General features: G+C 36.4%; 3 protein-coding genes across 3 annotated transcripts in view; 1 reads left to right on the top strand and 2 right to left on the bottom strand.

Annotated features, from left to right (window-relative positions):
* Positions 1–7,861, top strand: part of GNB4 (G protein subunit beta 4) — a gene marked incomplete at both ends in the record, with an annotated part of 19,782 nt that extends 11,921 nt beyond the window's left edge. Inside the window, 4 exons of the mRNA XM_084232357.1 lie at positions 1–33; positions 140–341; positions 3,191–3,407; positions 7,755–7,861. The exon at positions 1–33 is cut by the window's left edge and continues 34 nt beyond it. Of these exons, the coding sequence (XP_084088483.1) occupies positions 1–33; positions 140–341; positions 3,191–3,407; positions 7,755–7,861 (559 nt within the window). The remainder of the gene's footprint in view (positions 34–139; positions 342–3,190; positions 3,408–7,754) is intronic.
* Positions 7,862–16,199: 8,338 nt separating this feature from the next.
* MFN1 (mitofusin 1) lies at positions 16,200–44,914 on the bottom strand (the record flags this gene model as incomplete). The annotated part of the gene is made up of 17 exons (XM_084232052.1): positions 16,200–16,368; positions 18,446–18,580; positions 20,773–20,969; positions 21,567–21,719; positions 23,645–23,874; positions 24,004–24,106; positions 24,677–24,781; positions 25,000–25,126; positions 26,722–26,843; positions 32,335–32,402; positions 32,513–32,666; positions 35,470–35,577; positions 36,934–37,042; positions 38,993–39,117; positions 39,494–39,656; positions 42,656–42,791; positions 44,803–44,914. 17 exons carry the CDS (start codon positions 44,912–44,914, stop codon positions 16,287–16,289), a joined length of 2,229 nt encoding a protein of 742 aa, XP_084088178.1. The 3' UTR covers positions 16,200–16,286.
* Positions 44,915–56,002: 11,088 nt separating this feature from the next.
* Positions 56,003–61,245, bottom strand: ZNF639 (zinc finger protein 639; the record flags this gene model as incomplete). Its single annotated transcript, XM_084231425.1, has 4 exons — positions 56,003–57,156; positions 57,288–57,422; positions 59,498–59,608; positions 61,188–61,245. 4 exons carry the CDS (start codon positions 61,243–61,245, stop codon positions 56,003–56,005), a joined length of 1,458 nt encoding a protein of 485 aa, XP_084087551.1.
* Positions 61,246–72,089: the final 10,844 nt, after the last annotated feature.

The raw sequence follows: 72,089 nt of genomic DNA on the forward strand, positions 1-72,089 counted from the left end.
CCAAATTGTTACAAGTTCAGGAGATACAACTTGGTAAGTTTATTGCAGAAGAATGCTGATTTTGTGGGTTGAGAGTAGTGAGAACTAACGTAAGAGAGAATAATTGTCATTAATCATTTTTATTTATTTTTAATTACAGTGCTTTATGGGACATCGAAACTGCCCAGCAGACCACCACATTCACTGGGCATTCTGGAGATGTGATGAGTCTTTCTCTGAGTCCTGACATGAGGACTTTTGTTTCTGGGGCTTGTGATGCATCTTCCAAATTATGGGATATTCGAGATGGAATGTGTAGACAGTCTTTCACGGGACATGTGTCAGATATTAATGCTGTCAGTGTAAGTACATAGCATTCTAAGGAAAATGCCTCGTGCATTTAAAATGTGGATCTCTGTAGCACGATTTTAATAGCAAACTACCTTCAAAGATTCTTATAAACAATATGCTCTTATAACATTGACTCCCCAAAAAGGGTTTGATTTTTAAAAAAAAGTGGAGACATTTTGATCCATAAGTCTAAATCTTTATTTATAGGTGAACAGTAAGTTTTATTTCTAAATTTAGAGAGATGGGTTCTGTTCTGGGTAACGGATGTATGGTCATCCTGTCTCTGCAACAGAGAGGACGTGTGTGCTTGCCTCCTACACTCTGAGCCAGAAGAGGTAATCTTCTGAACTGGGTGTTATGCGGGGCGGGGCCTGTATTGCACTGTAGGCTTCTCTGTTCTGTTTTGGGATAGATAACAGGTTTAATCTTACTTCCTGATATAATGTGTGCAAATGATAGTGCTGGATTCCTGCCAGAAATGACAGGGCGTACATTGGTGGATGTTAGAATGGAAGAAAATGGTCAAACCACTGGATTATAAGCAGGCAGTAAGGGTTTGGTGAAGCCTTTTGCATTACTGAAGGCATTCACAGGAACTTCACAGTAACCTGGGATGATTAATGGATGCTTGATAGGTAGAAGAAATTTTGGCAAGAGGGCTCCTTGTACCTTTTTGGAAATTTAAAAGGAGGAGAAAAATATTGTATATATTTGATATGGAGAAGCCATTTCCTTTGGGACAAAGCTTTAACCATCCTGAAAGCATTAAAGTAAAGTACTTGTATTTCCAAGAACCTGTTCACCACTAACACTACCTGTCTGTACCATCGCCGTGAGTGGGGGCCTCTAGACAGTGAACCACACAGAAAAATACTTGGTTATTAAATAAGACATCAATACCATTATCACAGTTTAAATTGTCCTGAAACTTCCAGCCTATAAAATTGGACCCAAAACTGAAATAAGGGATGCATTAGGAAGTAGGAAAAACATTTAAGTAGAAAAAAATACCATTATTTGCAAGTGATGTGTTTAACTATCTAGCTACCCCAAGAAAGTCTATTGTGTTTTCTGGACTACAAAAATTATTTTAAAGTCAATAACTTTCCTATAGCAATAATAGCCAGATAAAATATAAAGTAAGAAAATCCTATTGAGAATAGCAATATATATATATATATATATGAAATAGGCAAGGAATAATTTCCAAGAAATGTGCAGAATCTTTATTTAAAAGAGCATAATATGTTATTGGTCAACTTTGTTTATAATACTTGGAAATATATTCTGTGTTACTGGATATGAAGAATGCATATTGTACACTAATCCTTTAGCTTACAAGCTAATATTTAGGTTTAATACAAAATTTTTTTAAAGATTTATTTTTATTTATTTATGCATACAAGAACTGGGGTTTAGGCCAGAGTTTCAGAGGTAAGAGGATTCCAGAGAGAGAATGGGGAGCAGAACAGGCAGATCTACTGAAAAACGTTGCTAAGGGGGGCTGCAAGCCAGACAGGAGAGGTCTGCTGTGAGAGGTCTGCTGTGCCTTGTGAGTTAGCTCCCGGGCCTGCAGTGGGTGGAACTCATGCCACAGTAGCTGCCTGTAGCTTGATATCACTGAGACTTTAACCCCTGCGTCGCCAGGAAGGCCCCAAGTTTAATAAAAATTTTAATCAAACTCCTAGTGGATTTAGGTTTTTGAGAGGAGTCTAACTAAGGAATATGGAGAAAAGATACTTTGCCAAATGTGAAACTTAAGTGCAAAAAAAAAAAAAGAGGATAGACTGACTTGGAGCAGAATAACAATGGTGCTTTACCATGACAGATAATAAAATTTACTTTTAAATTATGATTAAAAAAGAAAGTTGATCACAGGTACAAGAAGGGATTGATCAAAACTAGCATTTTTGTGTATATAAGTGTTTGGTAATAGCTATAGCAATGAAATAAGTAGAAAAAGGATTACTTAATTAACATCTGGGACAACTGCTTAACTATTAAGAAACTTTAATTAGATCCTTACAATGAATGCTCTATATCAAATTAATTCCACATGGATAAAAATGAAGATGTAAAAAGTGAAGTCATTAAAAAAGAAACAAGAAGAAAATATAATTGAACGTCAGTTAACCTGGGAAAGGAATTTTATTCATATAACAAGGAAATCTCAAAGGGAAAGATAAACAAATATGACTACATAAAAATTAAAAACTGCTTTCTATTTTGGGGGAAGTAAACCAAATTTATAGTCTTCATTTTATTTCTTATAAATTAGCAAGTTCGGTACTGACAGCATGGTAAAAAATAGCAAAGGTCATTAATAAGCAGTTCATAAAGGAGGTATGACAGATGGCCAATAGATCTATGGAAAAAGTGATTTCCTTTTTGTAAAAAACTAACGTTGAGTAGAGCCAGTAACTGAGCAGTAAGTTTCATAAACTAATAATGAATAGTTCTCTTACCACTAGCTTAGCCTTATAATGTCATCTAACTGGAATGCTGTATGTTCTATGTTATAAAATCTTTCCTATTTATTTCTCATGATGGGAATTTTGAATATTTAAGAATATTTATCAGTAAATTCTCTCAATAGTATTTGAGGTAACTGTTCTAATGAGACACGTGGAGTGCCAGCGCCAGCCCTCACTGAATACCTGCTATGTGCTCAACAGTGGGCTGTGTCCTCGGCACTTGCTATTTCATTCCGTCCTAACCAATGGCTCAAAGGGTTTAGGCATCTTTAGTGCCCACCGTCATTCACCTGGTAAGAAGCCAAGTTGGGATTTGAATCTAGCCTTGTCTTCTGCCATGCCTCATGTGATTTTTTGTGTATTTCCTTTGTTACTTTTCTTTCTAGTTTTTCCCAAATGGATATGCCTTTGCTACTGGCTCTGATGATGCCACTTGCCGGCTCTTTGACCTTCGTGCAGACCAAGAGTTATTAATGTATTCTCATGACAGCATCATCTGTGGAATCACTTCCGTAGCCTTCTCAAAAAGTGGGCGCCTCCTGTTAGCTGGTTATGATGACTTTAATTGTAATGTCTGGGATACGCTAAAAGGAGATCGTGCAGGTTAGTAAATAAATGCACATGTGGCTTTGATTTTTTTATATCTTAAAGGGACAGGTTTATTAGGAAAAGGAGAAAGAAAAAGAGACACCTGTACAGTTTCAGGTGGGCAGAGAGCTGCTTCTGCTGCTGCTTTGCACAGGAAAAAGTTTTATGAAAAGGAACACTACATAGGCACAGGCAGGCAGGAGCACTGCCCAGTTTTGATTTTATCTGGCAGCATAAAAAGGTTGTCATCAGTTGTTTTGGAGGCTTCCTGCTCACCCTGGAGCTGAGGGCAACCTGGCAGTCCTCATTCATGTTCCCATCCATAAATCACATGCAGGTTTTTTTTTCTGAAGAGTGACAGCTAGTTCTGTAATAATTTCTTGTTTAGTAAGTGTTGGTACAAAGATGAATAGTGAATATCAATGTCTTTGTTTTCCCAAATTGCAAATTTCTTATAAACTGACAGGAAACTTTGTAATCGCTCTGGGTCACCTTTCTCTGGGAACTGGTCTGTGCGAAACCCTACGCAGACCCACAGTTGTCCTTTACCGCCAAGCTCTGAGTGCTCCCCGCAGCACCCTCCGAATGTTAGTGTGTGTGTGTCGAGTCATACTATACAGTGATTTTTAAAAATTGTAATCAAAATTATCTTGGGCCTCCCTGGTGGCACAGGGGGTTGAGCACAGCGCTGTGAGGCTGTCCATGGCCTTTTGCGGCATGAGTTTGATCCCTGGCCGGCCAGGGAGATACCCACATGACGCAGCAGACCTCTCCTATCTCACCCGCTGCTCCCCTCAGCAGTGTATTTCAGTCAGTCTGCCTGTTCTGTTCCCCACTCTGGTGAATCTTCTCACCCCCTGCGACTCTGGTCTGTACCCCACTTCTTAAAAAACAAAAAAACCCAAAATTATCCTTAGGGAAGCAAACTCTTACACAGCCTTTTACCAAAACAGCATTTCTCTGACCCCAACCCATATTTTGTGCTCCCAAACGTAGCTGCTTTTTAAGTAATTTATATCTTTAAATAACATGTCTGTATTGTTACTTGATTTGAAAAAAAACACAAAACTTCTTTAGGCATTATCTGTTATTTTCCTATCATCATGGACACTGAGGGTTTGGCTTTAATGTCCTTCCTCTCACCACAGCCACATCCTTTCTATCGTCCAACTTTTCCCATATAGTGAACTTTGTCTAGAACATCAGTGTTTACATAATTGTGAGTTTTTAAACAGTTGTTACTGCTGAGCAATGAGACATAGATGACTTTGCTACGTGTATTTTTCATATTCTTCAGTTAAATTAATTTTTATTTATATTATTAATTTTGATGTGCTTCTTGGTAGTTAATCCTCCAATTTTCTTCCAATTTTGTTGTCTTGGAGTGGATCCATTTTCATCCATTATGTGCATAGTCAATGGAGTTTTTCATTCTGGAACTTACACCTCGTATAGTGAAAATCTGAGGGACTTAATTTCATGTCCATTATTATCATTCTCTTCTAGTCTCCCATTACTAACTTCCATGGATTTTTCTTAGATTCTTATGTTCCTTCCTGTTTTCTTAGCTGTGTTTTTGGGAGAAATGTTCACCTTTTCTTGCAGGACAGTTTTGACTGTCTACTTTTGCTACTGTCTTTTTAATTTGAGAATATTTTAAGAAGACTCCCATTCTTTTTTCATTTCTGTGCAGTTATTAATGAAAAAAATTTTCTAAGTTTTATTCTTTTTTTTAAGATTTATTTATTTATTTATACAAACACTGGGTACAGTCAGAAGCGTGGGAGAGTGAGAGAATTCACCAGAACCATAGCGGGGAACAGAACAGGCAGAGTGACAAAATATACTGCTGAGGGGAGCAGTGGGCAGCAGGAGAGGTCTGCGCGCCATGTGGGACCCTCACCCGGTGGGCGGGGATTGAACCGCTGCTGCCGAGGCTGCGGGCAGCTTCGCAACCCAGTGGTCAACCGCTGCGCCCCTGGGGAGGCGCTCTAAGTTTTATTCTTTAAGCATAATCTTTTGTGTTTTCCAACCCCGCCCTTCTGATTTTTGTAGTCCTCATCCTTATATCTAGATTATTTCCTTAAAAGACAGGTTCATATTTAAGAGTGAGGCACTAGCACTGTTTAAAAGGCCTCTCTCTCTCACATGGTTAGGGTGTATTGGCTATAGGCCTCACTGGAGAATAGTAAGTAGACTTTCATTGGGCAACCTCTGGTATATCTTAGCACCTTTCCTCCTGGGCTGGCCATTTTCTCCTCACTTGGATTTTCCACTTTTTTGCCTGGAATGTATAAGCTGGCTCATTTTAGGAGGAAAGCTGGGACCAAATAATTAGCCAGTAAATTTTATTTTCCATTTTCAACAAAGATTACAAATCTCAATTGTGCCTGTTTTCCTCCAGTATGAGACCCTCCTTTACCCTCTCTAATTGTTTTTTTTTTCTTTCTTAAGATTCACCTATTCATGCATACAAGAAATGGGGCACAGGCCAGATGTTCGGGAGGGTGAGAGATTTCACCAGGGAGGTCTCTAATCTTATGCCCTGGTGCAGACCAATCATCTGACTTTGCAGCTGGGGAAGACCTGGAAATCTGATCCCTGATCAGTTTCTATTGTTTTCTTCATCTAATTGGCTCAAGAGCTACCTGATTCTGCTAGTATCTGACCCTTTTGGAGTTGCTGCAAGTGAAATTTGTTTTGGGACTTTGCAGACATTTTTCAAGCTTAGTATTTTAGGGTCTCCTAACATAGTTACCACCATCCTACTTACAGACTGTTGCTGCCACTGTCTGCTCTCATATTCTTATAGTTCTGGTGAGTTAATGTCCTTACCCTTTTGAATTCTTATACAGTTGTTGGGGTTTCTAAGCAAATAAAGGCAATATCAACATACCCTGAAATAATTTTCTATAACTTTTCTTGAGAGACTACAGAAATATTAATTTCTACGTTGTGCAAGTAGATTCCTGGAGCTACTCTCTCACCCAAAACCTCTTTTAAGATTATAGGTGTTTTTGCTTGAGTTCAATCATTAGTATCCATAATAAAGTAAAAGTGTTTGTTTCCCACATTTTAAAACATATGATTTTTATTTTTTTAAAGATTTATTTATGCATACAAGAACTGGGTTGTAAGTCAGAGGTGCCAGGGGTGTGTGAGAGAGGATTCACCAGAGAGAGTGAGGAGCAGAACAGGCAGATCTTCTGAAATATGGAGCAGTGGGAGAGACAGGAGAGGTCTGCGCCATGTAGGTTGGCTCCCAGGCTGGCCAGGGATCTAACTCCTAGTGCAGTGGCTGGTGATAGCTTGATAGCACTGTCTTTAGCTCCTGCGCCACCAGGCAGGCCCCGATTTTTAGTTTTACTTTACTTATAACTCAGCTAAACAGACTCAACTTAGCTCAACTGGAATCTTCACCTTAAAATGAATCATGACTTCTGAATTGCAAATTCATTTTCCTTTTCAATGTGACATAATATTTAAGCCACAATGTTTTTAAATTATTTTGACCTATAATGACCTAAATTTTGACCTAAGTTATTTTGACCTATAATGACCTATTTTGACCTAAATTTTCCTGTTACCTGCCACTGTCATACTGGAGGTACTGCAGAAAATATTAAGAGTTAGACAAGATGACCGCCTGTTCCTGGGATTGGGTGAAAATACTATATTTAATTACATAGAAATTATAAATGCAAACTCATAGTATATTGAAGAAAAATATTCTTGTTGAAGATTTGATATATTCTATTAAGTCTTTACAGTTCTCATTTTTTCCCCAAATGCTTGGAAATGTCTTTTTATCCTATGTTTATCAGAATATCAAATGAGTTTAACTTAAATATATAATAGAACCTCAAACCAGGCGAGTACAATGGCTTCAGAATGTTATAACCAAAACACTACATACAGTATTTGGTGGTTAACAGAAAAAAGTAAATAAATTATGTTGGTATTTTGGGAAGTAGTGATTCATTCTTTGTTTTTGTTGCTCTTATTGCAAAAGGCTACCATTTAAAATTTTGTTTTTATTGAAAATAGCATAGGTTGGTGGCATAATTTGGAATATCATAGACTTATTAGAGATGTAGACTAAAAGTCTACATCTTTTTTTATCTAGCTACAAAAAAGTGTGATTATGTAATAACTTAAAAATGTAAACATAATTTGATGCACAGTTCAAAAATTCATGTAATGGAAAGAATTGTATTCTATGTACATGTCCAGGTTACCTCACCGTCAGTCTCCTGTTCTGAGGAGCCTGTTAGCTTTTAAGTGCCCTCCTAGTCCTTTTATGCTTCCACTGAATTCTAAAATTCCCCAGTTGCTAATTTTTTACTGACCTTTGTTTTTCAGGTCTTCTTGCTGGTCATGACAACCGTGTCAGCTGTTTAGGCGTAACTGACGATGGCATGGCTGTGGCAACAGGCTCTTGGGACAGTTTTCTTAGAATTTGGAATTAACAGTGTCATACATACTTTCTGTTCTCCATTGATACCTGGAGAAATCAATGCTACAGCTTATCGCTGTGAAAAAAAAAATCCTACCTTATATTTGCAGGTGAAGATTTTCTATTGAGATTATTATATACAAAAAGAAACTTTCACTTAAATCTGAAGGAAAATAAAAAAGGTGAAAAAAAGCAAAGGTGCTTCTTAGATCAAAAGGACCAGTGTATTTGAAGAGTTGCTAATTTAACCTGGATGAGTTTTTGCTTGTACTCAAGTCTAGTTCTTTATTTCTTGGGTTGAACAGAATCTACACATTATAGCAGCCTATCATGTTTGTGTGTGTTTGCATTTTTTAAGAACTGCATTTTAAACTATGTACATAAGAACTGTCCTATCTTTGAGGTATGTAATGGAGAAAGCAGGTACAGTAATAGATGGAAATGTTACCAATATATGTGTACTTAGTTTGAAGAAAGTCTGCTTGATTGTGACCTCCCTTTTTAACCTAAAAAGTGATTCGACTGCTTAATATTTAAGAGTGCTGACAGCATGGGTACCTGAGGGAAGTCCTTTTCAGAATTCTTAATTTCTGGTGCATCTTTTTTCAGCCTGTCAATTTATATAAGTGCTCGTTTCCAGTTCTGTAGAGGTGGAGGGAGGTAACCTGAAAGCCAGGGAGTAGAGATTTCACTCTGAAATTTTAGCAACTCTTGTTAGTAACTGGTAGACAGCAGTACTCAAGTACATTTCTTGGCATTTTAAAAAGTTGGATATAGTCAAATACACTTTAAGTGGTAACTCTAAATAGTTGGACTTTCCGATTGATTTTATTTTCTAGAACTGAGTTTGTAGAGTGTACTTATTTCAGGAATTAGTGAATTTGGATTGTCCTTGCATCTGTAGAATTTCTCCCAGTGTGCTCCACTAATTTGCATCTAAATAGAAAATGGAATGCAGTAGTGTTACATTTTTGAAAGAAGTGTAAAATCTAACTCACTAGACCCGATTAGTTATAATTGTGACAGGGTGGTTATATATAAAGTATTATTTAATTACAAATCTGAATGTTAACTGTGCCTTCAAAATTTTAAAATGAAACATTCAAGTTTTTTGCTTTTCTGTAGTATTTCTTCCCTTAGCATAAAATATTAGTTTGTAAGTGGTTTTGCTTCAGAGACTGCCTACTCTAAGTAACCCCACTTTAAAGCCAAAAGGAAACTTTTAAGAACAGTCTTAAAGATGTCGGAGGAAAACACTGAACAATTCCTCGCTTACCAATGGCATAATGTATCTATGAACTAGAATGCCCTCCTTCCCTCAACCCCCGGATTTAAACAGATGCTCTTACCTTTGGGTTTTCTCTTACAAATAAATCTAAATGATTGACAATAGAAGATTGTTAGTCTTGCTTGCTAGTGAAGTCATGAGTTATTCTGATGTATACATGGATACTGTTTTGTAAAGTAGTAAACTGTGTCAGTGACTGTTGAGATAGGTCTCTGTTAACTTTTGATCACCTATAACCCTAACCTAAAAACTCCTAAATTTTATCTGTAAAATTCCATCTTCATATTGTGAATGTGCTAGTAAGTACATCAGTTATAATGAAGTCATTTATCAGTAAAGATCAGTTAATATTAAAAAGAATAAAATCTACAAGGGCAGATTAAGATATAGGTAGGACCAAAACAGAGTATTGTAGATGGAAGGCATGAATGTATATGTATCCACATATATAAGATTTCTATTAACTTTTTACTATTAATGTTTGTGGACTATTTATATCACTTTGTAAAGCATAGCTCTTGGAGATAATGCAAATATGTGTTAATGGAATGTATTCATTTCCCCAAAATGGGAGGGTCTGCCATGTATTTTAGCAATTCATGCTAAAATCTTGTTCAAGAAAGCACTGCTAATATGAGCAAAAATATCCTTATTTATATAAAGAGAAAATCCTGATACTTTGAAAGTTATTCTAGTAACCAGACTTTAGTCAGAGAGGCACCCAGACTACAAGAATCCAGTGGTCTTAAAACATGTTAAAAATAATTTAATGTTGTGAAGGTTTGTATAGCTATTTTAAAAACAATTCCCCTAATTATGCACTATGTAACTGAAAATTAACCACAGTTGTGTCTAATTATGCACATGACCAAATGGTAACCTCATTACCACATTAACTTACTACTTAAATCTTTGTCTTCTAGTGATACAGTTCCAGTTGCTCAACAAATTTATTTTCTTAACAGTTTTTGTTCAGCTGGTTGTCTATTTAATTGTCGTGCACAAGACTTCCTGAAACTGATAAGTATATAATTTGTAAAGAAACAGTGTATAGTTGGAACTATTTTTAAGGTTTAGAAATATGACCAAATGTTGTTTTAAGGAATTTGCATCAAGATAGTGCAGTTTTCTGGTGACTTTTTTTTTTTCTTACCTTCTAAGAAACAATTAAACATAATGTGTCTCAGCAAGTTTATATGTAGACTCTAATCACTTTCGGAAGAGTCACTTTTTGAGATCCTTTAAGGGCATTTTCCCTTTTCTAAAACAGTGATAGTGGTTCACCAAGTCATCCCCAAAACCTACATGAAAGCAATTCTAGCTCTCAACAAGGGTATCTTCTCCATCTTGAACAGGTCACATTTTCAGCAGCTCCACTATGAGATTTAGCAGTTATTAAAGATTTAGAGTACATATTCAAGGTCCCTCTGCAGTGATTTCACGGTCACACAGTGTGTTGATTTTCATCAGCATAGAGGCAAAATTTGGACTTAACATTTCTATTTGAAGAGCCTCATAGGCAATTCCCATTAAGAGTCAGCTGAATTGATCACATGACAGTAAACTATCTCTTAGAGAAAATGGATGTAGGTGCTTGTGGAATGTTATGGAATTTTAAAGCTAACTTTAAATTTTTAAAGCCAACTGAAGAGAAATAGACCTTAACTTTTCCAGGTGACATGAAATTACTAAAAAATAATGTGCCATTGTTATATAACCAACCTTCCTCAACACTTGGTATCTTAAAGACTAACCATTATATGTGAAGATGTTCAGGGAAAATTATTCTTTGATTCTATTGGATGTCTCACATTTTAAATTATAGCAAAATTGAATACCTGTGGCTTATTTGTTGATGTGTTTAAACTTACAGAAACTGATTAAACAATCTCAAGTGAGCCCACCATTTTTCTAAATCTTTAGGGTGTGAGTCAGGCTTAAAGATTTTTTTAAAATTAAGTATGATGTTCAGCTTCTAATTTACCTATGCTTTATGGAAAGCAAAATTTTATTTATTTTTTACATCATTGTTCATTTTTAAATAATATTTGCTTCCCCCCCATCCCCTCAGGTATAGTCCCCATATAATTTCCTTCACCAATACACCCGTGCACCATCACCAATCCCCTGTGCTTCTCCCTCTCTCCCTCTGATCCCCCTTCCTCCTCCTGTCTCTGATTTATAATTGTTTGTTTTTGCTTTGTTGTGTTTTGTACTGTTATTTTTTTACACAGATGTCTTATTTGATTCCCCTATATTCCTGCTATAAGTGAAATCATGCGATATTTTTCTTTTTCCTTCTGACTTATTTCACTGAGCATAGTTCCTTCTAGCTCCATCCACATTGCTGTGAATGGCATGAGTTTATCTTTTTTGATTGCTGAATAATATTCCATTGTGTATATATACCACATCTTCTTGATCCAGTCATTTTTCTGGCATTTGGGTTGTTTCCAGGTTTTACCTATTGTAAACAGTGCTGCAATAAACAGGGGTACAGATGTTCTTTTGAATCAGTGTTTTTATGTCCTTTGGGTAGGTCCACAGGAGTGGAATTGCTGGGTTGTATGGTAGCTCCATTTTTAGTAGACCGAGGAACCTCCAGATGGCTTTCCATAGTGGTTGGACCATTGGCACTCCCACCAGCAATGTAGGAGAGTTCCTTTTCCACATCCTTGCCAACATTTGTTGTTGCTTCTTTTTTTGATATATGCCATTCTTACTGGTATGGTGGTATCTCGTTGTGGTTTTGATATGCATTTCCTGACTATAAAAGATGTTGAACATTTTTCATATGCCTGTTGGCCATTTGCATTTCCTCTTTGGAGAAATGCTTAAGCTCTTCTGCCCATTTCTTGACTGGATTGTTTACTTTGTTGAGTCATATGAGTTCTTTGTATGTCTTTGTGATGAGTCCCTTATCAGCTGTATGGAGTGCAAAAAATTTTTCCCAATCAGTGGGGTGTCTCTTTGTTTTGGTTAATGTCTCTTTTGATGTACAGAAGCTTTTCAGTTTGATGTAATCCCAGGTGTTTATCTTTGCCTTCACTTTCTTTTCTTTAGGTGATGGGTCTTTAAAGATGTTACTGAGATGTCTTGTAGTGTTTTACCTATATTTTTTTCTTTATATTTTATGGTTTCAGGTCTTATGTCCAGTTCTTCTATCCATTTTGAGTTGATTTTTGTGTATGGTGAGAGGTAGTGGTCTAGTTTCATTTTTTTGCATGTGGTAGTCCAGTTTTCCTAGCACTATTTATTCAACAAACTGTCCATGTTCCATTGCTCCATGGAAAGCAACATTTTAAACTGCCTTGTTAGAATTTTGCAAACCATCATGTTAGACTATTTTTTTGTGTGAGAAAGGACAACACAGTAAATAAAATAAGTGGTTTGTTACATGAAGGTGAATGTGAAAATACACTAGCTCCTATGATTCCTTTTGAATTGTCTCAAATTCAGTGCTGTATTTAAAAATATTGGTTACAACTGGTACTCATTAAAACAGTTTGTAGTTGGATATCTAAGCTCGCATTGTTTTAAAAAGTAAACAGATTGATGGCACACTTTGTATTTAGCTAATTTGTTTGCATGTTGATAAAATTTCTTGACTGATCCTATAAAATAATTATGACAATGCATCATGAAAAAACTCGTTTCAACTGGTGTTAAATGTGCCTGACAAAATCTTACATCATACAGTATTTTTTAATTACTAGAACTGCAGTGATATCCTTGGTAGATATATCAAGCCTTTTCTGTCTCTTACACAATGGTGCTCTATCCTATTGTTTTACTCTTTTCAAAGAAGCATCTGAACACTTGTATTTTGCATATGTTATCCAAAGGCATCCACAATTAAGTGGATTTTTAAAGTTGAATAAAATGTTTCTCTTCACCTAAAATGATTTTTACAAACTATGGCCAAATGACTGAGTCAGTAGTATGACTATGGGAAAAGTGAACATACTAGATTAAAGCTTTCTTAAAATAAGCTTTAAACTCAACTTATATCATGATTTAAGACTTCTTAGAGATTTCTTGCACAATGATTCATTCCTTTATTTGTATAGCTCTGTGAGATAATGTTGCTGTGAATTGATATTTTAATCAATAAAGTGCTTTTAACCAGGTTGTGGAGTATGTTTTAAAGTCAACTTTTAGGATTTATTTTTTTAGTCCCAGAAATAAACTTGAAGTCCAGTATTCCATGCATAGCCCTGATTCCTTTATCTAAACATAGGTAATTATTTTCTTTATGAAAAATAAGTAAGTTGCTGGAAGCAAGAAGAGACTGTATGCTACTCATCTACCATTTAGTACTGTAAGTGCTGGTTTACTGGGTGAGGTGACAAGATTTTCACTACAAAGCAAAATTAAGTCATTCTTCCACTGGAGTTACCTAACGATAAATTGCTTTCCTTTTCTATTTTTAAGTAACCAATTATATTGCTAATAAAAAGTTTCCACTATTGTTATTTCATCATAAATTTGTGGGATGAGGAAATCTGGATGAAGATATTACCTAATAAATATTTAGAGGTCATTTTAAATTTACTTCAAAAAATGAGGGACATAATGGATAAAACAAATTTGGCCCTAAATTGATAATTCCTGAAGCTGGTGATGGTTGTGGGGTTTCATTTTACTTCCCTGGCTATTTTTGTCTACATTTAACTTTTTCATAATAGAATTACTTTTGTTTTCAAGTTAAAATGCCAGTTAAAATGAAGGGTACACAGCACCATGGGTTGAAACAGAGGGCAGGCTACAGCACTTTCAATATTCTATTTATTTTGGGAAAAGTAACAAATAAGTACCTGTAAGTTGTATGAGTAATGTGGAAAACTCTGAATAAGCATGTCCTCCCTGCTGAATCCGTGGTCGCCCGTGACATCTATAATATATCAAACAACAGCTGTATGTAACTTCTAAGCTTTCAATACTTGTCCCAGCACACTAGCCAAGAGTTAATGCAATCATATGATGGCTAGTCTGCTCAATAGTTTTTATGCTTACCATGAAAATTAAGAATGAACGACTAAAACTCATTAAATGCCAGTATAAATGCTACATTTATGAACTATCAGGCAAATGAGTTTATTTTCACCTTGCAAGCTTACATACTTATAGTTTTGTAAAAAGTTTAATAAGATTATACAAAGTTTATAAATTATCTTGCAAACATACAAAGTAAACAATCAAGTATATGTGGAATAACTTAACTATTTCAGGTGTAAGTTACATAATCTTCTGTATAATTCATGGGGTTGGTGTACTTATCTCCAGGCATAAGGGTTGAGTTTCATTATTTTAGTGTTCCATAGCCAACATTTGTACATGTTTAAACTTCATCAGGTAGAACTGCATTCAGACTAATGATGGGAAATTTACTATACCAGAACCACTATTTGAGTTTTTCACAAACTTTATCGTGCATCAGAGTCATCCAGAGAGATCGTTAAAGCATAGATTGCTGGGCCCCATGCCCAGTGTTTCTGATCCAGGTCTAGAGTAGGGTCCAAAATTGAGTGTTTCTTACAAGTTCACAAGTGATTCTCTTGATCTAGGGACCAACTTTGAGAAGTATACTATTATACTATAGTAATGGGGGTGAAGCCAATCACTGCTGTCTCAAGTTTATATACTTTCATATAAAGACTAACACCTTGAACTTGTGACTATATTAGCACCCTGTCTTTGACGACATTTTTTCAAATTACAGTTGTCACCTAATCCCAGTGGTGGTGTTTTTTTGGGTTTTTTTTGGGGGGGGGGGGGTTATGAATCAACAGTAGAAGCTATAAACAAATACTCATTTGGATTTGAATACTGCATCCTAGTATCTGACATACATAAAAAATATTTTTGAAAGGCTTCTTTAACCTAAAATTATTTGCTCCTTAAAACATCTTGAAAAATAGTGTTGCACCTGTTAAGATGAACAGCATCCAGGAGCCTTAAAGGCACAGAAAAGAAGTACTGAGTATTAAAAGGGCCTTAATTGTATTTCTCACATGGAAAAGCACAAACTATATTTGACCAAATGCACTGTGTCCCTTGAGCTTGTACATTCTAGTAAGCACCTAGGTGATGTTGATTTGCTGGTTCTCAGCACTACATTTTGTGTTGCAAGGCTCTAGAATGTTATTTTTGAAACATTTTGATTAGTTTTTAACACAGACACAATATTATTTGAATCCATAATTCATTAAGGTAAAACACGGTAACTTTTAACCATGCCCTGGAAAATTCATATAATTAAGAAAAAGTAAAAACCGCCTCAGAAGGGCAATTCAGCAATATCCCCAGCAAATACCCACTAAAGAACAATTTGTACATGACTATAACCAGACAAAATTCAGACCTCATCTTTGGCTTTTTTTTTTTTTTTTTAATCATTTCAAAATTCACTTCTAAGACTAAGATAGAAAGCTTTCCTTACTGAAATCATACTTGAGACAAGACTGAAAATGTTTCCTTATAAATACATCAGGAAACTGTTTAGACTTACTCTTAAAGAGACTATAATAACAAACCTTTATACTGTTGTACATCAATTTTAATGGGAATAAGAGAGGGAGTATAAACAGCTTATTAGTGGTTTACATACCTGCCAGGATGGCAAAAGTGATTGTAACTTGCATAAATAACACACTCAAGAACATTCTACATTCCTCCTTGGTTTAAGAGCAATGCAGTTTATAAAACAAAACAAAAAAGTGACTATTCCCATTAAAGTAGGCATCAAAAATTAGTTTTGAGAAAGATGAAAGGAACATTCTCTAACTCCTGGATGCCAGGAAGCAGAGTTTTTTAGAATCAAAAACAAAGAGAGCCCTAATTAAGAGCTAGGCCCCACCCCTCAGGGGTCAGTCTTATAGTTGGTTCTGTTGCTTTTAACTAATTCATTATTTTAATATAGCAAATGATTTAGCCTTTTCTCTCCCCCAAATTAGAACTAAACAGACATCATAACACACTTCAAAAATGCAAACACCCTGAGATACAGATCATTACCAGAATCTACACAAGGATTTGCTATTTAGGTACAGTTAGTATAATTCATAAATTCATTTCATAAAAATAACTCTCCCAATCTTCTGAGTTCCATTTTCTCCTATGATGACTACCAAAGCAATTTCCTCTATTGTTAAGATTCTTCTGCACTGCTTGAATGTAGAAACTGCTTAGCAAAATTCTCCAGTTCGTTTTCAAGTTGAACAGCTTTCTTTCTAATTTGAAAAAAAAAATAAACACCATTCTAATTATCACAAAGGTCAATGAAAGAAATGAAAAAAAAATCACTAATAAGCTGCTGCCTCATTTATCTGACTAAGGTTCAACTATTATCAACCCTTTATATTGTATGTTAACTTTGCAGTAAACAGTCTTCAGTGTTTAAGGCCTTAAAAAAAGGTATACAAACTTTAATAAGAAGCTCTGTAACAGTGGAGTCACACCACTGAACACAGAATTTATATCCTAAGTCATGTAGTCCTAATGGTCTTTTAAATTCCCTTTATGTTAAGCATAAAGTACAGGATTTTATGTACAGGTATTATGTGGCTAGCAGATGTCAAAGGACCACAGTGTACCAAATATACTTTTTCTAAAATATTAGAACCATATACATGATGCAGCCAAATAGCCATAGTGAGAATTAAAGTGGAAGTAAAACTGACGAGGAACACAGATTTGTTGTCACCTATACTCTTCCCTATCTCTCCCACACCCCTCTCGTTCTATTGCCGAAAACATATGGTTGGGGTCATATAAGTTAAAATTCACATATGAACTCCACTGTGTATTCAGGCAATAATCCTGAAGCATTAAGTTAAATGGCTAAGTCTAATTTAGCAACAATGGAGGTTTCAAATATGGAATTTATTTTAAACTTTGGCTAGAAAATCCTGCAAAAGGTTAATTTGCAGTACAAGAATATTCATACTTACTCAAGACTGTCCTGCCAAAGTCAAAGGACTACCTATATAATAAGTGCTAATATACTTTATCATTTGTGCTTTATGATAAAAAAGATGAAAATATTTAAAAACAATGGAAAACATCAAAATACAAAAATATGAAAAAACACTCCCTTGTTCCCCTGCCCCACCCAATTTTTTCTTTGAAACATACCCAGGTTACAAATCAAGTCTACTTGGGGCCTCCCTGGTGGTGCAAGGGATTAAGTCTCCTATCAACCTATCGCCAGCCACTGCAGCACGAGTTCACTCCCAGACCAGGGAGGCTACCCACATGGTGCAGCAGAACTCTCTTATCTCGCCTGCTGCTCCCCTCAGCAGTGTATTTCAATCAGTCTGCCTATTCTGTTCCCCACTCTGACTCTGGTGAATCCTCACACCCCCTGCACCTATGGCCTATACTCCAGTTCTTGTATGCATAAATAAATAAAATCTTAAAAAAAATTCTACTAGATATACTTTCACAAAATTTGAAAGGTGTCTTTGAGATGATCTAACTTAAAATAGGAGAAAGGAATACATGAAATTCACTTGGTTGTGTTTGAGTGTGTGAGGAGATAATGCGGGATCTAAGTAACAGTCATCTTTTCCAGAGATACTGAAACTGAGGTAGAAAGAAAATGTGACTACTGATCAGATTAGGACAGCATGGATAGATATTATAAATATACATGCTATAAATATACATCCCAAGTTTCAGGTTACAAGGACAGCCTCTTCAATTTGCAGACTGCTCTTATAGCAATTGTATGCAGTGTTTGCCCTTTAAGTAGCAGCAAGGATTAAATGATGCTTAATGATTACCACAGACTGGGTGACAGTGAGTAATAAAGCTCAAAGCTAAGAATTGTCAATGAGTATAGACCTCATGGTGACAGTTCTGGTCATGTCCCCAAAAGTAAAATTTATTTAAGACCTCAAAGATTCTATGATAAATCATATTAAGCCAGAATTCCACGCTGTATTAGAATCTGTTTACTTTTGTTGCTTCAAACTTAATATCTAATAGTCCACAATGAAAACAGAAGTCACAGGGCTTGGAAATACAAGATTAAAAACTCATACTTCAGCTCTGAAAAGGGACTAATAAACTTAACAGAGTTTTAAGTTTAGACCTACAAAATGCTTTTTAATTCAGATTCTTTTCTTTTTGAACTTAGCTTTTATTGAAATTACAAAATATGTGAATTATAAATGAAAAGTTTTAATTTTAGCCAACACAGAAAGCTAAAAGTTTTAAAACAAATTCATTAGTGATTTTACATAATTCTCTTTTGGTAATGAGACTAATAAATGTTAATGTTATTGAGAAGAAAAGTTCAAATACCTTAAGAGCTTTGAATTATTTTGTATTTTCTCCAACTGATCTATTTCTTTGGATAATCTAGCAATTTCTTCTTCCAGATGTCTTTGTGTGATATCAACTTGTTGGCACAAACGAGCAAAAGTGGTTGCCATTTCCCTTAAAATATTAAACAATCTTATTAGCAGTCATAAATGTCTTTTAAAATAAGTAAACTTTCACTTGAAAGGTTATATTAGAAGGATATAAATTTAAAACATACCTTAACACCTAAGGTTTAAGAACACTACTAAAAAGAGTGGATACAGCAACTGTAAAATTAATACGACTGTAGGCTTAATATCATTTGGCCTCAAGACAGTATTACCTCTGCTGTACAGCTGTGAATATGAATAAGCTATGAAATGGCAAGAGACAGGTATATTCCTTCATAAGTGCAAAAGACCTTATTCTTATCCCCCTGCCCTATAAAATTAAATTACTGAGAAGAGGAAAGAAAATCTCATAAACTTTAGTGACAAAGGCAAAAATAATTAAAGCACAGCAAAATCTAATGATGTTTCTAGAATCAAATGGTTATATTTAACTAGTTAAAACATTAGCTTTGACAAATACTATCTTTACATTTTTGCAAGTGGGAGTATGCCTAGTATGTGTGCACCTCTGGAATGATTGACTTACTCATTTTTCCTCTGCAACTGTTTTCCTGTGCAGCTTCATCTTCCCCATAGTTTTTTCCCTCTCTATTCTCTTTCCACATCACCAGTGTTTCATTATTGTAATTTTAGTAAATTAGCATTTATCTAGTATTACCTTACTGAGTAATTATTTGTGGGTGCCTCCATGAGAGTATAAAGTTCTTTAAGAAATAGGATCAAGGGCCTCTCTGGTGGCACAGGGGTTAAAGTCTCGGTGCTATCAAGCTATAGGCAGCCACTGTGGCCTGAGTTTGATCCCTGGGCAGGGAGGAAGCCCACATGGCGCACCAGACTTTTTCTGTCTCGCCTGCTGCTCCCCTCAACAGTGTATTTCAGTAGATCTGCTTGTTCTGCTCCCCACTCTCTCTGTTGAGTCCTCTTATCCCCTACCTTCCACACCTCTGCCCTACACCGCAGTTCTTGTATACACAAATAAGTAAAAAAAAAAAAAAAAATCTTAAAAAAAAAAACATAAAAGGATCATTTATCTTTAACTTTTTATTTCCCTTAACCCCTAGCATAGTTATAGTCATGTGGTAGGTATTAATAAATGTTTGATGACCAAATGAATAGAAAGCTACATTCTTTCCATTTTTACATATGCAAGCCTCAGTTGATTTCTTCTGTGAATCTAGATTTCCATTAAAGAAAAAGATCTTCCTTAATATAATTAACATTAAGTCTATTATATAAAATAGAGTTCAATATTTGGTGAATTGATGAATGAACTAATTCAGTGGTGTCAAATATGTGTACTCCTTGTTTGCATTTTCCACAGCTCTAACTGTATTAGTATAGGCTTTCCTCTGTGTCTGAAAGTTTCATCTCCCTGCAATTCTTATCCTCAGTGTAAATCACATCACTGCAAAATTATTTGTTCTAGAGCTAAATGTTAATATCACTACCAGGATTCTGTATTAGCTAAACTACTGTCCTAGTATTCAGTTTACACTCAAATGTACCCCCTTTATATATAACACATGACCACATGAAATTTTCTTCTTTCAAATACATTCCTTTCCCCCTCTACTCTCTTGCCTTTGATTAGGACCGTTTACTCTGCAAAGATCTTCCTATTGTACTATGCACCCAAATCTCATATGCCACCTCTTCTCTAGGAAACCTTTATTGATTCACTATCCTTCATAATTTAAGGTTTTAGGATTTCATATTATGAACTTTTATAGTAATTATCACTTTTGTCAAATTATGTAAATATTACTCCTGCTAAACTACAATCATCTTTAGCTCAGAAAACTTTGAATTCAGCTCTCAGATGCATTCAAATACAGAACACCATGGGTTGATAACACATGATTTTATATGGTTTCTTTCAAAGCAAGATTTAGGATACATAAAAGAAGAAACTCAGTGGACCCAGGTATTTATTGTATTTGTCTTGAACTCTAAAAAATTATACCTTTACAATTATAAATTTGGGCTGTGACAGCAAAAATAAACTATGTCTACCATCACTCATTTAGACCCATTTTATAAATGAGCCCACATGTTAAGTAGTTTTCCACCTTAAGAGATTATAAAACGTGTTTACATTGTGACCATCTTTGAGCTGTACTCTATCTGTGCATGTTCTGCATATATATCCTACTTCAACAAAGCTTTATAAAACCAAAGATGAATCTTTCAACTTACTGTTGTACTTGATGGCTACAGTTTGCACTTGTAAAACTAACAATCATCTGCAGCTTTTCAGTTGCATAGTTGACAAACTGCTGTTTAAAGGCTCTCTCTTTGGCACGAGTGGTCCAGGTCAGCCTCTCATAAAGATACAAAGCGCCATACATACTTAATGAAATAGATATAAGTTTCCAGCCTATAGCTTTCCAAATCTGTAATACAAAGTCACAGCTTTTACTTTGAGAAAGAAAAACAGCCTTGGGAAACAACTAAAACTTATGTGTTAGGCATTTGATAAGTTGATTCAATGTATCTCAAAGGGGGAGTTAATTATTTTAGGTCAGAGGTTTCAAAAACTAAACAAGTAAATTTATGCTGTTAATGATGGGAAGATTTTTTTAACCTATAAGAAGAACTACTAAAAATAATACTTTAAAACCACCATGTACTGCTCAGAGGACACTAGACAAAGGGTTTGCATCTTTCTGTTTCTCCATACACAAACACTGTGTACCATGATGTGAAAATAGGAAGTATTGTTTTTCGGACCATCTACAAGATGGTGTTTCTAAAGATAAAAATATATTTTAAAAATTTATACTGTGGTAATCATTATTTTGTACACATAAAATCAATACAATGTTATATGTCAATTATTTCAATTATACTCTTCTTAATTTACTACTTTTAACCTACAATTTTTCAGGTCGTATTTGTAGACCCTGGCAAAGGAAGTAAATATACCTTTTTTGTGATTTATCATATAGCTTTGCAAAAATTTTAATGATATAATAAAGTGTTTTTCTTACCACTCCTCCAATAACGATGACGCCCATAGAAGTTCTAGATGTAAGAGAAGCTAATCCTGTTATTAAGGTAACCATGAGTTCTTCCTGTGATGCATTATCTGGTGTTGCTGGATTAGTAGGAGCAGTGGGAGTAGAGGCTAAAGATCTAGGGAGCTGATAAGGTGGGAGTTGAGGGAAAAAATTACAATAATTACAAATGAAAAAGTTATATTTATAAAACACTACAGAGTTCTTTTAGAATTATAATAGTAAACCTATGAAAAGAATGACTCCAATAAATGAGTTTACTATAAATATTTGAACTAAAATGGTCTGAAAGTTATTTTCTATGACATAGACCAATGATGTCAGAAAGAATGAGTTTCTCATAATATGTAATTAGTCTACCTCTAATATGAGCCCCTCACTCTTAAAAGGAATTAAAAATTCTCACACCAAAATTACAACCTTTTAAAAAATATTGTACTGCAAAATAAAAACTGTATTTTATACTTCAAGTTACACCATAAGAAAATTAAGACATGGCACAGACTAGAAAACATACTTGGAAATCATACCTGGCAAAGGACTTTTATCTAGAATACATAAAGAACTTTTTACAAGTCAGTAACAAGTGAAATAACCCAATAAAAAGTGGAGAAATGATTTGAGTAGACATTTCACAAAAGAGGATACATGAATGGCTAACAATCACATGAAAAGATGTTCAAAATCATTAGTCATTAGAAAATACAAATCAAAACTACAATAAGACTACTTCCTACTCACTAGAATAAAAAAGACAGATAATAACAAGTCTTGGTGAGAATGTTCACAAACAGAACCTTAACATATACTGGTAGTGAGAATATAAAATGGTATAGCTATAATTTCTGTTCTAGGTATATATGAAAGAAAACGAAAACATATGTCTACGTAAAAACATGATTGCTCATAGCATCATTATTTACAACAGTCAAAAGTATAAACAATTCAGGGCCTCCCCAGTGGCGCAGCAGGTTGTGAAGCTGTCTGCAGCCTCTGCAGTGCGGGTTTGATTGCCAGCTGGCCAGGGAGATTCCCACATTACGCGACAGACCTCTCCTGTAGCGCCCACTGCTCCCCTCAGCAGTGCCTTCGGTCTGTCTGCCTGTTCTGCTCCCCATTCTGTCTCTGGTGAATCCTCTCACCCTCCCACGCCTCTGGCCTATACCCCAGCTATTGTATAAATAAAAATAAATAAATAAATAATAAATCTTAAAAAAAAGTATAAACAATTCAAATGTTCATCCATATATATATCATATATCATATATATCATATTACTGTGATGATAGTCCTTGAAAATATTAAGTGAAAAATCAGTTACAAAAGACCACATTTTGTGTAATTCCATTTATAAGTAATGTCCAGAAAGAGTAAACTGATAAGTTTCAGAAAGCTAACTAACAGTAGGGCGAGGTGGTAATGATGATTGACTAAATAGACACAAGGGTATTCTCTGGTGACAGAAAGGTTCTATCCATTGTGATGATATGACAACTCCGTAACTTTTTTGAGAAACTTTCGAAGTGAAAAATTCAAAAAAACTTTATTAAACCAGTGAACAAACTATAGAATCTGACTATAGATTTGAGGTTATCAGAGCATGAGGGTGAAGAGGGAGACCACAGGGTAAAGAAGGGTACAATCATGGTGGAGGGGGACCAATTATGAGTGCCTTGGTGATGGATGTGGTATGGTTAATATAGACCTGAAGGGTGTGATCCTACAGCTTTGAATCTTATACAGTGTTGCAAACCAATGTTAATAAAAAGAAACTAAAATAAAATTCACCAAAGAAAACTTCCTTAATGTTTGTATTTATTCCAATTAATGTGGAGTATTTTTGAAAATAAAAACCTTTAATTAAAAAAAGGTTTAAAAAATGAATGCAGAGTCACCTACAACAGCACTGAATGAAAACTTTGGAAATGCTTTCCCTTATACATAGCATACCTAATTCCATGTGGTAGACATTATCTCATAAATATAAAAATTTGATATAACTACTTCTATTTAGAGAAAATCATATAAACAAAGAAAGGAGAATCCCATACCTGAAAGATAGGCTCTGATAATCCTAGAAGCACCCTCTGAGCATTTGTAGGGCCCAAAAAACGATGAACAAGGGAAGACCAGCCCAGGGAAAAGCGAAATACAATATCCTCTTGAAAATCTGAGCATAGCTTGTGGCAATTTAGATCATAGCTGAGATCAAATTTTTTGCAAGGGATCAGTGTATGTAGTTTATTCTGAATACCAACTGGAAGTAATGGCTTCAAATTTTCTAGAAATAACAAAATGTGACTTTTAAGAAACAATACATAATATTTTACATTTTATAATAAAATCCCTAAAGGAAAACAAATCCTTTAGTAACAAAGAAAAAATTATACATGAAGTTGTAGAGGATTACCAATAATTTCTTGCTGGGATTGAAGCATTGAAGCGTTGACTTCATTGCTGCACCGATCTGCCAAATTTCTTCCCATGCCATCTTCTATATGCTTATTTAATTCCTGTTAACAATGGTAAATGACCACATTACCTTGTCTCTAGAATATATGCAGATTTTATTTTATTTATTTATTTTAATAGATTTATTTATTTATACAAGCACTGGGTACAGTCAGAAGCACGGGAGGGTGAGAGAAATCACCAGAGCCAGAGCAGGGAGCAGAACAGGCAGAAGGACCGAAGTACACTGCTGAGGGGAGCAGCGGGCGGCAGGAGAGGTCCGTGTGCCATGTGGGACCCTCCCCCAGTGGCCGGGGAGCAGCCGGGGATAGAACGGGCACTGCAGAGGCTGCAGGCAGCTTCGCAACCCAGCGCTCAACCGCTGCGCCACCAGGGAGGCCCCTATGTGCAGATTTTATAAAAAATTTTTCAATGTAGTAAATGCTAAAAGATCTTATTCTAAGGTGTAACTTTTATGTGTACTTTTATACAGGACAGTTAACATTTTAGGAGTGCAGAGATGTAATAATTATTTACTGATTTCCATGCATAAACTAAAATGGTCACACCATAAACAAAAATAGAGAATAAGGCAAGGAATTGCATGAATAACTTAACTTTTTTTAACTTACATTTTTATATACTTTTAATACACTTGGAGTAGGATGAAACTCAGAACAAAATTCATCAACCAAAACAGAGAGTCGACAAATTTCATCTGTCATTGCACATGAAACCTGAAAATTAGTATGAAAAAAATTAAATAAGATAATTGACTACTCAAAGATCAAATTGAAAAAATGTATTCTTTTAAGGTAAAAAGGACATGCTGTAAACAAATGTTACCTCAACAGAGGGGAAAAAATTAAGGTAACAAATAGCATTTTTAGATTATCAAAAATATTCCCTTTCCCAGATATTTTAGTCATATAAAACATTACATAATGTTACCCACCTTGTTTGCCACCTCCTCTGTAACAGCCCTGATTTTTTTCTTAACATCCAATGTTAAAAGATTCATCTGGTTTTGGATAAAGTCCAGTCTATCAATTTGGTCTTCCCTCTCTTCCATTGAATAAACCCTATTACAGTATGAAGAGTAATTAATAATCAGGGTATATTAAGTCCCAGAGCAATTAAGTAGGGACACTCACATATGTCAGCATGATGCAAGAAGAAAAAATCTCATTATTACATCTAGAAGGATTCAAGTATTTCACAAATGATTAATTATAAACTTTGTCTCTCTGTTCACATGACACACATGTAACTATCACAACAGATAAAAATCCAGCAAAGGATTCAGTCTCTAACTCCAAATACTTCATAGATATGAATAATCAAAAACTCAATACTGACTCTAATAAACATGGGTCAATAAATGGCATCCTATAAGCAAATCCAGCCAGTTGCTAGTTTTGTTAAAATTTTGGAATATATAGTTGTGCTCATTCAAAACCATTATCTGTATGGCTATTTTTTGCTAAAACTGCAAAGGAGAAAGTATGGTCCATACAGTCTAGAATATTTACTATCTGGCTTTATAAAAATCTGTCAATTCCTGTGTGATACAGGAAAACAAAGACCTGAGAAGCTGTCAAGATCATTTTTAGTTATAACCCAAGTCACAACTACAACATCTTCAAGTCACTTTGTGCCATAATTACTTCAATATCTTGTATTTTAAAAATTAATATTGTTAGGTAAATCTGGTGGACCAAATAATCACTTTGACTACTACAGTAAAGCAACTGAAGTAGAAGGGATAAAAATGACAACATATTTTCACTCTACAAAAATAGTTTACCAGACCTGAGATCACACCCTGTATTCTCACTTTTGTGTTTTGTATGTTAGACATTCTTCATTTTTATACATAATGTATTCCCATAAATGTGTCAAAATCAGGAAACAGACTTAGCTATCAGGGGAGTTTTGTTTTCAACAAGATCAAATACATTTAAAATTCCCAGTTTTCTGTTATCTTGGACTTAATCTTTGACACTTCATATCTTTCCTTCCAATTGACTTAAGCATACTAAAAGGTTCAATTGAAGTTTAACATCATTACATGTGTCACATCTGATAACATCCTGATCTATATTTGAAGTGTACAAAGTTTGTAGGAACACTTTTAATTAATAGTGTTGGCATTTTCATGTATCCATTTTCATCCCTATCAGGTAATAAATGGAATAAAATAGTGCAGTGCATTATAACATAAAGGGTAGTCCTTACCACAGTGACATTCTGGTTGGCAGGCAGTTTCACCTTCATACCAGTCAATAATAAAGCACAACTGGCATAAAAAAGTGATTTCAAGAAATCAATGCATAAATATATGAAAGAATGGGTCATCAGTTAAATTTAAAAAAGGAGAGTCACCTATTTTGGATTTCTAAAAATTCTTCTTAAACAAATGGTTCTTTCACTGCTTTGAATGTTTTTTAAAATCACTAAATATCTTAAAATCACAACTCATGTTGAGGATCCAGGGACTGAAATGATGTGCTGGGGTTGTAGAATATTCATTACAAACATGCAAACAGCCATCAGCTAAACCCACATAATTTTAGTGTGAAAAGTATTTATAATGTAACATTTCAAAACCTCAGACTAAGGAATTCATACTGACACACAAAAAAATAATTTTTTTTGAAATAAAATGAATTCATACCTTTTCTCTGCTGCTGTCACGTTTACTGAATCCATTATGTTTTTCACAGTATCTAGTATCTGTTTAGCTCTGATAGTGTGCTGTTCAAACTTTGTTTTCACTGCTGACTGCGAGATACACTCCTGCGAGGGGCCGAAGCCATAACACATTACTGTAATTCCATTTGAATATTTAGGAATTTAAACACAAAAACTTGCTGTTTATAACTTTAACCAAAACAGAAATAAAAGATTAAAAAGTAAATGCTTGACAAACACAAAATTACAAAGGTTAAAAAAATTACAAGGATTGAAAGGAAAAAGAGTTTTAACAGCAAGTTCATATCTTTGTGTAATTTTACACAGTAATGTGCAATGGTCTTTTGACTGTAACACTTTAAAAAATAAAGAGTGCTATTCAATATTTAAAAAGGTTTCCCCATTAGAATTAATGATTTTATTTGGATTGCATTTAAGTCCCTTCTCTTTCCACCTCGCTTTTCCTCATATTTGCAATAAATAACCTAACAAAGTTCCTAAGATAAACATGAGAGGACTCTATACCTTACTAAAAAGATAGGTGACTATGTTTCACGTAGGATTATTAAAGGACTTCTATAAATTAAACAATTTGGAAAATTGTTAACTAACAATGTATGTAATATTTTAAATTATTTAGAGAAAAGTATTTGCAGCTATTTCAAAGACAACATTATTGATTTCATTGGATTATATAGTGTGTTCATATAGGTCCTAAAGATGTCCTATCTCATCTGTTTCACCTTTTGCTAGTTGTAGTTTATAACCCATTAACAGGTATATAATCAATCTGTTTAATATTTGTTTTTTTTTTATTAATACAAGAAAATACATGGATTACAATGGACACATTCTTTACAAATTTTTGTTTCAACTTCAGTGTATATGCATTCTACCTGTTAGCTAAAATATTGTCTGTGGTTCTTCATTAAGTTCTTCATTAATGCAAAATTATTAAAACTGGCCACTAACTTATACTTCATAGAAGAGTAAATTTTGTAATGATGTAACATTTTTAAAAAAACCCAAGTATTTACAGAGAAAATTTATCTAGTCTTGAATAATTAAGAAATGTATATTCGAGTCAGAGCAATATCACCAACAAATGTTTTATAGGGGACTGTGTCTATTTTCAATAATTTTTTTTAAATGAGAGCGATACTTCAAGTCTACAATATTTCTATGAATTCATATTCTTGAACCTCTTTTTTAAACATATAGTAGTAGCTGTAGTTATCACTTCCTCAAGTAATTACTATTCTTAGTCAAAGAAAACAACTTCCAAGTTTTAAGATACTCATTTAATACTCTAGTACTATATTTACCATCCTGAAATCATTACTATGTTACATATTCATTCAATATACTATCTGTAGCCTATAGTTAGCCTTTATGCACCTAAAATCATAATTTGTTCACTTCATGAAAGTGAAGAGGACTTTTAATTAATCTCTGGCCATTTTAGCCTCCTGCTTCAGTATTTTGCTTGGTATGTAGAAAACAAATCAGATTCACTTCTTCAGTTACTGGGTACAGGAGATTAATTCATTTGGTCAGTGGTTTATAAAGCCTTAACTCAGTGCCCATTATTTTCTTTCATTGCATACTCTCATTTTTGCTCATAATTAAATTCATTTATCCATCATTCAATGTTACTAATCCTGAAGTTTAGTTTAGCATTCCCTGTTCTGCACATGCCCAAGCAAAAACCACCAATAGCTACACCATACTGACCATTTTCAAAGTATAAGCTGCTTATTTTTTTAATTACAAAACCCTGATTTTTAAATAAATTGTCAAATAAACCACATAATATAATAATAAAAGCATAAAAATATTTTAAAAGAAAAAAAAGGGTTAAAAGAAATTCTATGTTCCTCGATGAAGCAGATCTAGATATCAGCAATGAAGATTTCAAACTTAGAGGTGACAGCACAGTATTAGAGCTAGACTAGACAGAAAAGAAAAGATCTCCAAAAGTTATTAGGCAATATAAGAATTAGTCCTGAATTAAAAAGTACACAAAGATGAGTAAGTTAAAGAAAAAAATAGAAGAATAAAGAAGAAATTATAAAGTATCCCACATGATGTACCGAATGATCAGCAGGCTATCAAGAAGCACCTGCAAAAGAAATACTCCATTCTCAAATAACTATGAGAAATGCTAATTTAAATAAATTTTCTTTACTGAATTATTTCCCAGGGTCCTTAATACACTAATATATTTATTAATCTCCATGGGGAACATGTTTAGTTTGCCGCAACTCCCAGCCTTATTTTATCAAGGACTCTAATTTTCCAAGAAGTTTAAAATACTATACACCAAACTAATTTAAATTCCTTCTTGTCAGAGTATCTGCAGGTTGCCTTAAAACTTATTAGAAATTTAGACAGTTTTCTGATTTTTCTAAAAACATCTAAAGACAACTAATAATTAATCATATATAGTTATACATTTGTAAATATTTATGTGTAATTAAAATATAAATTGAACTTGTCAAATCTTCTTAATAAAAGCCCTCAAACACCCAATAACATGCTATTCACTCCAAACTTACTATTCTGAAGTATTTTAAACAGCGGTTAATGCAAGAAAAAACATCAATATATGATGTATCTTTCATGTAAAGATATCAAATGTTAACACTTGGCATCATTTGTTAACCTTTTCTTCACTCTGAAATACATATACACACACATTTTTTTTTCTTGATGAACAATCTGACAGATCATTGCATCCACCACAACCTTAGTACTGAATATATTAACACGTCTCCCAAGAACAGAATTAACTTCCTATACAACCACAGAACAATTATCATATTCAGAACATTTATCACTGAGAAAATATTATAAGCTAACACAGTTAATTTTCAATTTTGACCAGTTGATGCAGGAATTTCTTTTACACCAAATTCACTGGCCATTTTAGAGAATTATTTAGTACCTCTCGCCATCATGCAAACATAATTATTAAGAATAATAATCAAATAGTTGGGCAAAAAAATGTAGATTTCTAAACTGCCTTTAGGATAAACATCTGTCCAAACACAGGTTGAAAACCATAATATACTAATAGGCATAGTAGGCAAATTAACCCTGATTCTGATTTAATTTCCAACCCTTGTTAAACTTGGCCCTCTAAATGTTCATAATATTTAGCTCCTTTCGAAGCAAATTTCACGAAGTCCATGGCAAAGACTGTACTATAATAAAGATGATAAACATCTAATAAGACTACATACAAAAATAAGCGCATTCTAAAAACAGAGAAAAAACGTCTACACCCATTCTGTGATCATGCAAACAGTCCAAGAAATTAATAATCAAAAATTAGATAGAAAGAATCAAAACATCTAAATTTAACAAGTCCTATATTTAATAGGAAACCACAAACTATAGTTAAAATATAACCATATTTTATATATAACTTACACAACATATACATGTGTCGGTATAAGAAAGTAAACAATGAAAACTAAAATGGATCTGAAACCCATAGAATGTGCCCAAAGCTACACTCAAAAACAAATTCATAGCTATAATCTTACAGAACAAAAAAGCAGTAGGAAGTTATGCCAAGATTAACACAGAATTTAATAAATAAAACTACAAACATGCTATTTATCAACTGATATATTAGCAAAGGGTTAGGACAAAGCAGTTATACCATTGCCAAATCCAGTTAGGGTTAAAATACACACACATAAATATGCAATATGTGTATGCATAAGTGGTGGATGCAATGAATACACATGTATGTAAATTTATGAGTGAAAAAGCATATACAAGATTTTAAAAGAAATTCTCAGAAATTCAACAATTTATAGCAAACTATAATTACCTAATGATTTAAGTAACAATTTTCAGCTTTAGCTTTACATTTGCCAATGTAACCACAAAGAAATGCTTTAGTCACCAGACAAAATGTTTTTCTTATCTGCCATTATTTCTCTAGGTAAATTAAAATAATTTCTAATTCTCATTTTAGAATGATCATGATTAAGCTTTTCTCATATGTAATTTTTAGATTTCCCAAGTGAATTTTTACAATAAAAAAGTGTAGCCAAATTTCTTGTAAAAACATTTAAAAAGAACAGTTTAGAAGTCTGCCTGATTACTGCAATCTCTTTGGGAACTTTGAATATGTACAAATTCATAGATATATCCTAGCCCAATTGGATTAGTATCTGGTATAGGTCAGGAATCTGCAGTTCTCTAAATCACCTCCCATAATTCTCATGCTTAGCCAGGTTTGGGAACCAGTGCTTAACAGCATAGCTCTTACTCTCTTCGAGATATTCTGGGAAAGTAAAAACTATACCAGAAACCTAGATGAAAAAAGGTGTAAATATGTAACAGAATAGTACATGATTTAGAAGAAATCAATGACAAACATTTATGCACAAAAAGAAAAAGGTCAATAAGAAAGGAAATATAAGGGAAAGAGTACAATAAGCACTATTCCCAATGTTTTCCTCATGGATGAAATGACTGTAAGAGTCCGGAGAGCACCGACTCTCTTGTGAAAGCAACAAGGCAAAAAACAAATGGAACGAAATCTCTGAATAACCAGGACTTTGTGAATCCTATTGTTTAGCTTAAGAGGACAACTGCTGAAATTCTAGAGGCCTTTGCCTAAGTAGGAAGATCTCACTGAGATAGCTGATAAAGACATTTCTTTCTCAGAATATTTAATTTTCATCTACTCAATGATTATTCTCTCTCACCAAATTATAGATGGAGAGTATTGAGCAAATAATTGAAAACGTTTGGCCAAGTGCATTCAATATTCACATCTTTATAGGAAGAGTAATTACAAATAGAAGTTTTTTCAGTTCTTAAGTCTTTGTGTTCATTCATGGGTAAGAAAAGGATATGAAATCAAAGCAGAGCTGTACTGACTATACTAACATTCAAGGACTTTCCAGTTAAACATAGGATGAGTTTAAACTCTGAATAAAGTATCTAAACAAAAGTGAAAGTATCCGCTCTCCCCTGTGCTGCACAAACATTAGCAATTCAAATGCCTCAGTAGTTCCTACCATATTACTAAAGTATAGGCCCTATATCTTAATTATTTTTATATTCATTCATTCTTTTCCAGAACAAAACACCTGGGATAAAATGTAGAGAACTAACAGGTGATAATACAGTATCAAAGTATAATAATGTTTTGTCAAATCACATTACCTGTGCTATTTATCTGTTTATAAATAATATGGTACAAAAGTAGTAAAGATGATTTTCATTTTCATATTATTTTTTCCAACAATAATCATGTTTAATCTTGCCCCAAATTACTAAACATAGAGATTTTCACTCATTGCACAACACTAGCAAGATCAGAAAATTGTTTCTCACTAAAACAAATAAGGGAAAAGAGGAAGAAATTACAATCTTTAATCTCAATTCTTACGGCTCATTTATTTTGCAGATTTTCTTCAAAGTTTCCTTGTTTTACTTGCTGTTCAGTAGCTACACTAAATAACAGCAAAGATTATTACAATGGAAAAAAAGAGAAAACAGAAGACAGCAAGCGTTCTCCAACAAATTCTAGGGCTTTTCATTAGCCAAACAGTCACAAAATTCCTACCTCAAATATTTGTTCAAAATTCTGAAACTCCTGTAATCGTGCCTGAAATCCTTCAGCAAGTGCCCCACCTGTAATATTTAGGTGAAGATTTTAAAATCTAGTTATAGCAAGATAAGACTTCTAGCATGCTGTTTTTATAACCTACTCCTGTATTTCAAAATCTATAATGAATACATACCACCTTCTGGCATCCCCTGTGCTTTCTGCTTTCTAGCGCTAAGAACTTCCTTTGCTGAAACAAAGAAGATTCGATTCCGTGCTTCTAAAGAATCCACAACCTTAAGCTCCTCCACCAAGAAATGTAGGCATCTTTCCATGTGCTGTCTGCGTACCTAAAAACAAGATATTAAAGTAATCCTAATAATTAAATGTAATTATAACCAATAACAGCAGACCTATACCAAACTTCATTAATAGCAATATAATAATAGTGCTGATATACTGAACAAATGCAAAAATTCTAGTAAGTTTGATAGTTGTTGACTAAAAAATATTTACTTAGTTCTTAATTTGAATATTTAAAATTTTGAAGGATCATCAAATACTATGCAACCATTATAAAATATACTGTCATTAATAGTACTTAATAAAATGGGAAAAGGGTCCTAATTCTGCCATAAGGATACACATGATTTTGCTAACAAAAAAATGATGTACACATATATAGTATATATGTATATGTATCTATAGACTATATATAAAATATGATATAAAATAATATAACATATAATGTATATTATATGCATAAATATATATTCTATAGAGAGTATAAATATACATACTCTGTAGATACACTTGTGTAAGTCGATCAATGGCATGGAACCAAAACCCATAAAAATGGGCAACATTTTTATTCCTTCCTTGTGCTATTATTTTCCAAATTTTCTACAATAAAGTTATAAATACCTTTAAAGCAAAAACCAAGAGCTACAATAAAACTGATACAATGAAGTTATTTTTATTTTTAAATCAGTACATGTATTTTTTTCCTTCTTAAAGGCAATGGGAATTACAAGTTGAGGAGAATGCCACAGAAGACAGAGAGAGCTGACAGCTACTGCAAAAGTGCTCATCATCAATTATGGAAATGCAAATCAAAACCACAATGAGATGTCCCCTCACACATCTGAGACTGGTCTATCTTAAAAAAGACTAGAAACAAGTGTTAGTGAGAGTGTAAAGAATAAGTAATCCTTATACAGTGTTGGTGGAAATGTACATTGGTACAGCCTCTGAAAAAAACTGTATGGCATTTCCTCAAATAATTAACAGATCTATCACATGATCCAGCAACTCCACTTCTAGCTATGTAACCATAAAACATAAAAACTAATTTGAGGGTCTCCCCGGTGGCACAGCGGTTGAGCGCTGGGTTGTGAAGCTGCCCGAAGCCTCCGCAGCGCTGGTTCGATCCCCGGCTGCTCCCTGGCCACCGGAGGAGGGTCCCATATGGCGCGCAGACCTCTCCTGCCGCCCGCTGCTCCCCTCAGCAGTGTACTTCGGTCCTTCTGCCTGCTCTGCTCCCTGCTCTGACTCTGGTGAATTCTCTCACCCTCCCGTGCTTCTGTCTGTACCCAGTGCTTGTATAAATAAATAAATCAATAAATAAATCTTTAAAGCAAAACACTAATTTGAAAAGATATATGAAACCCTATGTTAACTGCAGCACTATTTACAATAGTCAAGTTATGGAAACAACCTAAGTGCCATCGATGGATGAATGAATGGTTTAGGAAAATGTGGTATATACACACAATGGAATATTACTCAGCTATAACAAAAAGGATGCAACTTTGGTGTTTTCAACAACATGAACAGAATTTGAGGTAAGTGAAATAAGTCAGAATGAGAAAGACAAACAGTGGATGAGTTTACTCATATATGGACTATAAAGAAAAAGGCAATGGAACAGACAAAATAAACCTTTGGATTCTAACAACAGAACTGAGGTTACCAAAGAGGGGTGGGAGGTGGCGAGAGCAAGGTACGGAGGGCAGTCCAAAGGACTGTGATAGAGTAATTGTTACTTTGGTGGTGGACACAGTGTCAACATACATTTGAAGAGATATGAAGTTGTACTCCAAAAACACACAGTGATATAAAACAACTTCACCTCAATTTAAAAAATGACCTGGCACACAGTGTATAGTCAACAGATGTGGGTTACTGTCATTATAATTAGGGAACTATTTATTTAATTTATGATAAATTATAACAACCTGAAAAAATGAAATAGAAGTTGGGGAGAATGTATTAACTAGGGATTAGAGTTGCACTGTTAGGTTAGAGTTAGAGGATGTTTAACAGCATCTCCAGCCTCTATCCATTAGATGCCAGTAGCACATTCCTTCAGTTGTGATAACCAAAAAATGTTTTCAGTCATGGCCAAATGTTGCCTGGGGGTTAAAATCATCCAATTCCTCACACCAACAACCACTAATGAATACCGAACAAAAATATCTATCTACATCACTAAAAAACATATACAATATACAAAGCAGCATTATTCATGAGTTAAAGGAAATTTACCTAAATGCCCATCATTAGCAGAATGGATAACTCAAACTGTATTTATTCACAGGATGAAATACTATACAATGTATTTCCAACAGTATGGATACATACCACAATTGTGATGCTGACAAAAGAAACCCGACTCAAAAGTAGATGTTATATGATTCTATTACAAAAAGTTGAACAACCAGAAAAATTAACCTCGGGTATTAGAAGTCATGATAAGTAATTATCCTTGGGAGGAAGATAAGAGGTTAGAAAGTGGTGATTTTGGGGTGTTGGAAATGCTCTGTTTCTTGAATTGGATCCTGACACAGGTATTTTAAATTTATAAAATTCACTGAGCTGAAAAATTATGATTTGTATACTTCTACTACTTAAAACAAACAAAAAGTAAGTTTCAAGATGTACAATAATCAGATAGCTCTTTCATAACACAATTTTCCTTCAAAGAAGCTTAATACTATGGTCTCTGGCATACCCACTTCAGATTTTTATAATTATACACTTTTCTCAAACCAAAGAATAGCTACTTATACTATATTCTATAAGGTATATTGTTATCTTAGATAACAGTGTACATAACTATATTTTAAAACTTAAAGGAAAAAAATAACTTACATCTTCCATATATTCTGGCTCTGATGCGGAGGCATCCCAACGATTATTCAGAATGAAAATATTAGGCTTAGAAAGTCGCTCATTTACCTTGTGAAAAAACTGTTTTTCCTGAAGAAAAAAATAAAATAAAATACTCCCTCGTATGTTCACTTTTAAAAGCTATTTTATTCTGATAATTGAAATTTTATTTTAATCTAGATGCTTGAACCATTCAGAAAACAGTGATTAACACCTGATGAAAAACCCCAAAATATTATACACATAAGCATTAAACTTTTCAAAGATGAAAAAATTAGTAAGGTGACAAAAAATGAAGATTTTCCACCCCTGCCATGAGTATTTTTGAATACCATTTAACAAATATTTGTCTTGGCTATATGCAGAACATTAAAGGTACTCACAGATATAACAGTGCAAGTTTTAAAAAAACTACTTCAAATCTTTTTTAGGAGTTAGGCTAAGTAAACTACAAATATAATGTAAGACATATATACAACAAAGCATAATAAATGAGAGAATGTATTATAAATACCATAAATGTTATGACTACTGAAAGGGTGGCAACACTATATCTAGTTGAAATCAGGAAAAGTTCTATAAAGAATTAAGTGGTAATAAAAATGGACTTGAAAGAACTGATAACAGGACTTTTTGGAAGTTGAAAACTTGGGAGAGAAGAATTGTGGGCAAAGAATAGTATAAACAAAAGCATCAAGGTCAGAATGTATATCAGAAGTTCATCTAACACCTAAGTAATAGTTACTATAACACAAATTTTAAACATTTTCCTTTTTTGTTGTAATGTCAGGTTATACAACTGTCATTGTTGCTGCAGTAATCTGGCTTATATAGTATACAAGCACTAATAATGAAAAAACAGAGGTCTTGCTAATAACATCTATTGACAGGTTACAAGTATGTTTAGCCATATTATAGTTTTAGATGTAAGCTGCATTTTCAATCTAAACATTGAAAAGTTTATTTGGGATGGCTAGCCCTGGATAGTCAGTATAAACAGTGTCAATTTAACAGTAGAGTGTACACAGGTAAGCTAGAATAGTGTGACAGAACTTGAAATACAAAACACTTTGCCTATTAGACAGGAGGGTAAGGTGGGGATGTTATATTTTACTAAGAGAATGAAGTCAACATCTTTAAAAACGAAGGTGCCCATTCTTTTTGAAATTGGCAAATAGGCACAGTGAATATCAACACCGCCCACATATCACACCATGAAGGAATCACTGGAAAATAGAGCCATCAAACTTAAGGTTGCTACTGCAACCCTGGGAACATTCAAGAAGACCAGAATCAGCTCTTCCAGTCCCATAGAAACACAGACCCTTCAATTATTCTTGATATTAAAGGCTCTAATTTATGACTCAGATTGCTCTCACTTTCAAGGCTCAACATAGACACCATTTCATTTCCTACCACTCAAACAGAAATATGATGAAAACCTACCGTGTTCATTAATGTTGATTCAGAGTTTGCAACCAAAACAAAGACATCAGCATCCAAGCAAAACTTATCAATCCAACTATCCAACTCTGTAGTAACATCTGTGCCTGGACTAAAGGGAATAAAATAAAAACTGTATTATAGAATAATTTTTAAAAAGAAAATTTGAGTTACAGAATTCTTTTTAAACTTTTATAAATTATTTGAGAGCTATAGTATAGAACGTGTAGTAGTCACCTGTATGAAGCCTAGGAGACTTAAATTATCCCCTAAACTAAAATAGAGCAATTGCGGCAAGCTGAAAGTGTGTGCTCTATAGTTCTTTTTTTTTAAGATTTATTTATTTGGGGCCTCCCTGGTGGCGCAGGTGGTTGAGTGCCGCATTATGAAGCTGTCCACAGCCTCTGCAGCTCGGGTTCGATCCCGCCTGTCTGGTGAGAATTTCACAGGGTGTGGGAGACCTCTCCTATCCCACCTGCTGCTCCCCTCAGCAGTGTATAAGTCAGTCTGCCTGTTCTGTTCCCTGCTGAGTCTGGTGAATCTTCTGACCCCACCCCTGCACTTCTGGCCTGTACCCCAGTTCTTATATGCATGAATAATCTTTTAAAGATTTATTTATTTATACAAGAACTGGGGTACAGGCCAGATGCACGGGAGGGTGAGAGGATTCACCAGACACAGAATGGGAAACAGAACAGGCGGATTGACTGAAAAACACTGCTGAGGGGAGCAGCGGGCAAGACAGGAGAGGTCTGCTGCACCATGTGAATCACCTCCCTGGCCAGCGGGGGATTAAGCTTGTGCTGCAGAGGCTGTGGGCTTCACAGTGCTGTGCTTAACCCCTTGCACCCCCAGGGAGGCCTCGTGCTTTGTATAGTTCTTGTATTCATTTTGCTAACAAAGTACTCCCAGAGCCTACCCAATTGACAACAAATGCTTAAAAAAAAAAAGCAAAAAAAAAAAAAAAGCTGTAAATTAAAAACAAATAACCCAGTGATTTTTTTTTTAAAAACAAGTTAACAGTAAATATTTTAATACTTTTCAAACCTTCATGTGCTTCAGAAGATCAAAAAAAAAGAACTAAAAAAACCCCAGTAAGCTAATACACAATCAAACATGAAGATGTAAGCAGTTAAGTACAGCACAGCTCAGAAGATTTAAGTGCTTATAAGCACAAATATTAAAAAAAAAAGCATGAACTAGATATGTTTAATACCCTTTATAGTGTGTAAAATTATAATAAAGGACTTTCAACTGTCTATATGTTAGCTTGATGTATCCTGTGACAAGTTGGAGCTAAGACTGGGTGGGATCACAGATATACTATGGTCATAAATTAATGAATAATTAATTAGTTAATCCAAATATTTTTATTTTATAAGCATCTTCTCTCGTGTAGTTACTTTTGTTGATTGCTTGAAAGAGTCTTCCAGTTAAAAGAGAAAAAAAAGGTAAGTGCCATCAACAAAAATTCCATAGAACATTGAAATTTTAACTGAAAAAAAAAAAAGAGCATGTTAAAATTTAAAACATCATTTAAATACCCTTTCTGGGGTATTTAATTACACTGCTGAACAGATATGCATTATCATTTTATTAAATACCAATGTAGAAAAATTAAAAATCACAAAGAAAAAAAATCAAAAAAAGAAAATAATTCCAAAAGTACTCAATTAATTCTTGAATAATAAAAAGCTGTATGAACAAATCATTTTGGGAAAGTTGGTCTTAAGAAAGAATACTCTACTGATTTAAGAAAATCTAGAGTTATCAATCTAGGTATATACCATAAGACAATCTCTAAGCTCCAGCCACTTATTCACTCTGTAGAATCAGTCCAGAGAAAACAAAAATTTCATAATTCTTCTAGTAAAATTAGACTAATAAATTAATGTAACCTTTAAAAAACAAAACCACACCGTATCTGTTGTTTAACAACCTAAAAAATGCGAACAAAGTTTTAATGTTTTAAAGTTTAAATGTTTTATATGCTAAAGCAAGCAGCCTTACTCTATTAAATAAACCTTTATAAGGTAAAAAAGCAATTCATATGTAATTTTACCTGTCAACTAGAACCAGGTCATCTCTCAAGAGGGCACATTTTGCCTTTGGCCAAAACACATGTACAAGACAGCCAGCTTTCAATTCTTTATCCATATGAAGTGCATGAGCTAACTGGTTAACTGTCTAAAATACAAAGAAAAGAAAAAACAAAATTGTACTTGTCATTAAATTTATTATAAATAGCATGAGTTGGTATAATTACTCTTATAAAACAGGTACAAAATAATTTTCATTTGAAATAAAACCACTGAGCAATACTGAGAAATTTGGGTTTAAAGTTACCAAGTAAAAAACAAACTGGCACCATTAAAGCTGTTTATTCACACAATCCTGCAAAAATAATCAGAACTATTGACAGAAAAATTCTAAATGCTTAGCAAATGGAACTCTGGCAATGAAAGTTTATGCAGTCCCCAAAACTGACATTGTGTACATAAAAATAAATTTACAATGTATTGAGAAAAAAAGCAAATCAGAATATAGCACAAATATAATATACCTTCACGCTCTTTTTTTCATCTGATCCTTCTGTCATAAGATAGGCTTTATCTCCGTCAGTTCCTTCAACACTCAGAAAACAGTTTGTTGTATGGCCAATCCCACTAGGGAGGACTTTATCCCACAACATTGCATTGATAACAGAACTCTTTCCACTGCTTGTCCTGAGGAATGAAAATATAAAATCATGAAAACCAAACATGGCAGTAAAAACTTTGGTTTTTCACTAGATCTAAGGCCTAGAATTCAAATTTTGTTAAAAGTTCATCGGATTGCATTTTTATGAAAAAATTAATTTGATTTATACAAATATTAGCAGTGCATGTTTCCAAAAAATAGAGGAAACCAAGAGTTCTACCTTCACTATAAAGCTATCCTTGCCTTTTCTTTCTTGCCGTTTATGGTCATCTGAAATCAGAGCCACAAATTCTATGACACTCTTCCCATGACAAAAATGTGATCTAAAGTCCCATCTCTCCTTAAATCTGGGCTGTCTATTCCACGTCAACTAATGTGTCACAAGTGAAAGTGGGTGACTTCCAAGCCTAGGTCATAAGAAGCAATGCAGCTTCTATCTTGCTAACCAGAACACATGGACTTGGAGTCCTGCCATTGAAATGCAATTATTTTGAGTTAGCCATCCGGTGAGAATATTAAGCCAGAATTCTGGGTAGGTACTCTGGAAAGAGTCTAATCCCAAATTGTTACAGCCCAGGGAACATGAGAGGGAACACTTTCAATGATTCCAACTCTGTTGTTGAGGAACCCACAAACTTTATGTCTTCCCAGCTGAGGCTTTAGACATTGTGGAGTAGACATCTTGGCTACACCTGTCTAAATTCTTGATGGACAAAATTTGTGAGTATAATAAAGCTGTTTTTAAGTTATTAAATTTGGGGTAATTTGTTATATAGTCATAGAAATCAGAATAGTTCCGATGGTGTTAAAACAAGGAACAGCTCATACCCAGTTCAGGGGCTTGTTTTCAAATCAGTCACTCCAAACCCAGAGGCTGTTTTAAGTCCAAGGTTCTATATTTGCTCACAGCACCACAGGCTATTCTGACATTTCAGTGTTAAAGTTAGTACTTTTGTTTCATTATAAAAATGTCATCCTATCTCTTCACATATGAAAATAAATATACATGCTTCACATCTTCCCTTCAGAGTTAAGTGTGATAGTCTTATTAATATTACAGCTGTCATCCCAGGGAACCATTTCACCTTCATCATCTCAACAGTGACTGCTATTGCTCCTATAGCATATTCTACAAGGTCACCTATGACCTCTGTTAAAATTAATCCTTCTGATAAACACAAAAAGAGATCAATTGCATTGGTTCTCAAGAGTACCTTGCACAGCCCTAACCCCTATCAAAATCACCTAGATGCTTATTAACAACATCACTCTCTCAGACGTACTGTGAACCTACTGAGTCAGGTTCTGGGAGTGGTCCTACGATGAGTCCTATGCATCCTAAAAGGAGAGCACTTGCCTTACCAGAACATTAAGAAACCCAAAAGTAAGACTTCCTGATTTTCCTTTAACCTGTCTGTCATCTCAATTCCAACACATGGTACCTTTTCCCTTCCCCAACCCCATCACCGTTTTTCCTTTTTATTGTACATTCTTCCTTCATGGATCATCGCTCAGTTCCTGTAATCTGAAATACCAAAATAAACTTATGATAACCAACTTTTCTAGAATTCTTATTCCAAACTCACATAATCCTTCACTCCTCTCACCTTCCCAAGATAAGCCACCCAGTATAGTCACCACACCAGCCCAATATACTCTTTTATATTCCTGTCATCATGCCCTTTTCTTCAACTTCACAAGTTGATTATAATTTCTTACCTAGATAACTGAAACTGCATTCTACCCCCTATTCTCAGTCAATTATCCCTACTAAAGCCAAGATACAATTATAATGCCCAGTTCATCATGGCCATTTTTTCAAAATATAGTAATACAAAACTCTTTACCATCACCTACTACGTCCTTCATGATCTGGCCCCTGCTTACTTTTCTGTTCCCTTCTTTTGTCAGTGTTACTAATGTCCTAAATTCAAATACTTATAATTCTCCAAACACATCATGGTCTGTCTCCCTTCCCACTTGGGGCTATGCATTGAATGGGCTTTTAGAACTTATTCACACCTGAAGTGTGAATTATACCTATTTCTTCTTCTCAAAGGGACCACTGAGTCACAGCCTCATAAAAGGTCACTTTCCTCCCACTCCTACTGCACTTTAGCTGGTATAGGGCCTCCTTTATGAACCTATGAACTTTAATGAACTCATAATAAACTCAGTGTAAGGCTTTGAGAATATGGCCAAGTGGGATAACCAGTCCATAAAACAAAAAAACAACAGGTTGGTTATAAGTTCAGAAGGAATTGAAAAGTCCAGAATAACTGAAAAAGAATACTTTAGAGTGGTCAGGAAAGAGGCAGTAATATTTAGGATGATATCTGAAGAGTGAAAAGGAGAGAGATAGGGCAGGATGGAGAATTCTATACAAAGGAAATTACAAGTGAAAAACCCTAAGATGGGAAATAGTTTCAAAAGCCTATGAGGTTAGTTTAATGAGTATATAAATACTCTATTGCTACACAGCACAAGCTATTTGAGCAACCAAATATGGCCCGAATCATTTGTCTTTGAATCCCCAGTGCCTGAAAAAGCACATGGTACACAGGTATTTAACAAGATTGTTAAATGACTGTATAAGCTGTGGCAGAGATCTCCCTATCACTACAAGCAGTGACATTAACTAAGATGGCTACCTATTCTCCCTCAGGGAATAAAGGGGCTGAGAATCCTTTTGGGAAATACCTAATAATCAACATAAGCTTAAAAAGAGTAAGTCATAAATATTGCAGGTCACTTGTTTGCATTTCTATACTTACAACTGGCTAAGAAGTCAACTTTAGATGAGCAGCCTTAAAAGATTAAAAAAAAAAAAAGACTGACCTTCAAAAACTCTCATTTTATACCAGGAACTAAGAAGAACAATTCTTCTGCATGCTGTGGGTTGAAGCGGGGTGTGTGTGGGGGCTGGGGGGATATCACTGCTGAAACACCAGAAAAAATTTGGGATATGACCAAGAAAAGCTACATTTCTGGAAATTATCCCTGAGAAGAAATAATAAAGGTTTACCTGCCAAAAAATGCAACTTTCATGTGTCTCCGCGATAGCACCTCACCAATGATGGAAAGCTTGCTTTTATATCCCTGTATTTCCAGCAGGTCATCTTCAGTAGCTATACGATCAAGTTCTGGATTCTTATATGTTGCTGCAAAATTGAAATGGCATTAGAAAATTTATATAAATGAATATTAAGTTAATTATAGATCAGAATACCTAAGATTTGTGTATATTTTGGCTTTGTTCTATATTAATGTACCATTTGAAAAATTAAAATGCCTGTGTTATTTAAGTATCTGGTAGAAGGTAAATGTTTCCTTGCAATGGTTCATAGCAATCTGCCCCAGAGAATTTTTAAATTATTAAAAATTGCAGGGGTCCAGCAAAAAGAATATTCATTCATCTACTTCTCAAAAATACAAAATACTTATCTAATACAAAAAATACATTTCTAAACAAACAAACAAACAAACAAAAACAAACCAGAATTTAATATCCACCTATTATTGCTCCATCCTTACTAGATCTTCGAATTTTAAGCTGAGATGAAGGATCCACATGCTAAAGAAAGTTGAATGGGCACTCCCAAAAATGAAAGAAAGGTATTTTTCAAGATTTCCAAACTAGGTAAGACTATGCTGCCTTATTACTTCTAGTTTGCCTCCCATAGTGATGGAACAAAAAAACTCAATATGAAAAGACAAAGGAGAATAAAGAATTACAGCTGGTATCCCACTCCTGTCAGGTCTGGGGGTTAACTACTTACCCCAGTCTTAATCTCTGCTCCTCAAAGGATGGGACTAGCTGGGTTTGAAGGGTAGAAATGCCTTTCAGTTTTGTTTATATTTTAGGGACATACATTTTTACACTTGTTTTTTTAGCATCTCACTTTGAAGGCTTGAGCACTGAGATGTATTTGGCTATATATATGATCCTATAGACAAACATTTACCAGCTCACCTAGCGCTCACCTAATTAAATTCAAGCTTACATAGCTCATCATACTTTTCAAGTGAATTAATAAAATAGGTGCAATTTGGTGAATAATGGGAAGACTTGTACCTAAGTACCATTACATTCATCTTTTCCATTTTATTCTTGTCTTATTTTTATTTGCTTTGTCTACTTTTTGCAACACTTTTTCTAAGGTTGTAGAATCAGTAAAACTGAATTCATATTCTATAGCTGCCATTTGTGCTTCTAGCACAAAGCTTTATCTAAAGCAGGTTCAAAAAACATAAGACATTAAATTTAACCTCATTTTCACTGCCTATCAACTTTTTTAGAATGAAATATTTAAAAATCACTGTGCCAGCTCAAATCCTTTGCAGACTAGTATTTTTCCTATACTAGTATTTTTTTTTTGCTTAAATTCTTTCTAAATTGGAAATTTTATAAAGAGTCTATACTAGAACATTTTTTCCCCTCACTCAACAGCAAAACTTAAACTATCAGATTTAGTGTGAGAACACAATTAAAAGGCAGTTTTCTCTATCCTCAGGATCTCAATGTCTGATGAGGGAGTTAGGAAGGACTAGGAAAAAAGTTTGATTTCACCAGCCTACATCACTGTCACTGGAGTATATAGGACCCCACCCCTTTCTTTGTATCCTTGACAGTCATATACTCTTAAGAGCTAGAAAAGATGTCAATAGTTTTCTTCAGAGTAGTATTCCCTAGTGAGACATTCCTCACCAACTTATTAAAAGCCCTTTTCCCTTTTTCCCACTACATCCCTGCTTCATCTGATAGGATAAGAGGTCTGAGAGCTTGGTTTAATTGCTGAGTTGGGAAAAAGTAAATATAATGGGTAAATGTGGGCTGCTTGGTTTTCAGTGCAGGTATTTACTAGCTGTGTGATCTTGGGGAAGTCGTTAACTTTTCTGTGCCATGATGTCTTCATCTTTAAAATCAGCATTATTAAAATCTGCCTCAATGTTGATATAAAGTTTAAATGGCCTACTGAATATTAAGTGATTAGAATAATACCTCAATATAAGCACTTATTTCTGGATGATTTTAATACCATTTAATCTTCCTTTTTGAAATAGCTTTTATGGTATCTCATAGTAAACAGCACAATGTCTGTGTTCAGTAACTAAGAATAAGCACCTTTACATATTTTCAATAGTCACTTTAAAAAACTTAAAGGAACTAACCTTCAACAAAATGTGATCCTTCAGTAACAAACTCCAGTAACTGTTCAAAAATAGCAGTAATTGCCTTCTTAGCCAGCACAAAGTGCTTCAGCGGAGAAGTACTTTCTGCCATTATGGTAGGGCTTGGGGGAAAAGGTAAAATAAAAAGTTAGAAAAGCAAATTAAACTAGATGATAAGGATTTGCAAATTAACACCTTCCAAACACGCTGATTAATTTCCCAATGAAATAAATTAAACTGCCAAAATACTTTTTCTCCCCAGTCTAAACACGTCAGTGCTTATCTCCCAAATCACTTTTAGATAACCATTATTTTTAGTTTTTTTGGAGGGGGGGTTATTCCAGCCAGACAAAGACTACTTTTGAGTGATAGTCTACTAAAGTAAGTGACATTACTGACCAAAATCTTGGTTGCAGTTTCCATTTCCAACTGGTACAGATGAAACTACTGCAGCTACTGCTCAACTGTCATTGCATATGACTCTTAAGTAGATTAGGGATAGAGAGAAGCCGCCAAATTCACAATGTGATTAAGTTTCTCAACCTGGAAGTGCTAGGTGTGTCGAGGCGGACATACCGTGAGGCACTAACATTCCAAGATCATACAATGCAATACAGACTTAGAGAAAGAAGTAGCTCACAAACGACAGAAGTGCTCACAAACAACAAGGCAAAGTTTAAAGAGAGAATTAACATTTCCACTTAAGTGCCAAGGAACTTCAAGGATTTTAAGTAAAAAAAAAAAAAATTCTGGCCGCTTGTCCTGAGAAAGACACCACACACCCTTCTAATCCTGGTCTGGAAAGGGGCCGCGTGGCCGAAAGGATCCTTTCCCGAGAGTCAGAAAATGACAGCGCGAGGCTGCAACCACCGGGCAATGACCCGGTCGGGCCGGTTGTCAACACCTACCTGGAAAGGCCTTCCAGGCCTCCGCGCCGGGTCTGGCGCCCACCCGCCGAGCTCGGGGCCAGACACTGCCCCCCCTCCCAGTGAGCCCGGTTCCGGCCCGGGCTCCCGGCTCGGGTCTCGCGGGCTCCGCGGGCCCACCCGGTGGCCGGCCCGGCTCGCCCAGGAGTCCCCGGCTCCTTTCCCGGAGGCCCGCCGCGCCGCGTCACAGAGCGCCGGGAGCACGACTCCCCGCCCCCTGTCCCTGTCCGCACGAAGGTCACCCCGAAGGAGGAGAACAGCCGCCGGCGGGGAGCGGGCACTCACACTGTGCCGGCTCCGACTTGTCACCCAGCAACCGCAGCTCAGCCACAGCCTTCAAGCCGCCTCATCCTCCCGAGAGAGGCTGGGACGCGGGAAGGAGGCGGGGGGAGCGCAAGAAGGAGGTCACTTCCGGTCTCCTGCCACCCCTTATTTTGGTTGGCTCCGTGGGCGGAAGTGCGTCTACACGAGCGCCATTTTTCTTAAGGGCAGAAGGCCAGGGTTGTTCTGAACCCGGAATGCTGCTACCAGACGGGAGGTTTTCCGTTCCACCCTCCGACTTCTACCGCCCCTCCCTCTCCCTTCAAACTTTTCAAAACTCTGTCTAGCTTAGCCATAGCTAGTGCTAATGAATGCCTTAATGAGGGAATACTTAAAAAAGGTATGGAGTCTGGTGGCATGAGGTGGGGATGCCAGAGGAGAGATTCCTGCTTGCCCGTCCAGCAGCAGTAAAATATCTTTTGACCTCTCCACTGCTCTATTCTTGCATGATTGGCTTTCATGACTGAGAGAGGGGGGAGAGGGGTGGTATGAGGGGAGAGGACTGTCCCTATCTCTAAGAAGATTGTCCCTTTCTTATATGTTAGATGAAATAAAGTTGTCACTAACACACCCTTCAGGCTAACATCCTCCAGGCTAATGATATGGAATCCTTCATGAAGAGGTCACAGGCATAAGGAGATCTCGGGTTGAAGAGATAGAATTGTTAGGGGGAAAAGGATGTCCTGAAGCTAATTCCATACAGGCTTTGTGGACTCCACCCCCACCCCAGGCCAAAGCCAAAGACACTGGGAACTCCAAATCCCATCACCACCAAAGGGAAGGTGGCTGGGTCCTGAGGGTGGGGTTAAGCAGCCAGGTTGGTATAAAGTCAGTCACGTGGGCTTTGGGGGGGGTCCCCCATTTTGACTCTCCCGCCAGCTCGCAGCATCCGGCCAGCTCGGAGAGTGCTTTTTGGGTTTCCAGGTCGTCGGATCGGGTAGGATGCATTAAAGACTTTATTTCCCTATTTTCTCCCTGAGTTGTACATTTTCCTTATTTCCTTTTCCCTTGTAAATAAACCTTTTATTAACCTTTTGTGTATGTCTGTAGTGGAGTATTAATAAGTCCCTTGTAAGAGGATGGGTGAGGACCCACAGCCAGGCAACCCATTCCATACCGGGGCTGCCCTATAACAGCTGGCGCCCAACGTGGTTTCCAAGCTTCACCCATGGTTGACCAGCCCAAGTAATATAATGACTTCAAAGAAAGAAGAGGAAAGAACGTTCTTTATGTTGAATTGAACTGCTTAAATAGTCTCCACCTCTTTCTCTGGGATTAGCATACAGACCCTGTCCCTGATGTTGACTCCCTTATGCTGAATTAAAGCATGAGCTTTAACAAATTCTTAACCTGGTACTTGCAGGGTTACTCTCCATTATTTCTAGTTCTTGGAGAACTCAAGAACCCAGAAACCAGTAACAAGAATAAAGAGGGAGAGGGAGCAGAATTAGTTTAGAGGTGACTTAGGAAATTTACGTGTTCTTTACCAAGAATCACCTACTTGTTAAACTGCAGGTTCTGCTTAATTGGGTCAGAGGTGTGGCCTCAGAGTGTGAATTTCTGACATCCTTGAACAAATGCTACTGCTACATAACAACAAAATGTCCTGAGGATTTCTGGGAAGTGAGGTGTAATTTGCAAGTGAAGCCCTTTCCTCTTTCTAAGCCTTAGATACTTCATCTGTAAAACCAGAGTACTAATAATGTTACAGGGCAGGGTGAGGGGCAGCCCAGACCCCACAAACCTGCCTACTCTAAATAGGTTCTACCATCCGTGGCATCAACACAAAACATATAAGACTTTAATGGGAAGGAACTTTAATACAATTAGTAAACAATACAGGAAAGGCAAAGAATATAGTTTCTAAATCAAGTACCCAAAGTTACCATTCCCCTTGGGGGTAAAAGTCCACCCAAATGGGATTGGCTCAGAGCAAGGCCCCAAAGCCTGTCTCAAATCTAAAGCATCTTCCAATGGGGACCCACAGAAAAGGATCAGAAACAACCAGACAAGTCTGAAAGAAAAAGAGCAAAATCAAAATCAAGACAAAAACCGCCATTATCACCTCATCATGGGTCATCTGTTTCAACCAGACGACCAAAAGGTAAGTGTAGTTTCTTCACCTGTCTCTCTGCTCCATGTGCCTCCTTCAGGCCTTCTGGCTCTCCATCCTTTTCCCTTCCTTCCTCCTCTCCTCTGCAGCTTTTCTCTCTGCTCAGCTCCACCCTCCTTTTGGGTGGGGCAGGAAACCTGGAACCTCCCCCTTTCCTGGGGACCACCCAGTTACAATAATACCTACCTTATGTGTCATTGTGCAAATTAAATGGGTGGACAGCATGTAAAGATAGAATAATGCTGGGCATGTAGGAAAACCTGAATTATAAGTATGTGAAGGAAGAAAATGACAATGGGATAGACTAGTGGAAGGAAAATGAGAAGGACTGAGCCACTATGTGTGGCTTCCTAAGGAAGTAATATTTTCCCCAGGAATCCAATCCTAGGACTATCTTGAGGGAAGTGCCCCAAACAGTGGAAACAGAAGACCAAAAGCTCAGAGGAAGTAGAGAGACTTGGTCAATGAAAAGAAAATCACCACAATGGCTAGATATAGGGAGAGAAAAGGGAAATAAATTTGGAGTATGCAGGTTCAGTATCATACAGGTCAATAACAGAAGTGTGAGTTTTATTCTAAGTGCAATTGCTAAGCCTAAGGAGTAATGATTTCATTTCCTTTTTAAAAGATCACTTTGGTTACTTTGTGCATACCAGACTGTAGAGGGAGCCCATGCAATTACTAAAGGGTCTGTTCCATTGGCTGGAATTAGCGGAATTCCCTTAAAAAAAAAAAAAAAATTATTGTTAATAATATACTGAAGCTGGGCCTCCCCAGTGGCGCAGCAGGTTGAGCGCAGCGCTGTGAAGCTGTTGGCAGCCTCTGCAGCACCGGTTCAATTCCCGGCCGGCCAGTTAGAGTCCCACATGGCGAGCTAGACCTCTCCTGTTGTGCCCGCTGCTCCCCTCAGCAGTGCTTTCAGTCCTTCTGCCTGTTCTGCTCCCTGTTCTGCCTCTGGTGAATTCTTTCACCCTCCTGCACCTCTGGTCTGTACCCCAGTGCTTGTATAAATAAATAAATCTTAAAAAAAAAAAAAAACACTGAAGCTGAAAGCATAGCTGTAAAATAAGCTGGGACAATTTAATACTGTTTTATACTTTTTAATTCCTAGACTCCTCTTCCCACCCTTTCTCTGCACACTATAAATGAAAACATAATCATAAATACAGCATGATAATCATTTCTGGTAGGAGTCCTTAGGATTCAAAAGTTGTTTTCTAATAAATAGATCTTTATATATTCTAAAAACCTATTATCTATTTAAAAACTCATTTTATGATGTAAATGACAGAGGGAAATCTCATACTTTGCTGGCAGGAGGATTACTATGTGTATCAGTGAAGGTTCAGATAGTAAGAAATTTATTGTAAGGATCTGGTTTATATTATTCTAGGGGTCAAGCCCATCCAGATTACCTGGGATACTCTCCTTTAATCAGCAGCTGATTGTAGATATTAATCACAATTTCCCAGCAGCACCTAGACTGCTGGGAAAGTTATTCAATGTTTGATTGAATAACTTGGGTACTATAGTCTATCCAACTTGATACCTAAAACTGATCATCACACGGTGAGGGGCTGTTTTGCAAAATGATGCAAAGTTTATAATGTAAAGCCTTTGACCCAGCAACCCTAGAAGTGTAGTCGAAGATGTGGACACACACACTTACCTATCAATATATACTCAAATATTAGTAAATGGAAAAAGATATAATCAAAATATTAAAGTTATGAAAAATTGTAAACCAAGTTTTTACCTGTACGTGATGGGTTAAGTGAGTGATAATACGTGCACAGGATGTAAGATAAGCAGTAAAACTTATGCTTTAAAAAAAACACCAGACATAAATGTTCACTATATTTCTACTGTGTATAAAAATATGATATTAGTGTAAATCATATGTAATACATATATTTTATTCCTGGTGATATTACATGTTTTTGATTTTTGTTTTTCACATTTTCTGCATTAACTATTTCTATAATGAGAAAAAGTAAAATAAAAGATTGTTTTTAATTTTTAGTAAAACATGTATGATTGATACACAATCCTTTAGTACTATAATTTACAGTGGTATTAAGGCATTAAATAAAAAGGAATAAAATTTTAAGGATAAATTTCAAGCATTAACCAGCATATAGAGAAGAAAGCATTCGTCATCCTTCAGATTATTTATATGTTCATTTAACAAATAATGATTGAAGAAGAAATCCCTAGAGAAAAGGCGTGGTAACCCCAGTTTAAATCTACACGATGCCACTTAATAGCTCTGTGAAACCCTTAACCACTCAACTCAGTTTTGAATATAAGGAATATCTCAAAGAGAACTTTTGCTTTGCTTAAACTGTTTGAATTTTAAAAATCGTGATGGCATTCTTTTATTCATTGTGTAAATAATAATTATGCATTTAGTATAGTTATAAAGTAAAAGTGACATACTGTATGTTATAAATTATAATAAATATTTTAATTTATATTTAATTTAAAATGAAAAAAATTTAATTAATATGCAATTTAAGCTGTGAAGTTTTACTTTTGTATGGACATACTCACACCGAAAAATAACAGAGTAAACATAAAGACAACCAGACATGGGTATTAGGGAGGATTCTGTAAGCAGGATACAGAAATCACAACCTGTAAAGGGAAAATGAGATAATGAGATGGATCTATCTCACTAAATTTAAAATTTCTGTTCAACAAAGGACATTAGTAATAAGACAACCTGGGAATCTACTTTTTGCAGTGTATATTGTCTACGAAGCACCAATAATTAAAACTTATAATTAACTTCTGATAATAACCAGGAAACCCATAGAAAAGTGAATACACGATATGAAGCAACTGTTCACAAAATGAAAAACCAAATGACTCATGAGCATATTAAGATATTTTCAACTTTGTTAGTAATCAAAAAGTGCAAATTCAAACAAGAATAATGTAGTACTTTATCCTCTGATTGCAGAAAATTTAAAAAACGAACGTTATTTGTTGATAAGGATGTAGAGAAACGATCTAATGATGAGGATATAAATTTTAGCCATTCTTGATAATATTTTGGAGTATTTAACCACATGTATACAAAAAATACATACAAAATCCAGAATGGAAAACAAACAAAACACCTCAACATATACAAGAATGTTTATGGCCATCTTGTACATAAAGCAAATAATTTGAAACATAAAAGGTGCTTAATCTGATATGTGACTGAATTGGAGTTCAGAAAGTTTTCCTACATTATATGGTAAATCTCTTTGAGGGATATAGTTTATCTTTATATCTCTGAGTGTATGGCTTGACAATAGATATTCCATAGCTGTTTGTTAAATTGAAGAGAAGAAGTTCTTAAGGAATGGCAGAGTACCATGGATGCTGGAGAAAAATTTAATATTACATGCATTGCCCATGATTATAGTCATATAATTCATAGTCAACAAAAAGAAAAAAAATCAGCCAACAGAAATTACATTTGATGGGTATGATATCAATTCCTGATCTTCGTTTATCCTGAAGAACAAAAATAATACTTGGGGCTCCCCGGTGGCGCAGCGGTGGAGCGCTGGGCTGTGAAGCTGCCCACAGCCTCTGCAGCGCCAGTTCGATCCCCGGCTGCTGGGTGAGGGTCCCACATGGCGCAGCAGACCTCTCCTGCCACGCCCACTGCTCCTCTCAGCAGTGTACTTCGTCAGTCTGCCTGTTCTGTTCCCCACTCTGTCTCTGGTGAATCCTCTCACCCTCCCGCACTTCTTTTCTGACTGCACCCCAGTGCTTGTACAAATAAATAAATAACTCTTAAAAAAAAAAAAGTAAACCAATAAAAACTGGAAAGCCAAACACAATTTTCATTAAATTTTCTAGGCTATAATTCATTCAGCTCAATATTTTCAGCAAGAAAAAAGGTTACTCATGTCATATTCATTTGCCTGTGGAAACCAACCAAACAAAACAAACCCCCCAAACCAACAAAAAACCAAAATAAATCAAAAACCAAACTTTTAAAAGGTTATGATAAAAATTCTTTTTAAAAAGCTGTTTAATAATCCCTCTTAAAGTGTGGGAATGTGACTAGTAGATATTACTCCATTTAACAATGTGAAGAAATTATTTTTCAGAATGAAGAAATTACTTTTATAGTTGTGATTTATTTTGGGTTCAGGTTAACACCAAAGTTGCTAAGAAGAATGATGTTGATAAGGAAGTTGGGTGATTGATGCTTTAATATGAAAAGTCTTTATCTAGAAAAATTATTTTTCAAATCACTAGTTTTGACTCCAAACAATTCTAATCAGCTCATAAAATGTTTCATTTATAAATTGAACACTTAACTTCATGCACACACTTCTTTTTCTTAGATTTGAATGTTGTCTTAAAAGATAATTTATGGAAAGCTAAACTAAGAGGTAAAAGGTAATTCCATAAAGTAAAGGCCATCAATAAAACTTCTCACTTGTAGATCAGAACTGAAAGTTACAGGTAAAGGAATTATATCCCCAAATTTCATTTTTAATTTTAGAAATTCACAGAGTGGGGAGCAGAACAGGCAGATCCACTGAAATACACTGCTGAGGGGAACAGTAGGCAAGACAGGAGAGGAGTGCTGCACCATGTGGGCAAGCTCTCTTGCCAGGATGGAACTCATGCCCTCAAGCCACAGTGGCTGGCAATAGCTTGATAGTGTTGAGACTAATTCCTGAGCTACCAGGGAGTCCCCATTCACTTGAATTCTTAATGGACATTGATATTTTTGAAAGCCAGTCTACTTCCCAAGAGGATTGTGGCCACATCATTTTTATTAACAATTTCAAATTTACATAGTTTAGAGTGCTTTGTAGGGACTAAAAAATGAATCACAATAGTTTGGCAATATATTAAACTGCTTGCAAAATGTAAGAAAACAAAACAAGCAAAGTAAGGTCAGTGGTAAAATGCCAGAAATTAAGTAATTCAGTAATTCAATCAGCTTTAAAAATTAGGCAGTGTTAAAAAATCTCTTGAAAAAAAGACAACCTATGCATATACCTGCCGACAGTTCAGTAATCACCTAACAGCAGGCTATAGATGCTGAAACTGAGAAACTAGCTAATATGTGATATCCATTCAGAAAAATCGAAAACCAAAACCAAACCAAAACAGAATTTGAAGTGGTAAAACTGGCAAATATACAATCAAGAAGAATTGAACATAATCATTTCTAGATTTTGGAATGCAGGTGAATGCTTTGGAATTTTTCAAGTAATAACTCATTGCAAAGTGAAGATTAAAAACCAAATCAGGGAAAAATGATCATCACTTTTCACTAAATTTCATTTTAGTGCTAATAAACATCACTATTAATTATGTATTCTCAGATTTGAATTGTGATTGAAGTCACTAAAGAGCACAGTGGGAATGTGTCTTTGAAGGAGAAAAATCCTGTAAAAAAAATTTTCTTTTTAGACACATTTGTTTTTCCGAGTTAAACTGAAGTACAGACTAGCCACATCAGCAATTTATTGTTAAACTTCTTTGAAAGCTGAGCCAGAGTTTTTGATGGATAAACTGTTAGTGGTATGTGCCTCAAATTACTGATTCACCATTATGTACAAAATGATATGGCTCTAAAACTTGGGTTTAATATCTCAGGCAGTTTCATTTACAATCTCTTTGATAATTAATATCTGATCAAATATGACAGTAAAAAATAGGGGAAAAAACCCAAAATATTCCTTTTTTGAAGGTTTCCTAAAAATCAAATTTGTGTATCAAAAAAGTAAAATGACATTAGGAAGATAGCTGAATGGTTAGGTGAATTAGTCATGAAAAACACCCCAAGGACAAACCTAATATTTATGTAACATGTTGTAATGGAAACATCACTAGACTGGAAGCCAAATTACTTGGATTCCATTCCTGTCTACAAGTGGTTTTGTGACCTTGTCCTAATAATAACCTAAGTTTCTATTTCTATAAGAAATTCAGAAAACTAAAGGGTTTAGATCAGATGGTTTCTAAGGTTCTCTTCAAATTTTAAATTATTACAAGTCTTCTAAGAAACATTTGTCAGACCCTATACAGAATGTTATAATCTGATGGAATGGCAATTTTTAAGAGTACAGGTATATAGGACAAAATAGTAGGAAAAAAAAATTTTTAGTTTTGAAAATACTTGTTGCTGCCATCATTCTCAAAATAGAATTTCCATGAAGTGGGAAAACCAGATCATGAACGGGTCTTTTCAACTATATCCATATACTTTAGGAATATTGTTAGAAAGTGTTTATACACTTGAGGCCAATGGTACACAAAATTCTATCCTCTTGATACTGCTATTTCAGAAGCTGCTATTAAATTGTAGTTGTGTCTCTCAGTGTAAAAAAATAGTAACAGTACTAAATACCACAAAGCGAAAACAGACAATTATAAATCAGAGACATCCTGCAGGGGAGGAGGAGGGAGAGGGATCAGAGGGAGGGAGGGAGGAGCACAGGGGACTGAGGTGATGGTGCACAGGTGCATTGGTGAAGGAAACCCTATGGGGACTACACCTGAGGGGGTGGGGGAAGCAAATATTGTTTAAAAATGAACAATGATGTTAAAAAAAATTGTAGTTGTCTCTCCCCCAATTCATATGTTGAAGTCTACACCCCCAGTATCTCAGAATATGACCTTATTTGGGGATAGGAACTTTACTAACTTAAAATGGGGTATTAGGATGGGCCCTAATCCAATGTGACCACTGTTCAGATAAAGAGCAAAAATTTGGAGACCCAATGTTATAGGGAGAACATCAAGATGGCCATCTACAAGTTTAGGAGGCCTGGGACATATCCTTCTCTCACAGCTGTCAGAAGAAACCAATCATGTCAACTTTTGGATTCAAAACTGTTAGATCCCAAAACTGTGAGGTAATAAATTTGTTGTTTAGTCACTTAGTTTGTGGTAAATTGTTACAACAGGCACAGGGAACTAACATAGAAGGTAAAATTAACTGACCATTATCAAAAGTAACATATACATTATCATTTCAGCAACTCCTAGTTTTCTAGTTATTTCCTAATCCTATATTAACACTTCACAGGTTTTCTCTCAATTAATGACGCCAGAAGCTTGGGCATGACTTTTCAATTGCATAACTGAACATGAAATGTCAGCAGGTTATGAAATGTTACTTTTTTTATAGCTTACCTTCCCCCACCCTGCTAGTTCCTCCCCATTTCTGTCTTTAAATTATTTAAATTTCTTAATAAACAGGTAGGGCTAAAAATAAAGTATTTGAAGAAAAAACTTCTAAGACAATGAAATCTTTCCCTTCTACAGGAACCTGGTCTCCTAGTGTTATTACAAGAATCACACAGTTGGAAAGCCCACGGACTGTCCTGGGGATAATGACTGATAGGGAATACAAAAGGGGTTTTTATTAACAGACATTCAGTGGACTTAATTATATATTATGTTGCACTTTGGCTGTGGCAAGTGCAATGCTTCAATGACTTCATACATAAACAACTGAACATGTGTCATGAGCATGTTAATAGCACCTATGACGATGGAAGGAAAACTGTACTCTAGCTTCTTTAGTATAAATGCTTCTTACCAATTCATGAAATCAGAGCACATGCACGAAACAGGATTATGGCCATCAAGAGTGGTTAAATTATGAACATACACTGAAAATACACACTTAGTCTGTAACTATATGCTGAAAATGTAGCAGTGCCAAGAAAACAGCACATTTAAAAAAATCTTAGTTATACAATTCTCATAAGTTGGGTTTAAAAATCATCCATTTTAACATCTCCAAAAAAGTTCAATTTTTTATTTTACATTGACATTATGCAAATTAAAATAAAGAGATCAATCAAGCTGTCTCATGGACTGGCAAGTGACCGATTAATTCCCTTTCATTTCCAAACCTCATTAAGCAGTCACTACATTTATGAGGTAAGTCAGCTGAATGTTTGAAATCTAGATGAATTTTAAGATCTTCAATTTGTCCTGTTGAATATTCACAGTATTGACACAAATAAATACCTTCAGATAAATGTGAATTTAAATGTTTGCAATATTCTAGCATACTTGAAAAGCCTTTTCCACAGTCATCACAAACATGAGGAAAAATTTTAGTATGTTCAATAGCAACATGCCTGTTAACATTTGTATGAAGTCTGCTCCGAAAACCACATACTTGACATACAAAGAAGTTTTTACATTTGTCAAAGGTAATTTTGCTTAAAAGGCTGTACTGTCCATGTTCTCCATTGTTATATTTATCACTTAACTCTATTAATTTACACGCATGTTCATTTACGACATGGCTATGCAAGTCTTCAGGATCATTTGTTTCATGTTCACAGAACTGACATAAGTACTGTTCATCACAGCTGTGCTCCTGAAAATGTAGGTAGAGTTCACTACTTGAGGAGAACTGTACATCACACTGCTCACACCAATAGAGGTGATCACTAAAATGTGTGTCTGCAATGTGCTGGCTGAGGTTCTCAAAAATTACTGTCTTATAATCACAGTACTTGCAAATGTAGGGATCCTCTTCATGCAGTTTGGCGTGTTCGATCAGACGCATGTTGGTAGAGAAACTTTCCTTGCATACTCGACACACATTTGAATCAGTACGCTTATGTTTCAAGATCATATGCTGCTTTAAATCAGAAAAATACTTGCTGTTGAACTCACAAAGCTCACATTTATAGAGGCCACTGCTATTAGCTCTCAGTAAAGGCCATTTCTGCTGAGCAGTCACATTCAAAGCTTGGCTCTTGTCAAGAATTTTGCAGAGTTTAGCAGGTGGCTCTTCATCAGTTTGGTCTGGGAGACTCTCAGATGAATTGTTTTCTGTCTCTATATCATAATCTTCAGAAATTGCATGCACTTCTGCAGCAATTGGAACATCTTCAGCAGCGTGAACTTCTATAGGACTCTCCTCTCGAGTTTGTTGGTTGACTGATTCAGGTGAGTCACACTCTTCATCACAAATTTCAATATCAGCAGATTTTTCTGAAAGATGAAATAAGTCTATTACTATTAGTGAATTAAATCAATTACATAATGGGAAGAAATAAACTTACACATCCATTAGTTTTTCCTTGATCTATGTAAAATGTGCAAATACTATTAGTTTTCCTAACCTGCAGGAAAGGCAGTATGGTCTAGAATTCTAAGTACAGGACTGGGAACCAGGTAGTTCTGATTTCTGTTTCTCGCCTTGATCCCATCTGTAAATTTTGGCAGGTCATTTGATGTGTCTGTATCAGAATCATCATCTGTAAAAGGAATTTGGAAAAACACTTATTTATATAAAAACACTAAACATTAATATACAATAAAGGACCAAATGTTTTAAATATAATTTTGAATTCTACCAGGAACTAAGGACTAGATTTAGCCACAAAAACAGATATTATCTATGTACCACAGACACATGGAAAATCTGTTTGACTAAGCCACTGCTTTTGCTTCCATATGCCATTTAGACTAGAGCATACTTTTTAAAGTTACTTAGGATTTTTTAAGTTTAAATTCCTGAGCCAGAATAACCTTTTATTTACTAATGTTTTAAAGTTAGTGTGAGGAATCTAAAATAGAATTTAGTAAGGAGCACTGGGCTTTATCATCATGCTGATTTCAACAGACTTTAGAACAGTTTTAGATTTACAGAAAAAAAAATTGAGAAGACGGTTCAGAGAATTCCCATGTATTCTGCATTCAGTTTCTTCTTGATAACAATGACAGTTTTGAGGAGTACTGGTCAGTTACTTTGCAGGATGCCCCACTAATGAAATTTGTTGCTTCTTTCATGCTTATACTGGGATTCTGGGTTCCTGGGAGATAGACCACAGAGGTAAACTGTCATTTTTACTACATCCTATCAAAGATACATACCATTAATATGTCAATGTTGGCCTGATCACCAGATGAGGTAGTATTTATCAGGTTTCTCCACTGTAAATATACTTTTACTTTCTATATTCTAAAGCTTTGGAGGAAAATCACTAAGTGCAGTATACACTCAAGGAGTGGGGACTTATGATCCACCTCATTTATGAAGTGTACCTACACACACAAATTTGGAATTCTTCTAGACAGGACATTTGTCTCTTCTGCCTCATTTACATACTCATATATGTACTTATGTCTTCATAGACTCATGGATATTTGTTTTATACTTGGGGTTATAATTCAATCCCTCCCCCCACTGTTTCAGCTGTAGTTACTAGAAGCCCTTTCATTTGGCCCCCCTGCTCCTTTGGCATACCTCTATCACAAATCTGTGTATGCATGTATAAGACTCCAGCCTCATTATGTATATTTCCTACCCAGTACTAGAATCAGCCATTTCTCCAAGAAATCCTAGTCCCTTTTATTGGAGGATGGTATTAAAAACTGAGATCTGGGTAACAAATGTCTTCATTTCTAATGGGATGTCATTTCTTTTACACCTTCTCATTTTTTTTTTTTAAAGATTTATTTATATATACAAGAACTGGGTACAGGCCAGATGTGTGGGAGGGTGAGAGGATTCATCAGAGACAGAGAGGGGAACAGAACAGGCAGATTGACGAAATACACTGCTGAGGGGAGCAGCGGGTGAGACAGGAGAGGTCTGCTGCGCCATGTGGGTTTCTCCCCTGCCAGCCAGGATAGAACCCATGCTGCAGAGGCTGCAGACAGCTTCACGGTACAGCGCTCAACCGCCTGCACCACCAGGGAGGCCCTATGCATTCTCATTTAACAGAAAAAAAGTGTGTATATGCTACTATATAGCTATGAACATATCTATAAATATTACTGCATGTAGCCATCTGTATCTACATTAACCCAAACAAGACTTCACATTGATTAACCGTGAGGACATGTTTTTAACACAGAGGAGCTCAAGGGATTTGGGAGTTTCAGTGGTTAAAGTGGAAGAAGAGAACAAATTTAAGCTGCTATCATTCAATAGAAGACATAAAATTGAAAAAAAAAATTAAGTCCATTGTCCTCTGAGGTCCTTTTCTTCCGTTAGCCTCAGACTAAAAGGTATAGCTGAATGAAGAACCCTGTGTACATGATTTTTAATCACCATAAATGCTCCCAACTCTGGGTCATTCCTGCTTTGCCATCAATTGCTAGACAACTAAAATGGGCTTTGGAGAATATGTTTTTTATTTATATGTCTGAAATACCGTTAAAAGATAAATTATTTCTTACCTGGAACTCTTGTGTCCGTACATTATAACAAATTCAAACACCTGCATATTTTGAATTCAAAACTTTCAAACACATTTTCAAATAAGAAATGAAAAAAATATAAAAGCAATTTCAAGAAAAATATTTTAGGAAATATCAGATATACCTTTGTTGTCAAAGTATTTTAAGTCTGGTTGTCTCATAGAACAGACACTGTAACAGTGATCAGAAAAAATTCCATTGAATCCATCTGCAATTCTGCTTATTCCCGAGGAATCTGAACATAAAACAAAACCAAAAAAATTTTGTATACAGAATATATACATTTAATGATGGCCATCTCTTTATAACAAATTATCACAGTATTTGCAATAAAGTATTCCCCTCAATTTTGAAAGCTTTTACACTGCAAACCTAGTATTTATACTGAGCTTTCAAAGACTCACAAATCAAACAATTTAAGATACAACTGACCCATGAACAATGTAAGGGAGTTTGGGACACTGAACCCTGCACAGTTGGAAATTTGGGTATAATATGTTTTACTTCCCAAAAAGTTAAGTACGGACACTCCTTGCTATCAGTGGGGGACTGGTATAACAAGTCCCAGGGGATATCAAAATGTGAGGATGTTCAAGTCCCATATTAGTTGGTCCTCTGTATCTACAGGCTCTGCATGTGTGGTTGGTTGAATGTGGAATGTGGAATCTTTAGATATGGGGGTTCCAACTGTATTTACTAAAAAAAAAAAAAAAAAAAATCCATGTATAAGTGGATCTGCACAATTCAATCCCAATGTGTTCAAAGCTCAATTGTACTTTGAAGCACAAGATACATATTTACCTTATTCAGAATCTCGTAAAATATAAGTATGTGATAAAGATGTTAACTCCAGAAAAAAACACTGAATTAACTAAGAAAATCTTCCATGTAGTGCAAAGTAAGCACTATACATAGGACAAATGGTCCGAGGATCAATGAGGATTTCTAACAACTGTCATTTCAAGTCTTGTCTGGGAGGGGTTAGTAAGCAGCAAAATAGGCTTAATTTCATTAGGTATAAAAAGTGTGTAGATTTGGGTGGGCTAACAGGTATGCCTGAGACTGCCCCAAATATTTGTATATTTATGAGGTATATCAGTGAAAGATGGCCACAAAGAACAATTTAACATAGAATGGACCCATCAAAGTTAAAATTGCACAAAGTTAAAGTTCATAATCTCTGAAAATAATACATAAGTTAAAGACTTTTCTGCCAAGGATGAAGAATATTTTCCCCCAAGGTTAATAATGCTGTGCCTTAAAACAAGCTTGGCAAATTTTATTTATGTTATAAGTATGTAATCTTGGATATCTACTTTTAAGTATCTATAAACCATGAAGTAGGGATTAAATAAAAATGGGGCCTTCCATAGCGCAGCACTATGAAGCTGTCTGCAGCCTCTTCAGTGCTGGTTTGAGCCCCACCGGCCTTGGAGCAAACCACATGGTGAGGCAGATCTCTCCTGTCTCCCCACTGCTCCCCTCAGCAGTGTATTTCAGTCAGTCTGCCTGTTCCGTTCCCCACTCTGTCTTTGTTGAATCCTCTCACCCTCCTGTGCATCTGGCCTGTAGCCCAGCTCTTGTATAAATAAATCTTTAAAATAAATAAATGTCCATAAAATTCTTATATATGCCTAACATATGGCAGACAAGGAGGATTAAAATACACAGAACATTCATTCAAAGCTTTCTCTTCCCTAAAAACTGATTCAGATATTTAACTCTTATCTAGTGACTGCTGAGAAAATGGATGGGACTACAACTACATGGTAATTAATCCATGGCTCAATTTTTAATTCAAATTACACACTGACCTGAGTAACGAGAGGGGTGTAACGTCTTCCTTTTTCTTTTTTTAGGATATTCATTCATATCTTTTCAATCTAAAAATGAAAAAAATTTAACAAATACATCACAAATAACAACTGTTATAAAAATTCCTCCTAACCAAAGAATTTATTGGCAATAAGAGACGTTTATGCCATGTGAAAATCCACAAGAGAAATGTTAAAAATATCTCTTTATATTCTGGATTTATTTTTCTGATCAAGTTTAAAGGCAGAACATTAATTTCTGTTTTCTTTCTTGGTGATGTCGAGAACTCTTTTTTAAATGTTGATGTAATTGTGAGAACTGGATAATACAAGTCTTATACTTAAATTATCAGTAGTATTACTTTGTTTATTCTTTATTTAAAAATTGTGCCTGTGGCACCATATTAAGAATTTTACAGGTACATTTCTTGCAATTGGGAATGCTCTGAAACAGTGAAAACTTTTCACAAAATACTGTCACAAATCTGTATTAAGCTGCTAGCTTTCAGAAAAATACTTATTATATAGAAGTGCAGAAGCTAACTTTCAAGAAAAAAAATCCTTTTCTTATATATGAGGACACATTGAACATTCTATTGACAACAGAACAGGTATGGCAACCATCATTGTATGATTAAATTTCCATGAACTACTATAAAACTGACTAGTTTTATTACATTCTACTTACTTGATATAGTTCTTGGTATTAGAGCGAAGAAAATGAATGATGGAAGTTTTCACTGATAGTAAAAAAGTGTCTGTAGGAAACAAAAGACAGAAGTCCTATTAGCAAAAATATAATTTCAATATTCAAAAATACAATGGTACCAGATTTTTAATCAATTGGGAAGTTACACAGAGTTAATTTAAGTATAATATTCTTTTGAAGATACTATATTAAGTGCTAAATGTCATATATAATGAAAAACATGAACATATGTTTATGTCAGTTCTTTGAAATGAATTTACCTTCTAAAGTTATAGCTATACTTTAACAAGAGGAAAATATCTGAATTAGTTAATTCAGTAATAAAAGCAAATATAATGAAGCAAACACCAAATCAAACTTTAAACTGTTTAGATCTTTATAATTACTTAACAATAGAAGAATAATATGATTGTTTATGGAGCACCAATTATGTACCAGGCTGTTCACACAATTTACATAACCTTTTTTTGAAAGATTTACTTATTTATACATACAAGAACTGGGGTGTAAGACAGAGTTATTGGGGGAGTGAGAGGATTCACCAGAGAGTGGGAGCAGAACAGGCAGTTCTACTGAAATATACTGCTGAGGGGAGCTGCGGGCAAGGCAGGAGAGGTCTACTGTGCCATGTAGGATGCTCCCTGGCCAGCAGGGGATCGAACTCAGGCTGCAGTGGCTGCAAGGGCTCAACAGCACTGTCTTTAACCCCTGCGCCACCAGGGAGGCCCAATTTACATAATCTTATGCAAAATCTACACCGTTCATTCAAAATTGTTATTACTTGCCTCTTGTTATTGATGAGAAAACTGAGGCACAGTAAAGTCAAAGGGAATACTTAACTACTGGTAGGGGTGGGATTTGTCAAGATCTATCTGATTTTAAAGCCCCACACTTTCGGGCCTCCCCGATGGCGCAGCGGTTGAGCGCTGGGTTGCCAAGCTGCCCGCAGCCTCTGCAGCACGTTTGATCCCGGCTGCTCCCCGTCACCAGAGGAGGGGAGGGTCCCGCATGGCGCGCAGACCTCTCGCCCGCTGCTCCCCTCAGCAGTGTCCTTCGGTCCTTCTGCCTGCTCTGCTCCCCGCTCTGGCTCTGGTGAATCCTCTCACCCTCCCGCGCTTCTGACTGTACCCAGTGCTTGTATAAACAAAACAAACAAACAAACAAATAAAACATGCCTCTAGAAAAAAAAAATCTTTAAAAAAAAAAAAAGCCCCACACTTTCAAACCCTTTTAGTTTTGGAAACAACTAGACATATAAAGTGATTACCCAATGTATATTCAGGTGACAGATTCACATCAGAATCAGAACTATCTCTTCCATTTCGGATTAGTGTTCTTTCCAATACAGCAGTGAATAGGCACAGACTATCAGGTAAAGAAATACTTTGTTAAAGTTTTCTCTACCAGATTTCTATGCTGCTTTTCTTATCAAGGTGATTTACATGCAGGTAGAACTTAGTATCATTAGTAAGACCATCACTTCTCACTTCTAGTGGTAAGGAAGTTAAGGTGCACATACTGTTATCTTTGACTTCACTAAGTTTTGGGTATCTCAGCAGTACAGGTGATGTGATCATATGGTAGGTAGCAAAATAGTACTTTTAAGTTTAGCGCGCATTTTCCTAACCCTGTTTTATTTAGCCTTCGTAACAATCCTGTGAGGTACAGAGAGGGGCAACTATCAAATGCACTCCAATTTTACTGATGAGGAAACAGATTCAGTCAAAGTCAAGTTGACAAAGCCACAGAACCAGAGATGAAAAAGCATGTCTTTTGACTCCTGGGTTTTGAACAACTAACTAACTTGAATGTGAATAGATCTTAACTGCTAATCACTGCTACCAGCAAGTTATATCTTGCTTTCAGTTCATACTCAACTACCAAGTGAGAGGTGGGAAAGGGGATGGAGCAAAGACATGGACAAACAGATTTTACAGAAATTGTACACACACACACACACACACACACACACACACACCCACACCTGCGCGCTCTCCATCTAATGACATATAAGGCATCTCTGTGATCATCCTAATCAACAACATTCAAAAAATAAAAGAAAAACTTAATGCCTCTTGTACACTTGTAGAACTTACATTGCCAAACAAGTCACACTTAATGTTCTAAATACTCTAAAAATATCAGGGAGACTATTGAAAACTATCAGTCAAACATATGGGCACAGTCCTCTTGTTAATCAGAATATAATTCAAGTTCTTTACAACTTGCAGAATGAAGAAGAAAAGGAAACCAAACATATTAATGTTGCAAACTGGTCAGGATTTAGAATGTCGGGTGTGAGGACTAGGATCACCTTTATCAGGAAAGGTTTGACTTCTACTGAAGGCTGCAACAATATCCAAACATTTATCAGACCTCCTTTAAACCTGATGCTAAGACACCTATTCAACATATAAAATGCTAGCCATTCTTCATTTCAGCAAATGTTTTTATGACCTTTCTAAATGCATAACTGCCTTGATGAAGTCAAGCTTTTTACTCAGGGAAGTCGTATAAACAGTTGTTCACTAGTCTTTTCATTGGCAAGATTCTGAGTCACTTGTAATGTACCATTCACTCCCTTTTCCGCACTTAAAAATAACCCATATTCTCACGTGAAGATAATCTATAGCTGTAGCACATGCCACTGCGGGAAAATTAGAAAAAAAAAAAAAGCCTTGAAATTCATTAAATCACCTAGAATCGATTCACCCACTAGTAATATTTTGTTGTACAGACATCTAGACATTTTCCGATGTTAGGGAATACATACATATTTTACACTTACAAAAATGAGTTTGTACCATAAACATTTTTTTAAAAAAGCATCTTATATGTCTGCATCGTTTCACCTTCCTTTTTGTTTTCAACAAGAATGTCTATATTCAAATCCCATAACAGCACACATCAAATTTACAAAGCTTTTTTAAGGCCTTTCACGCAATGTACATACTCTCCTCCTAACGGGTATACAAACACGCCTTTACAACAGCTACCACCTTATATTAAACCGTCCCCAAAACACGTTTTCATGCTCATTTTTAAACAAGTATATATTTTCCAGATTTTGAAAGAGCTGAAACACTGCGGGCTTGAACCAGAACCCCTTACATGTCCAACTTATTGTCCGTCTTTGCTTTATTACAAATCTTTATTTCTTTTGCGAAGAGCTCAGCTGCTGTAGATGACTCGAGTCCCTTGCTGGGCTGCACTGAAAATCAAAATCCAAAGGGATGTAGAAACACCCAAAGGAGTGGCAGAGACTCCAGGCTGGACACTGGCGCTCCGGGACCGCTGTGGCTCGCGTCTTCCTCGCCGGGATGCCCACCCGGAGGGTGACGGGGCCGCCCCGCGGGGTCGCAGGGCCAGCGTGGCACCCAGGGGCGCCCGCAGCCCAGCCACCGCCGGGCGTGCGCCCATCCCCGCGGCCGGGCAGGAGTCGCCCGGACCCAGTCGCTTGGCTTCCATCCCCGCGCCGCGCACAGCACCCCCCGGCCAGCGGGGACTTCCAAGCGCCGACCCCAAAGGCCCCGCAGTGATAAACAGGCAGGGGCCGAGCCGAGCGCGCCGCAGGCGTCCACCTCGGGGGTGGAACTGCCCACAGGATGGGGGAGGGGACGACGAGCCCGCCGTCAAACGGAGGCAGGTTTCGCTTTAGAAGCCGCCATCGGGTCCCCCGCGCCCTCCCCGGCGGGCAGCTGCGCCCGTCAGCCCGCGGCCCCCGCAGCGGCCCCGCGCCGGGCCCGCCCGCGCCTCCCTCACACTCACCCGTCCCCCGGGGCCCGCCGGGCCCGCCCAGGCGCTGCTCCGAGGCGGAGGCGGCCGAGAGCGGGCGGCGGGGCCTGCGGGCACCCCGCGGCGGGCGGTGACCCTCGCGCTCCCGGGCGCCGCGCCGGGCCGGCCCCTCTCCCTCCCGCGCGCCCCAGCCCCGGCCGCCAGGCCCCAGGCCCTGCTCCGCGCCGCACTCACCGCCGGCTCCGCGCCTGCGCCGCGCACCTCAGGGGCCCGCCGAGAGGGCGGGGAGGTGACGAGGTGAGTGTGGGGGCTGGGAGCGGCGCGCGGCCCGGCCGCGCTGGGCCTGGAAGCGACCACCGGCCTCCAGCCCCGGGGGTGGCCTCGCGGCCCGCGCCCCCTGCCGGCTCTTCTGCGCCGCCGCGGACTTTTTCCGGGCGGGGTCCCGCCCCTGCGGAGCCGAGCGGGCGAGTCCGCCCCTAGAAGTGCTCCCGGCGGAGCGGGGGAGGGACTTTCCCCGGCCCACTCCCGGCTCCCCCTCGCGTCCGCGCGGGCCCGGCGCCCCTGCCCACCCGCTCCTCCAGGGCGCGCGCGGGAAGGCGCTGGCGCGTTGAGGCGACGCCGGGACATGGCAGCCCCCTAAGGGCCGTGGCCTGATGGGGAGAACTGGAGCGCGGGCAGGGTTTTAGTCGGGTCCCCCCAACACGGGCTGGGATGCGGCCCTAGGGCTGGAGGGTGAAGGCGTGGAGGGGTTGGGTTTCTGCCAGAGTCCTGGATACGAGAATTCTTGGTGGAATGAATATTGGTCCAGGGGATTGGATGAGATGATTTATTTCCTTTTCTGACATGAATTTCTCTGGGCAGGTGTGGAGGGGGTTAAATTAAATAAGCGTAAAGGAGTTTGTGAACTGGGTTTCAAAAGTGAACGTCTTGGTACACGTGTGGTCGTGTTTAATCCTTTGAAGTTGAGGTTGTTAGTCCTAATTTACAAATTAGGAAAGTAAAAGTGTGAGGGGGTAGAGAGTAGATCTTTTCCTTTTTGCAGTCTCAGGAACCAGGTTTAAGTGATGATGAAGTGGCTGAATGAGACGCATGTGGATATTATATGCCAAAGGTCCACAGACAGTGCTGCAATCCTCGCTTTTTCTGATTTCCAAATGCTAACCAATCAATCCCTGGGTTGTAGCAGTCACAACCCTTACTCTGATGCCCTCAACTGTCTCCCAGGAGATAAAGCCATATTTGAGAGAAGCACTAGTATGGGTGGCTCAATTGTTATGATCTCATAATATACCCATGTGCTCAGCCTAAATAAACGAATGTTTACACTGGCCGTTCTGGCCAATATAAAGTATGAAGAGATTTAGAAGCATTTTTTTTTTAATTGAGGTAAAGTTGGTTTCCAACAGTGTTTGTGTTTTAGAGATAGGTTCACACCTCTTTCAGAGGGACGTGATACTACATCAATCCACCACCACAGTCCATCCCCTCCACCATTTGATCACACTCCTCCCATTCTGGTAACTTCAGTTCTACAGATTCCCAGGGTTGTTTTTTGTTTTTTTTTTTTAATTCTTTTGCTTTGTTTTTTTTACATTCCACATATAAAAGAAATCATCTGGTATTTGACTCTCTCCTCCTATTTCACTTAGCATTATCCCCTTCAGTTCCATCTATTTTGTCACAAATAGCAAAATTTCATCTCTCTCTTTTTTTCCCTGCTGAGTAGTGTTCCATTGCTCATATATATATATATATATCACATTATATATCACATCTTTATCCACTCCTTTGTCTTCACGTACGTAGGTTGTTTTCATAGGTTATTGTCAATAGCGCTGCAGTAGCTGCAACATAGGAATGCATATATTCCTTTAAATTAGTGTTTTATTATTGTTCAGATATCTAAAAGTGGAATTGCTGCATCATATCATAGATCTATTTTTAATATTTTGAGAAATTGCCATGTTTTCATAGGGGCCAGACAGGGCTACATTTCCACCAAGTTTATGAGAGTACCTTTTTTTCCACATTCTTGACTTTTTGATGAGGGTCATTTTCACAGGATGAGTTGGCATCTCATTATGGTTCCGATTTGCACTTCCCTCTTGATAATTGATGATAACCATTTTGTCATGTGCCTGTTGGTCATCTGATGTCTTCTTTGGAGAAGTGTCTTTTTAGCTCTTCTGCCTATCTTTTGATTGGATTGTTGATTTTTTTTCTTGTGTTTTATGAGTCTTTTCTAAGTCTTGGGTAGTAGTCTCTGATGCATGATATACAACATTTTCTTCGGAAATTTGTCTTCCTTTTAATGATAGTTTATTTTGCTGTGCACAAGTTTTTTAGTTTGATGTAGTCCATTTGTTTATTTTTGCTTTTTTTGTTTCCTTTGCTGTTGTAGTGGAGTCCCTAGAGACAACACAGAAGCCTATGTCATGAACGATTTTGCAGAAGCATCTTTTAATCCTGTATTATTAATACCTGACACAGACTAGGAAGTGCAAACATTTGTTGAATTTATAAAGAACAATGTGAGTCATTTTCTTCTCTAGGCTGCTTGAGCTGTGTTCCCAATCTGATACTGTGGAGCCACAAGGGGGTGTTAGGAGACTATCTTAAGAGAATAGTCTGATGCCAAACAAAATCTTTGCATCTTAAGATGAGGTTTTATTTTAAATATTTTATAATGATAACAAACACACATTTCCCCCCATCCTATGCATGACTTAAAAACAACACACATTCATGCACATATACACAAAAACTAAACCATACTTTCTGTATTTACTCAATAAAGTAAATTAGAACATTACGGTGTTTACATATCACTTATGTTATCACAAATCAGAGGCAACTTGATGTTCCTTGATTAACCGAAATACATTTTGTAGTTTCATTTTTGTTTTTACCTTTTTCCTGTCCTGCCTCTTAAGGATGGGCGGGGAATACACTGCTGAGGGGAGCAGCGGGTGAGTCAGGAGAGGTCTGTGGCGCCATGTGGATATCTCCCTGCCTGGGAATCCCTGGCTGGGGATTGAACGTGTGCTGCAGAGTTTGCTGATAGCTTCATAGGTTGTGTCTTAATCCCTTGTGTCACCAGAGAGGCCCTAAAAATTATATTATTTTTATTTGTTATTTTGTAACAACTTTTTCCCCCACTTAATGTAGTATTAGCATTCTCTGTGCTGTTAATGGAACTTTGGTGTTCCACTATAAGGGAGTATATAGTTACATGGCAGAAACTTACATTGTTTCTACATTGTTTCTACCTTTAAAAATTCTCTGCCAGGGCCTCCCCTGGTGGCACAGCCGTTGAGCGTTGGGCTGTGAGGCTGCTGGTGGCCTCTGCGTTCCCAGCCACTGGTGAGGGTCCCACCAAAAAAAAAAAAAAAAATCTCTGCCAACTTTGTAAGTAAAATGTAGTTTTCAATTTTAGTTTGTATTTGTTGTTTTCTGTGAAATTAAATGTTTATTGGTGATTTGTATTGTTTTTGTGAATTTTCAGTTTATACCCTTTGTCCATTTTTAAGAACTGTTTGTCTATTTTTAAAAATAATCTTTTTAGCTTTTTACCTGAAATGTATATTGTAGATAACTTTCTAGATTTTAAAAAAATTGTTAATTGTACAAAAAAATTAAATTGTTATAAAATCAACAATTTGAAATTAATTGAAATCAATTTTTTCCTTTACAGTTTCTGTTATTGGCCTTCTGTTGACATAATCTACCCAAAATCTGTTGCATTTTTTACTTTAATTTTTTAGTTTATATTTAATTTGGGGGAGGTAATATTTTTTCTTATTTCTTTCCATCTTGCTTAACAGCCTGAAATTAAAAGTAAGAATAAAATAATTATATCTGATGCTCAAGCAACTTCCTAATGCATTGTTTCTTATACTTTACCTGCATTAGAATCACCACGTAGCCTTGCTAAGATTTGGGTGCTCTAACTCTAGAGTTTTCCAATTGGGCAAGTCTGGGCTGGAGTCTAGCTAGCTACATTTCTAGCAAATATTCAGGTTGTGCTGAGGCTGCTGACCCAGAATCACACTTTAAGAACCACTATTTTATGGGTTTCCACACCCAACCCCACGCTAGTCAAATAGTACTTACTATTCCACTGAGATAGTCTAGCTTTTTCTCACCAGTGTGTTGTGGCATATTTTTTCCACTTGCAGTATCTTTCTTCTGTTTTTGTCTGTAAAATCAAACTTATATAAAAGTTTTTCCTTTTATGAAATCTTTGATTTCCTATGAAATCTTTGATTATCCCTGGCAGAGATTTTAGGTCATTCCTCAGAGATTCCACAGCATTTGGTACATTAATCCACTTACCACTAGATGCATCTTCTATAAGAGAATGAGCTTAAACTTTAACTTCCCTTAATTGCAACCTCTTCCAAGATGTGGTGTTTAATTTTGCATTTATGATTTTATATTCTTTTTCTTAAAGTGGTTCCCCAAATTTTCATAAGCCTTTGTCCTCACAAAATTTGATTCCACCCCCGTGAACTTTATCTCTCTGCAGACTTTGAGTTCCAGTTTTATTGAATTCTTTGTCACTCCATTTCCCTATTGAGCAGCGTCTTAACATAGAGGCACATTCATTTTATAAATAAAATATTTATGAAACCTCATGTCCAGTAATGTGCTAAGTAATGGTGATACAGCAATATGTGACAGTGATATGGTCCTTGCCCTGTAGGTCTTTACTTATAGCAGAGTAGAGAGGTTAAGCAATCAGACAGCTCTGAAATGTGTCAAGTAATGAGTTTGATGGGAGCCCATGACAGGAAACCTAGCTTAGTCTAAAAGGTTGGAGTAGGTAAACAGTCTAGGGATTTAACCTGTTGAATGGATTGATAAACTGTTGCGGCCATCTCCAGCTGCCCTTAGTAGAGAACTGAGAGGGAGACACATACTCCTGACATGAGGCAGCTGCGTGCAGTATTTCTGAGTTAGGGACCTTGCATCCCCAATGGGGATACCTGATTCCTAAGTGCCAAACTACTCACTCCTCTAAGTAGCTAGCCCAGTGCTTTCAAAACCATCAAGCCCAGATCTAGTGAGCCCGTCAACACTCCCAGACTCATTTGCTTTCTTAAAATGGGCAAATACAGACTTTTGACTTAAAAAAAAAATCCTACGTTCATTTTTCCTTTCCTGAACCTTTCTCTGAGAGCCCATCGAAACTGCTCTGATGAGGTTTCCACTTGGTCATGAAATTTTTTCTCTGTTCTCAATTGCTTTCGGTTTTATTTTTTCTCCAACTAATAAGTAAATGAAATCTCACTATACTTCCTAATTAGGATATATTAATAATGATACTTTCTACAGTCTTTCTATGACACTTTTAATGTTTCTAGAGCACTGACTTTATTCACACTATCTGGGAATGAAGGTTAAATGTATCCATTTGGAAGATTTGAACTCAGACATACCCACTTGTGAAGAGGTGAAGGCTGAACCATGTCAAGGGAGATGAGGTTAATAAATCAAGAAAAAGGGGCCTCCCCTGTGGCGCAGCGGGTTGAGCGCAGCCTTGTGAAGCTGCTGCAGCCTCTGCAGCGCGGGTTCGATCCCCGCTGGCCAGGGAGATTCCCACACGGCGCAGCAGACCTCTCCTGTCTCGCCCACTGCTCCCCTTAGCAGTGTATTTCAGTCAGCCTGACTGTTCTGTTCCCCTCTCACCCTCCTGCACATCTGGCCTGTACCCCGGTTCTTGTATAAATAAATAAATCTTTAAAAAAAGACAAAACAAAAAGCAGGCAGTTTCAAAACAAAATAATTGGATGTTTGGGAGGAAAAAAAGGGAAATTACTTGTTTTTATTGATTTATTTGGCTCCATAATATTAGATTCAGAAGTCTCATTTTCTAGTGAGAAACAAAGCATTATTATGTACAACATATGTAATCCAATGCTATTTTCTTAGTTTATCATTTTTAACACTTCTTCATTGAATGCTTCATTTTTTGTTTTCAAATCTCATTCAGGACCTGTGAAAGTTAAAGGTTAAGTAAAAATCAAGATAAACTGTTGAGACTGATATTCCTACTTCCCTGTCTACCATACCTTGCCCTCTTCCTTGTGAACTAAATCTTGATTTGACTGGAGACGGAAATGTGTCCAAATTAACAACTGTTTTCCAGTCTCCCTTGAATTCTTCCCTTAGAGATTGTATTAAGACAGAAGTCTGGTCAGATGAGATGTAGAGACAGGTCATCATAAGGTGATACTAGGAGAGTTCCTGTACAAGGACCCATGTGGCATTCTGGGAAGTGTTTGGCTATGCTGGGGTAACTGGATGTCTTCCTTGGGCACTTTTCCCCACAGGAGAAACCATAGGCTTTGGGGGCCTTTCCTGTGTTGCCCAGAAGAGAGGTGATGTGGTCAGAGTGAAACCAATCCTTTTACACTTTTGGTACAGTCCTTCTCGGTTTCTGTGGTGTAGGGTAA

Source organism: Talpa europaea, assembly GCF_964194135.1.
Source record: "Talpa europaea genome assembly, chromosome: 4".
Taxonomy (NCBI): domain Eukaryota; kingdom Metazoa; phylum Chordata; class Mammalia; order Eulipotyphla; family Talpidae; genus Talpa; species Talpa europaea.